At 36.4% G+C, this 72,089-nt stretch overlaps 3 protein-coding genes, 1 long non-coding RNA gene and 2 pseudogenes across 5 annotated transcripts; 4 read left to right on the forward strand and 2 right to left on the reverse strand.

Moving 5' to 3' along the window:
- The first annotated feature begins 8,570 nt into the window (after positions 1 to 8,570).
- LOC143627004 (putative clathrin assembly protein At2g25430 pseudogene) lies at positions 8,571 to 10,615 on the forward strand (annotated as a pseudogene).
- Positions 10,616 to 17,200: 6,585 nt separating this feature from the next.
- On the forward strand, positions 17,201 to 19,760 carry LOC143627005 (G-type lectin S-receptor-like serine/threonine-protein kinase SD2-5 pseudogene; annotated as a pseudogene).
- Positions 19,761 to 21,084: 1,324 nt separating this feature from the next.
- LOC143626949 (putative L-ascorbate peroxidase 6) lies at positions 21,085 to 24,910 on the forward strand. The gene is made up of 10 exons (XM_077096871.1): positions 21,085 to 21,219; positions 21,858 to 21,978; positions 22,088 to 22,203; positions 22,289 to 22,359; positions 22,442 to 22,484; positions 23,164 to 23,260; positions 23,372 to 23,455; positions 23,550 to 23,671; positions 23,755 to 23,821; positions 24,721 to 24,910. Exons 2-10 carry the CDS (start codon positions 21,896 to 21,898, stop codon positions 24,824 to 24,826), a joined length of 789 nt encoding a protein of 262 aa, XP_076952986.1. The 5' UTR covers positions 21,085 to 21,219; positions 21,858 to 21,895; the 3' UTR covers positions 24,827 to 24,910.
- Positions 24,911 to 30,174: 5,264 nt separating this feature from the next.
- Positions 30,175 to 33,265, forward strand: LOC143627006 (protein WVD2-like 5). Of its 2 annotated transcripts, none has more exons than XM_077096913.1 (8): positions 30,175 to 30,392; positions 30,497 to 30,712; positions 31,458 to 31,507; positions 31,727 to 31,798; positions 32,058 to 32,157; positions 32,228 to 32,299; positions 32,388 to 32,495; positions 32,565 to 33,265. In XM_077096913.1, the coding sequence occupies exons 1-8, from the start codon at positions 30,177 to 30,179 to the stop codon at positions 32,934 to 32,936; spliced, it is 1,206 nt and encodes a 401-aa protein (XP_076953028.1). In that variant the 5' UTR covers positions 30,175 to 30,176; the 3' UTR covers positions 32,937 to 33,265. The 2 variants fall into 2 exon arrangements, with proteins under 2 accessions (XP_076953028.1, XP_076953030.1); XM_077096915.1 differs by having other exon boundaries at positions 31,461 to 31,507.
- A 1,649-nt stretch (positions 33,266 to 34,914) lies between these two features.
- LOC143627007 (EIN3-binding F-box protein 1-like) lies at positions 34,915 to 38,368 on the reverse strand. Its single transcript, XM_077096916.1, has 2 exons — positions 38,095 to 38,368; positions 34,915 to 37,344 (listed from the first exon to the last, which is right to left on the reverse strand). Exons 1-2 carry the CDS (start codon positions 38,117 to 38,119, stop codon positions 35,519 to 35,521), a joined length of 1,851 nt encoding a protein of 616 aa, XP_076953031.1. The 5' UTR covers positions 38,120 to 38,368; the 3' UTR covers positions 34,915 to 35,518.
- Positions 38,369 to 65,104: 26,736 nt separating this feature from the next.
- LOC143626950 (uncharacterized) lies at positions 65,105 to 70,226 on the reverse strand. Its single transcript, XR_013152514.1, has 3 exons — positions 69,924 to 70,226; positions 65,267 to 65,513; positions 65,105 to 65,192 (listed from the first exon to the last, which is right to left on the reverse strand). It is a non-coding gene; the product is annotated as an uncharacterized LOC143626950 (long non-coding RNA).
- Between the last annotated feature and the right edge of the window lie 1,863 nt (positions 70,227 to 72,089).

Here is a 72,089-nt window from a genome sequence, read left to right on the forward strand (position 1 = left end):
TATGTGTGATATGTATGAATGATTGCTTGATGGTACGTGAACGATCTTCGGATATTGTACGTACTGTCAGGTTGTAACGTTATAAATATGGTCAGTATGATATGTATGTTTATGTGTATGAACGTAATAAAGTTAGTAAAAGAAGGAAATGACGGTTGTATGGTTGTATAGTTACGAAAAGGGTACCGAGCCCTAATAATACTCGAGGTAGGATGTATGGTTGTATGGTAACGAAGAGGGAATCGAACCCTACTAATATTCGAAAACCAAGGGACCAGACCCTTATAATATCTGTGATGTTAGGGACCAGACCCTTATAATATCTGTGATGTTAGGGACCAGACCCTTATAATATCTGTGATGTTAGGGACCAGACCCTTATAATATCTGTGATGTTAGGGACCAGACCCTTATAATATCTGTGATGTTAGGGACCAGACCCTTATAATATCTGTGATGTTAGGGACCAGACCCTTATAATATCTGTGATGATAGGGACCAGACCCTTATAATATCTGTGATGTTAGGGAATCGAACCCTTCTAATATTCGAAAACTAGGGACCAGACCCTTATAATATCTGTGAGGTTATAGGGCGAAAGGCTCTTTAAAACGTATGATTATGAATGTAAAGAAAGTATGTAAGTAAGAAAGAAAGTATGTAAGTAAGAAAGAAAGTATGTAAGTAAGAATGAAGGTATGAGTACTTATGTGCGTATGAAAGAAAGTTATGAGGTTAAGTACGAATGTATGTAAGAAGGTATTGTATGATATTGTATGATTAACTAGAACTCACTCAGCGTAGCTGACTTTTAGTATGCACGCAGGTGAGCTGATTATAGAGTTAGCATGAGGATGACACACGGCATGGATTGAACGGCTGGCATCTGAAGAAAGAAGTAAAGATGTTTTAAATATAAAGTTTTGTGTTATGGTATCAAAGAAAAGATTTAATGTTTTGTAACAAATGATTGATGTTTTATATTCCGCGAAAAGTTTTAATAAACTCTGATTTGAAGAACTGTGTTTATGAGTAAATCTGACGCTAAAGTGGGGCTACCGGGTTCGGGGCCTTACAAGTTGGTATCAGAGCATAAGTTCGAGAGATTTAAGCATCCTACATGCTTAGACTCGAACAGAGAACGGGATTTAAGTAAGAAAAGAAAGAAGATGCCAGTTCAAGAATGCCATGTGTCGCTCAAGCAAGATCAGTAAAGGTAAAGTGTATGATTAAATGATATATGTTAATGAGAAAGAAAGGATATGTGAACGATAGGGATAGGAATAATTGATTGTTTGATTTAACTAACTGCTTAAGTAGAACCAGCACAAATAGACTCATAAAGGGAAGTATATAGGACACGGAAAGCAATGTGATCAGCTAGTCACAGCTGGCCACTGTTATTACCTGTTAGCCTTGCTATCCTTGTACTAGATAGTTCCTTGAGTGATGATGTTTGTGTTTTCCCTTAGAATACTAATGGCTGGAGCAAAAAGGTTTGTTGGTAAGGGAGGTCACACTGGACGTCCTCTTGGAATACGCGTTGTCCGAGAACCTTCTGAAGAACCAGTTACTACCACGAAAAAGGATAAAAGTGAAACTTTGCAAGGACCAAGCAGCAATGAAGGGTATCAGCTGGATCCTGTTACTCAATTTGCCATTTCTTACGCTGTAGCTGCTGCAGAGAAGAAATTTCGTACTGACAAGTCTGCCGAAAACCATGCAAGGGCCACTGAGAAGGCAGGAGGAGACGGAAAGAAGGGTGATGATTATAAGGGAGGAGCGAAAGGAACCAAAGGATCTGTAGATGTCGTGGAGTATGCGGGGAAGAAGATACTAAAGGTCGCGGGAAGGGAAACATGCAAAGTGTGCGGGAAGATGCACCTAGGAGAATGCAAGGCTGGTCCAAATCAGTGCTACCGATGTGGGAAGAAGGGACACATAACTCGTGATTGCACCGAGAACCAGAAATGTTATAAGTGTGGTAAGTCGGGTCACTTAGCTAGGGATTGTGGGGGAGCAAGAACGGTGGGGGAAAAGAAGAAAAGGAACCCAACTCCAGAACCAGAGGAAGCCGATGAGGTGGATCCACGCAAAAAGAAGGCAAGGCAAGAGGGGTTCACTGCTTGTGAAAAATGTGGGAAGAGACACCCCGGAGAGTGCAGAAAGGGATTAAGTGTTTGCTACAGGTGTGGAAGAGCAGGACATTCCTCTGGGGAATGTGATGATTACCATAGGTGTCACAACTGTGGAGGACGTGGGCACCTAGCAAGGGATTGCAAGAAGCCAAAGGAAGGACATGAAGGAGAAAAGAAGGAGAAGAAATGGGCTACCTCTGCTAAGCGGTCTGGCGAGATGGTGACAACAACTGATGAGAGGAAGGCCAAGGTTGGGAACAAGGATGCGTGTAAGACATGTGGGCGAGTGCACCAGGGAGAATGTAAGACTGGGACAGACAGGTGCTATCGGTGTGGAAAGAGTGGGCATTATTCTCGAGAATGCCCTGATCGTCCAAAGTGCTTCAATTGCGGAAAAGCTGACCACATGGCTAGGGATTGCAAGGAATCAGGGGCGGAAGGTGCGAAAGGGTGAAGACTTGGGGAAACTGCAGAGAGGGACGCTTGATGAAGGAATAATTGCTTATGCAATGGTGTTATTAAGTTGCTTTTGCTTAAGGACTTGTTGTGTGTTAAGGTTTAAAACTTATGGTTATCAGTGACGTGTAATATTTATATTGAGTTTGGTTATGAATGATTATTATGTTGTGATGAAAGGTTGTTTTAGACAATAGTGTTAAAAGTACTAATCAAAGCCCTTGGAGGTATGAGATGAGTTGTGGTACATCGAGGGTCTCATGGACAAGCTACCTTAAATAGCTAAAACGCATGACCACTATTCGATGGCTGTAAAGTCGGAAGTAGGAAGGGTAACTCAGAAAGCGAAGGCAATTATATAAAACGTGTAAATGTAAGAAGTTTTCCTTTTATAGGGAATAAGTTAGGTTTCGGGGACGAAACCTCTTTAAGGAGGGAAGACTTGTAACATCCCGAAATTTCAAAGGTAATATTAATTATATTACTTATTAATAGATGGGAAGTTTACTCGGGTTATCAGGAAATAAATAAAAGAATAGGAGTTGGTATGGGTCGGGCTAGTGTCGGGTAATGGAAGTGGGTTATGGACTTGGGTTAATTGAGATAGGTTAAATGAGAAAGGGATTTCAGGGATATAAATACCCCCAAAATCCCAAAATATCTCATTTCTCACCAAACTCCCTAACACACACTCCTTACACCCTCAAAACACACACATCCTAACCGATCAAGATTCGGAGCCGAGACCCGAGGTTTTGTTGATAGATCTGCGTTGGTAAGGTAAGAACATATCCAACAAAGCTAATATTACTGAAAATGGTTAGGATTGGATGGGTTAACCGGACCCGAAACCCAACTGCCCAAATCGGACCCCTAAAACGTCGATTTTAGGCCGATTTGATGGTTGGGGTTTGTAGGCGCCGATCATACGGTTCCGTGGGTACCAAAATCGAGTTATTTGGCTAAGAAACGAAGGAGTTATGGGCAAACAGATCTGCAGCGCGACAACTTCGCCTGCAAGATTAAGTTCGCCTGATGAACTTCGCCTTCAAGCGTAACTTCGCCTTCAAGCGTAACTTCGCCTAAGGATAACTTCGCCTACGGCCAAGTTCGCCTAAGGATAACTTCGCCTACGGCCAAGTTCGCCTAAGGATAACTTCGCCTGAAGCCAAGTTCGCCTAAGGATAACTTCGCCTGAAGCCAAGTTCGCCTAAGGTTTAACTTCGCCTGAAGCCAAGTTCGCCTAAGGTTTAACTTCGCCTGAAGCCAAGTTCGCCTAAGGTTTAACTTCGCCTGAAGCCAAGTTCGCCTAAGGTTTAACTTCGCCTGAAGCCAAGTTCGCCTAAGGTTTAACTTCGCCTGAAGCCAAGTTCGCCTAAGGTTTAACTTCGCCTGAAGTGAGGTTCGTTTAGAAAATAAATTAAAAACCTAATGGAAAATGTGTTAAGGCAGTTATCGAAAATAAAATTTTTCCAAGCTGACCTGGCAGCTTAACCCCAGCCAGGGGCTCTGCCCCTTGGACCCCGCTAGGGGCTGCCGCCCCTAGAACCCCGCTACCAGGGGCGCTACCCCCGGACCCCCGTTCGTTGTGGGTCATATAAAGATAGAAACGCAACATAAGTAGTAGTAGCTAATTGATACGTGTAAATATTATACAGTTAGCCGTGCACAGCTCAAGAGGGGAATAACTATTAACGGAGAGCGTAACAGTATTCAGGTGAGTTTCTAGCCCCATTCCTTGTTATGTTTTCGGGGCTGTGTGCATACTCGATGTGTTGTTAATACATTTATCCTAAGTGATAAGTGTATGTCATATGTGATATGTGTGATAGATATGAATGATTGTTTGTCGGTACGCGAACGATCTTCGGATATTGCGCGTAATGTCAGGTTAAAAATAAAGGTACGAATATTATATGTCGTAGATGTATGAATATTCAAATGAATACTTGTCGGGGCGTGAACGATCTTCGGATATTGCACGTAACGACAAGGGGTATGGTTGTTAATGGATGAGGTAAAGAATGCCTAGAGTGTTCTTATGATATAATGTAAGTATGTGTGTATAGGTACACGAATGGTATGTGATATGTGTGATATGTATGAATGATTGCTTGATGGTACGTGAACGATCTTCGGATATTGTACGTACTGTCAGGTTGTAACGTTATAAATATGGTCAGTATGATATGTATGTTTATGTGTATGAACGTAATAAAGTTAGTAAAAGAAGGAAATGACGGTTGTATGGTTGTATAGTTACGAAAAGGGTACCGAGCCCTAATAATACTCGAGGTAGGATGTATGGTTGTATGGTAACGAAGAGGGAATCGAACCCTACTAATATTCGAAAACCAAGGGACCAGACCCTTATAATATCTGTGATGTTAGGGACCAGACCCTTATAATATCTGTGATGTTAGGGACCAGACCCTTATAATATCTGTGATGTTAGGGACCAGACCCTTATAATATCTGTGATGTTAGGGACCAGACCCTTATAATATCTGTGATGTTAGGGACCAGACCCTTATAATATCTGTGATGATAGGGACCAGACCCTTATAATATCTGTGATGTTAGGGAATCGAACCCTTCTAATATTCGAAAACTAGGGACCAGACCCTTATAATATCTGTGAGGTTATAGGGCGAAAGGCTCTTTAAAACGTATGATTATGAATGTAAAGAAAGTATGTAAGTAAGAAAGAAAGTATGTAAGTAAGAATGAAGGTATGAGTACTTATGTGCGTATGAAAGAAAGTTATGAGGTTAAGTACGAATGTATGTAAGAAGGTATTGTATGATATTGTATGATTAACTAGAACTCACTCAGCGTAGCTGACTTTTAGTATGCACGCAGGTGAGCTGATTATAGAGTTAGCATGAGGATGACACACGGCATGGATTGAACGGCTGGCATCTGAAGAAAGAAGTAAAGATGTTTTAAATATAAAGTTTTGTGTTATGGTATCAAAGAAAAGATTTAATGTTTTGTAACAAATGATTGATGTTTTATATTCCGCGAAAAGTTTTAATAAACTCTGATTTGAAGAACTGTGTTTATGAGTAAATCTGACGCTAAAGTGGGGCTACCGGGTTCGGGGCCTTACAGTGTGGAGGGGCTCCAGTAGGGGCTCCAACGGAATTTTTTTTTATTTTTTTTATAAATATATTCAAACAACATATTATTAAAAAAACACATAAATTATTAAAAAAAAACACACATTAATAAAAAAACACATTAATAACTAAAAATTAAAAAACCAACAAAAAAAATAAAATAAGAATTAAAGTAATAAAAAGAAACATTCTTCTTATTCTTCGGCTTGGTCTTCTTCGATCAACTTCTTTCGGATACGTTGCTTTTGCTTTTCTATAAGCATTTGATCGACCGGATTTAGGTTACTGAAGTCTCTAGTAAGAAAGTCCAAATCTCTCATTCGAGTTTTTTCCTTTTTGTCATAAGAGACCACCTCCATGGTTTTGTTGAATTTATTGAGGGATTCAACAAGATTGGAGATGTTTACGGCTTTCCCCTCAGCCGGTTTTTTCCCCTTGGCGTCCCTTCCCAATGGCCGCCTCCTCGGTGGTGAAGACGTTTCCTCCTTCGCAATGTTTAGGTCGAATCTAACGCGGCAATCCGACCCGGTTGAAGTGTTATACGTTCCAGACGAACTAATTTTAGTCCGTTTCGGCCCTACTTCCGCATCAAAGTCCGGCGCCACCAGCTCAACCCACTTGGAACACTTTTTCAACCTGTCCCATAACTTTAAATCGTCCCACGTCTTCACCACCCCATACCTCCGCAAACACTCTTGCTTCCACTCTTCGACCGTAAAATTGTAAACCGCCAAATCATCACTTCCACTTGGTCTCATACGACCGCTATTCCTGTTGAAAAGATTAGTAAACAAGCCGACAAATTTTCTGATTTCGGACCACCGACCCGAAATTATATCGGCGTTCCGCTCTATACTCCCAACGAGCATGTGGAACGTCTCCCTAACCTTTGTCCAAAAAATCTTTCTCTGTTGGTAGTCGGCTGCAAAATGAATAAATAAATTAGATTTTCATTTAACTTTTTTATTAAAAATCTAAAATAAAAACGTTAAAACAATTACAGCAATGCCGATCCTCAGAAATGATTATCCAAGCCCGACACAAGGCTTCCTTCTCATCCGATGACCACGGAGTGGTTTTCCGTTTCGTTCTCGGAGTCGAAGCCGGTTCCGACCCGTCCGTTGCAACTGGTTTTTTCCGGTGGACGCGTCTTTTTGGTTCCGGAGCTTGTGATTCTTGTGTCTCCGGAACAACAAAGTTAGGAGACAGTTGTGTGTTGGATGGTTGAAAGCCAGATGATTTTTGCGGCTCCGAATAAAACATCGGTTGGTGCGGTGAGAAACCCATAAACGTGAAAAGTTGAGAAGATGAATTGATTTTGGGTGAAAGTTTGAAGTTTTGGTATAAAAATGGGTGAAATGGAGTATAATTATATAGAAAATATTTTTTTTTGTTTTTTTCTTCTCCCCAACGGTTGAAAAAACATCAAAAGATGTGCCCTCCTCTCTCTCTTCTCCCGCTACCATGCTCACCGCCCCCTCTACCGCCCCTCTAGCACCCCTCTAGCGCGCTCGGTGGTGTGGTACTAGCGCCTGGGGGCGCGAGCGAAGGGGCTCTAGCGCCCCCGCTGAAGCCCCCACACCCCTAAGTCTTAACAATAAAGTGACAACCCCTCAATTCGTTCTCATTCACACAACCACACTTTATAAAAAAAAATAATAATAACAATAACATAAATAGGTGTAGTCTAAATCAACATAAGAGCCAGCGCCAACCGACGCACACCAATGTATTTCCGACACTGCCCAATATTCTCTCTCTAGATCTCACTCACTGTTTTAGCCAACCACAACTCTACAAAATCCACCACTGATTATCAATCCAACAACACACACCTCCAGACGTACGTACGTACGTACGTACGTGTCTGCATTTATTTCTGTTCCAGATCATAACACCACGGTACTGTACAAATCTGACTGACTTCATTTTAACCAATCCGAAACTTTATCGCCTTATTTTACTTTAACAATTAATCAATCGCACCATTTCTGATTAGTAGTTGCTTCAATGCATTTCCGTTATTATCAACTTCAATAATAACATTAATTAATGTCGGTGCTTTTTTTCATATATTAATCATTAATTTCGTTAACTTTTTGTTAGAAGCTAATAATAAATAATTATCATGCGTGCTTTATAATATGATGAGTTTTCTTAACCCACAGATCTACAACACTGCTGTTAATTTGCTTAAAACAACTTATGAGATCTGATTTTAATTTTGTGGACACATTTCCATTCAGAATTCTTTCAGGCCGGCTAGTGAGTAAGCTAAATGAGACAATAGCTTTAGGCCTCTAGATTTATAGGACCTCCATCTTAGATAAGAGTTACGTATGATTGCTTCATATTCATTATCACGGCATATCATTCATATTTTATAATTCATGTACACTCTCTAGCACTATACGCATACAAGAAAGAAAATAAAAAGGCCTCAACATTTTAGTTGGTTTTAGGCCTCCGAGGATGTTGAGACGGCCCTGAATTCTTTACATCTCATTTCGGTTTTCTGACTAGAGTCCAGCAGGTCGTGCGTAGTAATTTTTCGGCCCCTAAATCCCAAAGCTTCGTTTTTAGTATGATCAGTTTTGCTATTCAAAAGAGTGTTGCAGCGCAACTGGTTGTCCGTTTACCTCTGCTTTATTGTGAAACTTATCTATTGGTTAACAATAAAAATTTTGATTTTGTGTGAGTACATTATTGTGTTTGTTTAGATTTCTATAGATCTGATATTGAATTTGTGTGAATATTATTGTGCTTAATTGGTTTCAATTTCTATAGATCTAATTCTGTAGTGTTTGATACATTATTTCAGATCTGATTTTTATTTTATTTGTTAGGGTTTTGTGTGAAGAACAACAATTAGAAGCTAGCTTATAACAATGCCGACAACTCTTCGGAAGGCGATCGGAGCAGTGAAGGATCAAACGAGCATTGGAATCGCTAAGGTAGCTAGCGATGTAGCACCAGAGCTAAAAGTCGCCATAGTGAAAGCCACAAGTCACGACGATGATCCCGCGAGTGAGAAGTACATTCGGGAGATTCTGCAGCTTACGTCTTACTCACGAGGCTACGTGAGCGCCTGCGTTCACTCTGTATCGAAACGGTTAAGCAAAACTCGTGATTGGATCGTTGCCCTAAAATGTTTGGTTCTCGTACATCGGTTGTTGAATGACGGTGACTCGGTTTTTCAAATGGAAATTATGCACGCCACTAGACGAGGGACCCGGTTGCTTAACATGTCGGATTTTCGTGACGAGGCGCATAGTAATTCGTGGGATCACTCGGGTTTTGTTAGGACTTATGGGTTTTACTTGGACCAGAAGCTAGATTTAATCGCGTATGAGCGGAAGCAGAGCAGTGGGACCCGTGGAGATCCGGATAAACCCGGGGAAGATCGTCGGAGGTCGCCACAAAACCGGGGATATGACGATTACAACGGGTTTCGTGATGAACCGGGGTATGGTGATATGAGGAAAACAAGGTCTTATGGGGATGTAAGAGAGGGGTCTAGTGGATCAACTCAAGAAAATAAGGATAGTACTCCGTTACGGGATATGAAACCCGAGAGGATTTTCGGTAAAATGGGGTATTTGCAAAGACTGTTGGATCGGTTATTGTCGTGCAGACCGACTGGTCTTGCGAGAAACAATAGGATGGTTTTGGTTGCATTGTATCCTATAGTGCAAGAAAGTTTTAAACTTTATGCTGATATATGTGAAGTGTTGGCTGTTTTGCTTGATAGATTCTTTGATATGGAGCATCATGATTGTGTGAAAGCGTTTGATGCGTATGCGAGTGCTGCAAAACAGATTGACGAGCTTGTAGCGTTTATAACTGGTGTAAAGATATGGGTATCGCAAGATCATCCGAGTATCCAGAAGTTCAGAAAATATCCGGGAAATTACTCGAGACGTTGGAGGAGTTTGTGAGAGATAGAGCCAAAGTTATGAAAAGCCCGGATAAAAAACCCGAGGTTAAAGAAGTAGAACCGGTTCCTGATATGAATGAGATAAAGGCCTTGCCGGCACCGGAGACTGTGCCGCCGCCGCCGGAGCCGGTAGTTGAGCCGCCACCGTCGCCACCTAAACCGCAGCACACTGGTGATTTAGTGGATTTAAGAGAGGAGGTGGTGACGGCTGATGATCAAGGAAATAGATTTGCTCTGGCGTTGTTTGCAGGCCCGGGTAGGCCTGCAAACAACGGGAAATGGGAAGCGTTTGGGTCAAACAGTGGACCCGAGGTGACTTCCGCTTGGCAGAATCTGGCTGCTGAGGCGGGAAAAGCCGATTGGGAGCTTGCGCTGGTGGAGACCGCTAGTAATCTGGAAAAACAGAAGGCGACAATGGGTGGTGGGCTCGACCCGTTATTGCTAAACGGAATTTATGACCAAGGAATGGTGAGGCAACACGTGAGCACGGCTCAGTTAACTGGCGGCAGTGCTAGCAGCGTGGCATTACCAGGAAAAACAGGCACACCTGTTTTGGCACTGCCAGCGCCTGACGGGTCGGTGCAGCCCGTTGGCGGTGATCCATTTGCCGCCTCGTTAAGTGTGCCGCCGCCCTCTTACGTTTAAATGGCGGATATTGAAAAGAAACAGCAGTTGTTGGTGCAAGAACAGATGGTTTGGCAGCAATATGCTAGAGATGGAATGCAAGGTCAAGTTAGTTTGAGCAGGATTAATGGTGGTGGTTATGTTGCACGGGTCAACCGCCCATGATGCCTTATGGGGCTCCGCCTGTAAATGGATCCGGGTTCTACTATCCTACTTATTGATTGATGATGGGTATTTGTTGCTTTGATCATATGTTGTACCATTCATTTTTGTTGCTGTATTAGAACAAATGAGTAGCTAACTATATGTAATTAAATGAAACTATTTGTTTTGTGACACTTGGTAGTAAGCTTTATTCTGTTTAATATTGTCACATACTTATGGTGAAAAGGTGAAGTAGCATTGGATACTTGTTTCTCTCTTAAAGTGCTAAATAAGCATCATTTATAAGCTATTAGTTTTTATAGAGATATATCTCACAGTAATAGCTATACTGTACTTTAATGCCTTGGTTACCAGTTATCCATGGTTTAATTTTGATCCATAGATTCTAATTGTTATAATAACTCTACCAATGCTTGAAGGTCCGGTTGAGACTGTAAAATAAAGAAAACCCCGTAAGGTGTAATGTATTATTGATCAACTATATATAGATGTACAATTAGATAAATACAAAGAACATAATCAAATACAATCTCCTAATTATGGTAACACTATTATACTAAAACTCTAATAATATATTCTTCTAAAATATTCTCTAACGGAGACGACAAAAGACAAGCAGGAAAAAAAAAAGAAAAAACAAACAAGCACTGTTAGTCTCGCCATTAATATCATGTAAACCACAGGCGTCTCATTGTGAATGTATTTACCCTAGAAAAGTAAAAGAATTAGATCACTTTAAATTTAAGAAAAGAAACAAAATAATTGTTGGGTTTGTCGAGGTTTAGCCTCGGTTAGTTGAAGATCTTGAAAACATGTTTGATGGGTTTAATGAAAATTGAAGACACGGGAGGTCTTTGGGGCGGCCTATATCTCTTATTATGGCAGGATTGTAGCACGTGGACGCATGCCAGCTTAGATCAAACCACGTAAAATCGTAAATTTTCTGTGTGTCGTGTTAATTTATTTGTCTGTGTTGAAAAACCGAGATTCAAATTAACAATAATGATCCGAAGACAACGTTGACCTATCTATTGAATATGTTTTGACTTTGTGGTATGTATGAAAAATAGTCAAAGATGTATGGCCTTGTTTGTCATTTAGAGAGATTAACTTATTTCCAAGTTCTAGGTCTTTGAAATAGAGTCAATGTGAGTTGAGTCAAAGAGAGAGGAATGATAAGGCTGGAAAGTCTGTTGGGATGGTCGTCACTGTTTGAACACATATTTTAGTATTTGATATCTTTCCTTGCATATATACAAGAGATTACTTTTTTATTTAATTCAAACTAATAACTATATGGTTTTAAACCGTATGAAACGTATATATTTTAAAATCACATCACTGAATATTCATATATACGGAATCTATAAGTCAAGTGGTAGGTAAAGTCAACTAGAAGAAGAGCACATGAGTTAAATATACAAAACAGGACATATATTGGTGGTTAAAGAATAAAACATTGTATCACATCGGTTGTTACCATTTATAAATAAATTAATTAGGACACTTTTTATGACTTATGTTGCAAAATCTATAATTAATCATTACCCTCTTTGTGGGCTGGGCTTGTGTATTGGGCTCCCATTTTGGTTTGGACTCGTGCCATCTCGTAGCCCAATAGACTCCATTATAATTTATATATAACAAACAAATTTAAAGATTTTGTTAAAAGTTAACACGGTGTTAAAATGTATTTGCACGCTTTCAAGTGCACTTATTATGTAATATGTTGAGCATCAAAACCGTAAATAAATAAATAAATAATTTTTATAAAATTACCATGGAACCTTTCGACCGTAATGTCAAATACTACAGTTTAATGTGACAATTCACATGACGGTATGTTGACTTGATCAAAATTCAATGACGTCAACAAAAACAAAACGTATGTTTTGTATGTATGGTTGGTTGCCAAACTATAATGTTAGAATCCATGTATAATTGTTTAGTTAACGTGAAATTCCCGATGACTCAATAGTTCAATTGACATATCATCAGGAATTGCGGTGTTGACAAAGGAATTTACACATGTCGTTTCATATTATTTTATTATTTAGTTAGTGATTCACAACGAAACACTATACGCAGTGTTTAACTAAACTATGAGTGGAAATATAATACACTCAACTTAAGTATATATATAAATAGATTGTGGATTAAGATTATTTTTATATGTTTGTACATTAGTAGCTATATTCTAGATTCCTAAAAACAACTAATAATTCACTAATTTAATATATATATAAGTTCATTAATCTATGGAATTTTCTTCTTTGGACTTGTACGGCTGAAAAGGGTTAACAAAATATGATGGATCAATCTATTTGGAAAGAGCCAAATACATACATGCTGTCTCAAGGTATTTTAGTAATTGTTCTACACAAAAAACAAACTCAAGCTCATAGTTAAGCTTCCTTATTTTCTTTACTTTATTTTGTGTGGAGAAAAAAGTCTTTATCAACTCTCAGAAAAAAAATTATGTTTTTAAGATTCAGTTTGACTTGTAACTAATTAAAAAATATTAGTTCTAACAAATTGCAGAAAAGCCTGTATTGTTTAAAAGAAAAAAGATTGATATTTAGTTAAGAAAATAGTCAAATACAAAAAGGAGGTTCCTTTGTTGAAAAACATGTATTCAGTTGTTACCTAATACAAAGGAAGCTCCACTAACCTTTGTTATCTTATATTTGTTTATGAAACTAAATATTTTATTTGTCAAATATAAATTCATAAACTAATTTTAAATTCAAAATTTTTACATTTTTCAATATAAAAATCAGATTCTGAATTAGGGGGGAAAAAAGGGTTTCAAGAATGATCCATGCGTCATTGTTACGTCATCATTACTTCATCCATGACCTCAAGCTTTTTCACATTCACAGTTATTATTGTTACGAATAAAGGAATTTATTTGAACTTTTGTAGTTTATATGCACGTACCTTTATAAAGTTAAAACAGACATATATAATATAATAATTTACTTTTTAAAACATAAAAACCTAAATTTAACGTGTATTCATTCATATTTTAGGCTATACCTCGTTAACATCAAAGGTTATTATAATGTATAATCAACTAAGAATAAATGTTTAAAATTTGTTCCTAGACATTTTGGAATTAAATAATACAAACTATGATCTTTAGTTTAATTATACCATATACCAAATTGATAATCAAGTAGAATCTCACTCACATAATTATCATATATTCGCATACTTTCACTTAACTATGCTAATATGAAATGTAGGTTTTTTTCTATTTCGCTCATAACTCATAAGCGTTCACGTGAATGAACTTAAGTGTATGTTCACATATATTTTTTTGAAGTGGAAATATAAATTAGAAGTGTGATTATTTTGTGAAATAAGTAAAAATAAATTTTACATATGTGGGTTGGTGGTGATGAAAAAATAGAATAATAATAATAATAATAATAATAATAATAATAATAATAATAATAATAATAATAATAATAATAATAATAATTAAAAGGAAAAAATGAAAACAAACAAAACTAATTAATATAATATTAGCATTTGTATGATTGAAAAAGAATGCAATATGATAAGGATGTCGTCATGTTTTTTGGATATATGTATTAGTTCTTGCGCTAAAGTCTAAATGCTAACGGCCGTTACAACAGATTGAAACAATTTTCATCACGTTATAGAATATAGACTTATTATGAATAAAGTGGGCGTGTTTGGTTGATCACACTCGCGCATCCGAAGACACAAGAGCCGGCACAGGCGTCCTCGCTCACTTATGGAGTCAGTGAGTCACAGTCATGCGCGATGCATAGGTAAGCCAAACTTTGGAGTTTTATCATCGAGGCAACAATTTTTTATAACTTAAGTACATAAAAAGTAATCTACCTAAAAGAGTTGAATAGAAGAAAAGAAAAAATAATCTAGTTGCCTCCTTGTCTTTAAGGCCTTGGCTGGATTCGTAATCACACAATAGCCGTTGAAGCCAATGGAGTTGCATCCCCTGCTATTGTATGATTTTTCGTCAATCAGGCTAAAAATCACACCCTAGTTTAAAACCTTAGTTAATAAAAGTTAAGCACTCATATTCAATAAATTTAAACTTGGGTTTTAAGAATTACAAAAACAATAAAAAGCCACCATAATAGTATTCAACAAAACACAACTACATTAAAGTTCATATTCACCAAAGTGATACAAGAAGCTTAGCCTCAAAGGACTGTAAGGATGACACTAATTTCTAATTAACACTTGGTTTAATAAATGTTTATTGAACTAAATCAAGTATAGAGTGGATTTAGTACCTTTTTGATGCTCGGTGAAGGATGAAACACCCTCGAACAGCTACAACTGACTACTATTATCTGAAAGTGGCATCTAATGCAAAATTTCTCCCTCTATTATATGCAATTTTATGACGAAGCACAACCATGCTGGCAAATCTAATCTTGTATAATGTGTCAGCTTATGTCTGCACGGGTTTGCACTTTCGGATGCACGGTCGTGACTTTCAGGAATCTTGTCAACCTAATCATGCTGATCTAGAGGCACGATCACGTCATCTTTAAATCGTGTTGGTCCAACTGTGCAGTTGCAAATGTAGAGGCATTGTTGTGCTGTCTATGAATTGTTGCTGACCCAACCGTGCTTTTGGTTGACACGATCTCGCATCCTCTTAAAATTAGCTAACCATGATTAATATAATATGATAAAAATATGTATAATTATTTGGACCACATCATTATGCTTTCACCTCTTTATAAAATTAAAGCTATGTTTTAGCATGATATGTCCATATTTGGGCAGCAGTTCAGCCGGGCTAAAATAGAACAATGTACTATCGGTTCCTCATTATGACTACCGAATAGTATGTAATGTTCTCCAAAAGAGTGAGCAAAAGTCTTCAATATGCCTTGACTAAATCATTTAATATTATTAGACCAATCAAGACTCTTTCAAAGAATCACATGTTATTTTGATAATACATTTATATAATGATTTTTTTTAATTTTTAATTTATAGCTGCTACATAAACCTGCCTCACGCCTTTTACTTGCATTTAGATGTATATAATATTAAAGTTATGTAAGAATTATAATCTTTTGTTAGGTGTCACAAGAATACAAAATTTAATGCAGTTGGACTTTTATATGCAATTCGCTATTGATATAACTTGTACTAAACTGTTGATTTTAAAAATGCCCATAGGAATGACAATCTACCAAGTTTTGTCAAAAAAAATATTTTAAAACACAATTTTGAATAAAAAATATTAAGTCTTGCAACTGGTGGACCTAGTAAATAAGGTGCAGTGTCAACCGATTTCGTTAAAAGATTAACAAACTTCGACCATCTAGATTTTTGAGCTTACTGAAACAAACATTTTGTATATATATGTTGCATTTTTCAAACAAAAAAAAACAAATAAATAAAAAATAAAAAAGTGATATCAAATTCATTAAAATTAGGTATATTAGTTTTTATTAGTCTCAACTATCTTCTTTTGGTTGTTGTCAGTCCCAACTAACGAATCTGCTGCTAACGGTCCCAACTTTTAACGTATTTGTTCCCAACGGTCCGCAACTAAAGGAATCCTAACACTGTTAGTTGCTGGTCGCTTGAAAAACATTCTTTGTTGGAAAAGTCACATTTTTTTCCATAAAACTTACCACCCGAACACTGCCACCACCATCAATTGACTCACCACCAACCAACCACCACCACTTGAGCACCATCAATCGTTTCCAACGATAATTATAGGGTTCCGGCGACCTCAATACTTGGGGCTTTTACTAGAAAAATGTTCCTAAAGATTCGATACAAAGTTACAAAGATGTTTGGGCTAAAAATGTTGAGTTTTCCGAAAAAAATATGAATTTTCTGGCCAAAAACGTTTTCCCGGCGATCTGCAACTAACGAAGTTAGGATTCTGTTAGTCGCGGACCGTTGGGAACAACTACATTAAAATGGGATCGTCAACAGCCAATTCGTTAGTTGGGACCAACAACCACCAACAGACGATAATTGAGATTAATAAAAACCAACATACCTTAAAAGTATTTCAACTGCATCAAAATATGTGAAAACACATTCATTTCCAAGTGTTCGAAAGTTATAAATTCCATGAGAGACAAATATGAAGATTATGAGTAGATTTATCTGGTATGTAAAATTGTTATTAAACAACGTATTACCGTTTCATTGTCATAATTAACTCAAAAACCTTATTGTAACTCTCAGTTACCAATTATGTCGACGAACTATCATTATTTATGTTAGATGTTAAGCACCCAACCCGAATCAAATATTTAGAATTCTAGTTATAAAAAATCCAAAAAACCAAAAATTTGATCAAAATATAAGAAAAAAGCTTTAATCATTGATTTTTTCCTCTAGCATCTTTTGTTTTATCTCAAGTTGCATGACGGTGAGGACTTGTTATACAAGTGAAACCAAGTTGGTTCAGCAAATATTGACTCATTCTGTTTACTTGTATCATTCTTTTAGCTTGTTATTATTATATTCATTCAATAATAATATTTTATACATATCAACAAATTTAATGTTTTCTAGTTTAAGGAACATGTCTTTTATATAGGTTGAAACTTGAAACATTGTTCTCATTTCTTTTGACTTCATCATCATCACCTGCAAGTCCTATCTTTCATTTGTCCTCATCTTTTCAACCTGCAAATAATAATATTAATATTAATGTTTCGTACCCAATTCAATCCACTTTGTTACGATATCCTTAACATATAGTCATATAGATGATGAAGGTTCAAGTATTCTTATACATGATATTAATTTCATGGTCTTTTTTGTTACTACCTCAAACATGCCTATCAAGTGTTCGACGAAAAGCCAAACTGAACCCGGGATTCCAAGGCTCCCCAATGCAATTTATAGACAACAATGGGTTGTTCCTGGAATCAAACTCATCCGATTTCGGGTTCGGCTTTGATCCCACTAGTAACATAACTTCATTCACTTTAGTCATTATGCACATAGCCACTTCAAGAATCATTTGGTCTGCAAACCGAGACTCTCCGGTCGGTAATTCGGATAACTTTGTGTTTGGTGATGATGGCAATGCTTATTTACTTAACAATGGGAGGGTAGTTTGGTCAACAAATACATCTAATAAAGGTGTTGTCTCATTAGAATTGCTTGATTCAGGAAACTTGGTTTTGGTTAATAATAATAACAATAATAATAATAATAATAATAATAGTAATGGAAGTGTTGTATGGCAAAGCTTTGATTATCCTACAAACACGTTAATGCCCGAACAAGATTTTGTTAAAGGGATGAGGCATACGAGTGATCATGATCGAAATGTGACGTTTTCGTTACGAATCAAGACCGGAGATGTGGTTTTGATGGCGGAGTTTAAGCACTCGCAGACGTATTGGTCTATGGGGAAGGATAAAAGAAGGATCATAAATAAAAGTGGAGTAGATATTAGTTACGCTACAATTGAAGCGAATTCGTGGAGGTTTTATGATGATAATAATGACTTGTTATGGCAGTTTGTGTTTGCGGATGGATCGGATGGTAATGCCACGTGGATTGCGGTTTTGGAAGATGATGGGTTCATTAAGTTTTATAATCTTGAAGCTGAAAATATGGCTGCTGTTCGAATACCTGATGATTCGTGCAGCAGACCGAACGCGTGCTCGCAGTATTATGTTTGTCATGATGGGAATACGTGTCAGTGTCCTTCGGGTTTGGGTCGGGTTAACTGCAAACCGCAAGTTGAGAGTTTATGTAACAAGTCAAAGGGTTCGTCGAGTATGGTCAACGCAGGGGAGAATTTGAGCTATACTGCACTCGGGTTTGTTTCACCGTCTAATAAAACCGATTTAGATCGGTGCAAATCTTTATGTTTGAATAACTGCACTTGTGTAGCTATGTTCTTTGATAATGGTTCGGGAAATTGTTACATGTTTGACCATATTGGGAGCTTTGAAGACGCGAAAAACGGTGTGAGTATCGAATCATACATTAAGGTTTCGGGTACTCAATCTGATGGTTCTCATGATTTGAAGAACAATAACCGCCAGGTGGTTATTGTCGTTGTCGTGGTAACTTTCGTAGCGTTCGTTATCATCCTCGGACTAATAATAATGGCTTTTCGATATAATAAGACGACGAAGAACGAATTAATCGAAGTTCCCGATGAAATATCCGAAGAGGATACGTTCTTGGAGAACATTTCGGGTATGCCAGTCCGGTTCACTTACAAAGAGCTTCAAGAAGCAACGAATGGGTTCGCCACAAAGCTAGGTCAAGGCGGGTTCGGTTCGGTCTACCAAGGGGTGTCAAAAGACGGGACTGAACTTGCGGTCAAACGACTTGATGGAATCGGTCAAGGAAAGAAACAATTTCGAGCCGAAGTGAGTATTATTGGCAACATCCATCACCACCATTTGGTCAAAATAAAAGGGTTTTGCGCGGAAGGAAAGCATCGTCTTCTCGTTTACGAATTCATGAAAAACGGGTCGTTAGATCGGTGGATATTCGGATCAAATTTATTGGATTGGGACACGAGATACAATATCGCGGTAGGTACGGCTAAAGGACTCGCGTATCTTCACGAAGACTGCAATGTTAAAATCGTGCATTGTGACATAAAGCCCGAAAATGTGTTACTAGACGATAATTTCTCGGCTAAAGTTTCTGATTTTGGGTTAGCTAAGCTTATGACACGCGAACAAAGCCATGTGTTTACCACATTGCGTGGGACCCGTGGCTACCTTGCGCCCGAATGGATCACTAACTACGCAATATCAGAAAAGAGTGATGTTTATAGCTACGGGATGGTGCTGCTTGAGATTATTAGTGGTCAAAAAAACTACAGGTCGTCAGAGACGTCGCATTTTCCCGCGTATGCTTTTAGGATGATGGAAGAGGGGAAAGTTGAGATGCTTTTGGATGGGAAGATGAAGGTGGCGAAGGATGACGAACGGGCGGTGGTGGCTACACGTGTCGCTTTGTGGTGCATACAGGATGATATGAATTTAAGGCCGTCGATGACGAAAGTGGTGCAGATGCTTGAACGGTTATGTCCGGTGCCTCCGCCTCCCACGGGTGGTCAAACCGGGTTCTATTCGAGTTTGTATAAATCGTTTAGCGAGTATGGTACTTCATCCGGGCCATCGGATGGTAATAGTGATGCTTATTTATCAGATATGAGACTTTCTGGGCCTAGATAGACTTGTATATATATATGATTATAGTTTATAAACTCTGTAAATTATATAGATTTTGTTATGATTTTATAATTTTTTTCTTGTAAATCTTGGCTTTTGAGTTGTATATGAGATAAAGAATAATCAAATTTGCAAGTGATCTTGGCATTCATTTTGACAGTTATGTTTTGTGTGATTGTTAATCAAATATCTAACATATCTTAAAATATGAACAAAATATGCTAAAAGTCACACACCATGCTATAATTGAATTTGCAAATGCATTTTTTGTTACGTTTTAAAATTGAAAATAACGTGAAAGTGAAATTGCACTAATTTTGACGTTATTTTACTAATCTCGTGAAAATAACGTTAAAAGTGACGGACGGTTAATCAGGCATCATGTAGTGGCGTTGATAGCCGAAAGACAAGGGTACATGCACTAATCAGCCGGTGTCCCGATGATTGAGTGCTATGTGCCTTATGTCCAAGGCTTGATGCAAAACTACTATCGAGCCGGGGGTCTCACCGAAAGCAGCCTCTCTATCCTTATAGGGTAGAGGTAAGGCTGTCTACATCTTACCCTCCTCAGACCCTACCATAGCTTTGCTATTGGTGGGATATACTGAGTACGATGATGATGATGATGATGATGTTACGTTTTAAAATTGTATATGTCAAGCCAATTAAATTTGGGATAGCTGTGGTTATGTATAACTAATCCCAGTCTCATACACGATTATGAAATTGTGTCTTAGGCCCGTTGAGCATCCGTCATTAAATGGCCATCGAGTTCACGGGTTAACTCATTTATAGACTTATACAATATAAAATAACCTGGAGATAAGCAAATTCGGTACTGGTACCGAAATCGATACCGGTTTGGTACTCTCGGTACCGAATTGGTACCAAAATTTTGAGTTTCGGTATCGGTATTTCCCAAATTTTACCTTCCATACCGGTACCAAAAATTTACGAATTTTAAGATTGGGATTTTTGATACTGGTAGGTACCAATTTCATCCCTAAAATAACCTGTGATGATAATATTACCCAAACTCATATCTTAATTTGACTTTAGAAACCAATACAAAATATTAAATACTCAAATCACATTTATAACCATTTTATAATTTTAGTAATTCCAATAACTTAACCAATTCAACATGCTTAGTATTTTTAACTTGGAATATTGTATGATATATAAATGCATTAAGTTTTGACGCGTATAAACTACTTAACATAATTAGACGGATATCTTTCTTTTAATACCATACTCAAACTTAAACCCACAAAATCTTTCAAAACAAATCTCGATTTTAAGTAAGAAGAAATGGCAAAATAAGAAAGACTTAAAAGCTATTGGACTAAACTTGTATATTCCAGAACACATATACAGTGCAAGTTTACAAATCCCAACGAGAATTCTAATCCGTTGGTTAACGATGTCAATCATATCAATATCATTCCGGCGACTCTACACTCACACTCCTCCTCCTATATTTTATTTTCCCGCCAAATCTCGCCGGAAAGTTGAATACGGCTGCGCCGTCCGTTGTTCCACGTCATCATCTTCAACCGCCGTCACTGATTCAGGTAACTTAAAACTACTCACTCGTTAGAAGATTTAGTTATCACTTACTTTATGATATGTCTCATAGAGTTTTTTATTCCAATTGTTTTATAATCATAAATCATTTCAATCCAAGCGTACAATTTCCTTGATACTTTTATTATAGCTCGACTTCAGCTCGTGACTTGTTTTTTCAAGCTCTGTGTTAACTTGGCTCGGCTCGTTTATTATTTATTAGTTAATTAATTAGTTTATATACATTTTTTTATTTATTTTGAGAAAAGCCTTAAGCTAGCCTGTGCAGTGTAAAATTAATACATAGAAGTCCAAATTAGGTAAAAGTGTAAAACTTAAAAATACACAAGGCCGGTTAAGGCTCGACGAACCTAAACGAGCTTCCCATACAAAGCTCGAGCTCGGGCTTGGATTGAGCTTGAACAAGCTCCTTGTTTTGAGCTTTTTATCGATACGAGATCGAGTAGCTTGCAAGCGGATCGGCTCGTTTGCACCCCTACTGTTTATTATTTTATGTCATGAGTAGAATATGGCCTCATTGTGAGCAGTAACTCATATATTTAGTATAGCAATTGGAATTAGATAAACCCTAAGCCCTAGGTGTTTTCTTATTATGATAATTTATAAGTTTTATTTGTTAATGCAGATGAGAATCATGTTAGCACTTCATATAGCAGGAGATTGATGACTTTTATGATCACATTTCTTTCGCCTCTGCCTAAAATTATACAACATTCTGGTGCTAATGCTAATGCTGCTGCTACAAAGTAAGTTTATTAGTTTATAACTGGACTCATGTTGCAGAATGTTAATTCTATATATTAAATGCATTGTTTCATAACTCACGGTTTAACACGATTAAGTTTTTGTTGTCAGTGATCTAGTCTTGGTACAGGAAGAGATAAGAAAAGTATTGTCCAAGAGTAAGTCTGCTGGTGTTCTTCGCTTGGTTTTTCACGATGCGGGAACATATGATATAGATGATGGTTCAGGTATTATTGTTATTATTAATAGAAAATATAAATTCTGTAAGTAATGACTTGATTGTGATTTTATATCTTTCTACGGTTATTTCAGGTGGCATGAATGGGTCCATATCTCTTGAACTAGATAGACCTGAAAATATAGGTCTTAAGAAACCATTAAAGGTTAATTTCACTTTCACTTGTTTGCAATCTTTTATGCATATGCATGTGTTCTTTAATAACTGAAACTAACTTTATTATATAGATTCTGGTGGCAGCTAAAAAGATAGTGGATGAGAAACAGCCAGGTAATAGTAGTCTTTGGAACTATGGCTTATTTTCATCATTATTTTATAGTCTTTACTCTTTACTAGACTTGTAAATTGTAAACGAATACGAAAGGAGCTTTTTCATGCTCATTTATTTAACTTTATTAGAACAAACAGTCGAACACGAACAACTCAACAAACAGGGTTTTCATGTCCTTTCAGTAAGAAAGTTAACGTTTTCGTTTATGTTAGTTCGTTAAAGCGTAAACAAATGGTACACAAACGTAATTGAACATATCTGAAATAGATTAACGAATGTAACTGAGTTAAAGCCAATCAAAAGACAAAAGTAAATGTGAATAATTGCATGTTGGGACTAAAAAAGTTATAAAAAGTAGACTAAATTGTGATGGGCCTAAAAGTTTTAATGAATATATTAATAAACGTAAGCGAACGAACATAAATATACGTAAACTAACGAACATAAATGAACGTATGTGGACGGACATAAAACAAATTTAAATGAACAAACGAGATACGTGTTCATGTTAGTTTGTTTTACTAAATGTACAAAAGCTTTTGTTCATTTTCCTTTGTTTTATTATAAATAAACGAGCTTCCCGGCGAATGGTTCACTGAAAGTTTGACTCATTTACAGACCTAGTTCTTACAGTTGGTAGCATAATCTTTATATGTGATTATTTTGCTCTAATTACAGTGTCAATGGCTGATATTATTGCCGTGGCTGGAGCTGAAGCTGTTTCTTTATGTGGAGGTCCAAAAATTCCAGTTCGTTTAGGCAGATTAGACTCGATGTAAGGGACTATTTTTTTCTCACAAGTTTTATAAAATAAGGTGAGATAAGTTTTATAAAACAAGATAACAAGATTCAAATAACTGTTATAATGTGTTGTATTTCCTTGTAGAGTGCCTGATCCTGAGGGAAAGCTTCCGGAAGAAACATTAGATGCCTTTGGATTGAAACAGAGTTTTCAACGAAAAGGTTTTTCGTAAGTGAATATGCTGACCATGTTTAACTAAACCATTATATATTTATATTCCTTTATAATTTATTTTAATAAAAAAATGGAAACATTATGGCAGAACACAAGAACTTGTAGCATTATCTGGTGCACATACTCTTGGAAGCAAAGGCTTTGGAAATCCAATTACTTTTGATAATGCATATTACAAAGTATTGTTGGAGAAACCATGGCTATCTTCAGGTTTGTCACATGCCTTTGACTTGTTGACTTGACAATAATATTTTTATTTAATTCTATTTTTTTTCCTAATATTTTGTGTTCAGGTGGAATGACAAGTATGGTCGGTCTTCCTTCAGATCGTGCTCTAATTGAGGACGATGAATGCTTGAGGTACAAACTACACTAGTTATGTACTTATGTTAGATTCTTTTTAGTCATGTGACTTTAGAAAGTTCTTAAAATTTTTAATATTAGGTCTTAGGGAGAATTGCGTATATCCCCTTGTAAACTCACTTATCGCATATTTTACTAACTCAAAACTAAATTTGCATATATTTTCCGTGTTCATTTCAAATAATGACAAAAATACCCTTTAAGAAAAACGCTTTCAAAAATACTGATTTCATTTTAATGATCGTCACCTGTAATTTTTATGACTATTACTCGAAAAACTCATGATAAAGAAGAGAAGATTATGCATAGAAGAAAGAAAATTAAAAAAAACGCAAAATAAAACATTAGTAAGCGGAAAATAGATATAAAAGATTAAATAAAACTCATTAGTGAAACATAAAAAAAACCAAAAAAAAAACGAAAGAAGTGTAAAAAAGACAAAAATAGAACTACTTAAAAATGGGTTAAAGTACGAAAATTTGGGAAATTTTAAAGTTTTAGTAAAACTAATGGTAAAAATAAGTAAAATAGTCATTATATAGTTTATTTTTAATAAAATAAATCAAAACGGGTAAATTTGATATTGTTTTCAGTAAGGGAGGGGATGTATGCAATTTTTGGTATTTGGTTGGATAAATATGCAATTAATGAAGTTTACAAAGGATATATGCAGCTGCCCTAGGTTTTATTAAATTTTGTGAGTAGGACTGATTTTCTGTGCCTATGATATATTTTTCTATTATTGCGCATTTTTTGTGCCTTCGACTACTAAATGTAGCGCGCCTTGCTACTTTGACTACCAACATTGACTAAATTTTGAAAATGGAAAAGATGGTTTGGTTTTGGTTAATAAAATCAAAGCGAACAGAATTGTTTACACTCTTTAGTATTCACAGATGGATCTCAAAGTATGCTGATGATCAAGATTTGTTCTTTGAAGATTTCAAGAATGCTTATATTAAACTTGTGAATTCTGGTGCAAAATGGAGAAGGGGTTCATAATGTTCCAATATGTATAAATTTTGTCAGTACTGAAACATGTTTTCAACAACTATATCAATATCTTTTTGGGACATGTTTTGGTAAATTTTTCTGTATTCTAATCGCCTTAGGAAAATGATATAATGGTTACCACGTTGTAAAATATGGGTGTCATATTCTACGCTTTTTTATATATTTATATCATTTTCTTTAGAACAAAGAAAACGAGTGGTCTTTGGTTTTCTTTAGTTCTTTGTGTTTAAGATTTGAATGCATTTTATTACCTATGAACAAAAACAAGTTGCAATATTAATATATTTGCTTTCTAAATGTTACATAATCACGCAACTTATATAACAAAAACAATTGAATGATGTGCATAAATATTATTTCTATATTATACAATAATACAACCTTTAAACAAAAAATTCATGCAATGCTGATATGAGCTTTTAAAAAATAATACACAATAAGTCAGCAAAGTAAAAAAGTATCACATACGAAATAATAAACCTTGTTAAAATACAGGGGGAGTTAACATACAAATGAAATTAACGTGCTAACTGTGAGAATCAAATAGTGTAATTATATATACAGTTGTATATATAATTACACTATTTGATTCTCACAGTTAGCACGTTAATTTCATTTGTATTTGATCCAAACTTATAAAATATAAAACTTAAAACATGTAAATTACCACACTACCACTCTGCATCATTAATAAAAAGGACAAACGTCTTTAAATTATTGTGATGTGCTACTTCACATACACTTTATACAATTTGTACACTTTGTTTATGATCTGGCCTATAGACACATATGTTCCTGCAAAATTAAGTCATGACACTACCCCCTAAGAATGATCATGATTATTTTGTTAGTTTCTAACTGAATTGCATGATAAAAGTAACAACATTTTATAATATATAAAAGGGTTGCCCTTCATGGAAATTGGTAAAAAGATATTATATATATATATATATATATATATATATATTTTTTGTGTCTGTGGATTTGATGGGCCATGATAAAATGGTAAGGGTTCACATGAAGCAAAAACAGAAGGGCACATGATGTAAAAGGACCTCTATTGAGTTAATAAAAAGCTTTCTTGCAATGTTAAAATTTGGCCCTGTTTGTTTCCTGCCCTACTTACTTCCAGTGTTGCAAAAAACCCGACTAGTCACCGATTAATCTCCGATTAATCGCTAGTCTCCATTTCACTGATTAATTTTGGGCTAGTCGGCCAATTAATCGGTTAACGGTCAAATCCGGCCAAAATCGACGATTTTCGACGAGATTCCGACTAAAATCAGTGGTTTCCGGCGAGATTCCGACCCAAATCAACTATTTTCGGCGAGATTGCAGCAAAAACTAGTGGTTTCCAGCGAGATTCCAGCCAATTTCCGGCCAAAATATGTTTGTGTATGTATAAAACTGAAAATTACATATAAAAATGTGTATGTGTATGTATAAAACTGAAAAATATACATTAAAGTCCGATCCAATTAATCCCGGTTAATCTCGACTAATCCCGATTAATCGCTAGTCCCCACTCCATCGCCCGACCACCGACTATCGATTTTTGCAACAGTGCTTACTTCACATTTTCTTTTCCATCAAGGACTTCCTATAGGTGCTTTTTTTATTATTCAAGTTTTCATACCACAAGCATTTTTTGTTATCTTTTTTTGTTTTTCTATTTTAGTTTCTCTTTAAAAAAGTATATTTTTAGGATACTTTGTAAACTTACCTGCTGCATTCTTAATTGTATTCTATCACAGAATTTATATTAAGTATGCATGACAAAAAATGTGTGTTTTTTATAAAGGCAAAATTAATATGTAGCTTTTTTAAATTACATTAATTGCATAAATAGACTATTAAACTTTCTCTTGCACACACTTATTTTGAGTAACAAGGTTACTACAAACTGCTTTACCTTTGGCCGAAGAGCGGAATGAAAAGACTAATACACTAAAGGTTGTTAATGGAATATACGAGGGAATGAAATGGATGGGAAAATAAAATGGGCAAGAGATTGAAATGAAATTATTTGGTTAACTTATAAGAATGAAATTAATTATAACTTCGTGTTATTTGATAGGCAGAATAAAACAAACTGAAATACAAATGACAAAAATTCATTTACCTCAAAATAAATAAATCACATGACAGTGGTGGTAGCGGCGGTGATGATGGCATATGATGAATATTTTATTTAAAGATTTCATATAAATTGTATGAAGTTTTTCAGATAAAGATTTAAACAACTAGCACAACAATCACCAATCTCGGCACTTATTATGCAAGGCGATTTTCTAACTCACATGTATGACCTAGTATTATTCTTGTGTGCACACAATTGTGCATGTGGATTTGCCATACATTCCACATTGTGTATGTGTATTTCAGTATTTGTGGTGGAAATATGAGTTTGATGTGCATCAATATATAATTTTTGTTTGTACCTGCCTCTGTCCATTCAACCTCAGTTGGGTGACATTGTACTTTTTAGGTGATGTTTCCCTTTCAATATCTCTTGCTCTAACACCAATTCAACTTGGTTTTTGCTTCTTCCATAAAAGATGATATGGATTAAGACGTATCATGTTTACATCGACCTTAAACGAGGGTTTAGAGTCGTGTTTGGAACCCAGTCCCACCATGCATGCATCATGTTGAATACCCACACGTGTTTTGCGTCATCCAAATTGTTCACTCTTCAATGTAAGATAGAAGGATACATTGGTCATTCTTTTTGCCTCAACAATATTCACAATGTATATATGTGTGGGCTCTTATGTGGACAAAAGGGAAATTGCACTAATTTTGACGTTATTTTACCAATTTTATGAATATAACGTTAAAAGTCGCGAGGTTAATCAGACATCATGTGGTGACAAATTTGTCTTATTGGACCATATACATGTTGTAAACAGTAAACAAACGAATTTATACAATTAACAATTTATTAAGAGTTGAAATTCAAAATCTGTAAATCCTTAAAATGTACCACAAATCACCACTCGACTTCCCCGACAATACATCCTAAAGCTCCTTCATGTACTTTAGGATGTAACATCCCCACGAAGGTCTCCACTTAGGTGAATAGCTATTGCTCTTCGAGTTCACCAGTTACGATCCACTATGACTTCCATGACCGCTGTTGGGTCCTCCCTAGAAACCATCTATTTGTTGATTAATTGGGTGACATGTTACTATTACATCGCTTCTTTATACGTCTCTCTTACAACACACCCTAAAACTTCATCACACACTTCAACGACTATTAGGTGATATGGCAAAGCGTAGTATCACCACAAGTCCGCGACACTCCATGACACCCTTTACCAAGTCCTCGCGGATGGACTAAATTATCTTTCTCATCCTCCTAAATGATCTAAATTAATCTTGAAGGATTAAGTTTTCAGTCAATTGGACTAAATTATCTACCTAAAAATCGTATATAAATCATTAAATAATATATTTTTAAGGCATAAATTATTAAACAATATGTTTTGGATGGTAAAAATATAAAAGACATTAAGCTTGGTACTTGGTAAACTATAGTAGTTTTAATATTGATTAGTTATTGCTTATTTCTTTTTTGCTTAAACAATATCCTTGTACTTTTAAAAATGATAAGTGAAAATATACACCATACCAAAAACATGACATAAAATATGAAGATATTTATATCGTTACATGAAAATAAAGGATGCGTGAAAATTTAATATGATGCATAAAATTTAATAGAATACATGACATTGTTTGTTCTTGAATAGAGCCGGATTTAAACATGCACAAGAGGTGCGACCATAAATGGCCCAAAATTTTAAAAAACTTAAACCAACAAAAAAAGGTCACTCATTTTTTATGTATGAAATTATATCCAATATTTTAACACAAAACCTGGAATACAAGAGACGGTAAGACCATCTCCAAATTATAGAGGAGGTCATATATACGTTCTAGATTTGGAAGGTTTTTTTTAATGACAACAAAAACTTATATTATAAATTAAGCTAGCTAGCAAGGTGCTAGTACAAACCGATCCAAATGTATTAATCGAATTCAACCAAACAATAATTTTACCTATATTACTTTCTATTTAATTGGTTTTTGTTTTTTTTCTCACGCTTATACATATATATTTTGAGGGTCCATTTTTAATAAATATACAAGGTATTTGAAATATCAGAGAACAATCTACACTTGAAACGGCGATGAACATATATTTAAAATAATTTAAGCATATTTTAGTGTATCTTGTTAAGATATAACGTAATAATTTAATATAACATGTTACTAACCAAAAAAGTATTGCATTTATGATATTATATGAATACCCACGTTTTAGGTAAGCTTAAAATAATACATATTTCGGTTAGGTGACACTGACCAATCCAACACTAAAATATACATATTAATGGCATAGATTCTTCAACGGAAACTTCAAAATACATTTGAAAACTTTTCGTTTTGTTTCTTTTGTCAAACGAAAACTAATAAAGTCCGACTATCCGGAGTAATTCAAGGGCAAATGGGACTTTATACGCAGTGGCGAAACTTACATTAAAAAATGTGTGCCGGGGGGGGGGGGGGTGGGGATGTCAAAACGCATACAAAATTTCAAACGAGGGGGCCGGCTCAAAATTTCGGTCAAAAATAAATAAATTTACACTATGTGTAAGAAATTTTGAGCGAAAAACAGGTAAATTTACGTTATTGCGGAAAAAAAACAGGGGAGACCTCTGGCCCTCAATATCCTTCACTCATGTTTATACGACTGCGAAAGTAGACAACACTAGGTGGCCTAAGCTTCAATTTGTTGAAATGTAGGGTTTTTAATAATGGGTTTTGTCTCTTTTTGTTCTATTTGGTGTTTGATCTCTGGGTTTGTGTTGAATCTTGCAGATTGGACATTGGATCTGGTTGAAAGTTTGAAGATCTGTTGGTTAGTTTTTGCTCAGATTCAGTTTGTGAAGTGTACTAGGGTTTTGGATTTATTCTTTTTATTATTATTGTTATGTGTTTTTGTGATTGATTATTTAAATCTGCACAAATTGCTATATGCCCACCAAGTGTTTGTTAAAATGCCTCACAGAAAAATTATATAAATTTGAAGGACATTGCCATTAAATGATCATACCTGCAGAAGAAAGTTATTGAATGGATTGTTATTATTATCTGTTTTTGTGATTAGTTGTTATATACGTTGGATCATGCTAAAATTGATATTTGCCTACCAAGTGTTTGTTAAAATGCCCCACAGAAAGTTTAGTTAAATCTGATGGACGTTGTCATTATACGTTCATACCTTTAAAAGAATATTATTATAAGAATGGTTTTGAATTTTGCAGCAATGGCAGAAGTTGATGATACGGTTGTTGTTTCTGGGAACGGGGCGGTTCATGAAGCTGTTCAAGAACAGGTTTCCAACTACAGTGAAGAAGATGACTCCATGGAAATAATAGCCAAGGTTCCTAATTATGATTGTGAAACTAAAGAAGGAAATGGGAGTGATAACGAGTCGGTTACTGAACAAGTTGAAGAAAGCAACGATCTTGATGCTTTTAAGGTACTGTTAACGTTGGAAGTTGACTGTTTTTGTGCTAGAGAATTAGAGATTAACCTTTTTGTTTTGAATTTAAAGGGTTCATGTTGTTTTATTATTGTTATTAGGAACTTCAAGTAAAAGATGTTGATGAATCGGCTGTTCAACCCAAGTGTGAAACGGATACGGGTAATAGTTTGGCGCACAAACATGATACCAAAAAGAAAGTAGAGGGTAATAATGCAAAGAAAACTACTTCGGTTAAAAGTGGCTCGGTTCCTGTTGAGAAGAAGAGCGTTGGTTCGAAACCTGCAATAGGTCAAGCTAAGGCCCATGTTACTAAGGTACATTTGCTTATTTATGCACTTATGTTGTTATTTTGGAGACTATCTTTTTAGTAAAACATTTCTATTACATTTGGTTCTTTAATAACAAGTGTACATGATCTCTCTCTCTCTCTGTGTGTATATATATACGTGTGTGTGTGTGTGTGTACATACACACACATTAATTCTAGGAGAGAGATATAAACATTGCATTTCTATCATATTCTTTATTTTAAAAACATTTAGCATTGAAATAGTTAATGATTCATTTTGTTATGCACATTCCCGATTTCCGGTAATATTTGGTGTTTTGCGTAGAGCCATCCCCTGTGTGTGTGTAAATATATGAGATGATTCAGATGTGGACCAAATATGGTTGAAATTTTTGTAGTTACGTGTTAATTCACATGCCATTTAGTCGTTTTGTGTGTGAATATAGTTGGGAGGCTCAAAGTAGCACCAAAAACAGGTTTAAAACCACAATAAATGTGTGAATACGCATGTGCTTCTATCTGTTCGGTCGTTCACTAAACACTAGTGCACATGTGAACAATCAGATAACATTTGAATTAAAAGCTAATTTTGTCATTTTGTGGTTTTCAACTTCTTTTTTTGTTCTTATTTGAACCTCCACCAACAGTCGCACATAAATTAACACGTAATTTTAAGGGTTCAAAAAGTTATTTCTGGTTCAAATTTGAATATTTCATTATGTATGTATATGTAATAATAAATAATGTCGCATGTTATTTGTTTACTTCAGCAGCCTGGAAAGTCAGATTCTCAAACGTCTACTGCAAATGCTGGTGTCAAGTACGTTTATCTTAATCTATTTGAGCTTTATGTTTCATAAAAATGCTGGTTTTTTCAATGTGTTTAGAAAGTGATATTAGTTCTTTAAATAATCATGATCAGAACAATTAGTTCTTTGAATGTTTGACCAAGTCACAGTGAAAACATAATGTGAACAAAATAGTATTCTTATGAAAAAGTGAACCATAGATTTGTTAAGTTACAATATTTTTAATTTAGGGAGAAGATTAAAGTGAAGTCAGTGAAAGCAGTTCATGGAACCACCACAGAAGGAAGAGCACATTCTCCTGAGTATCTTTTTTGTGTTAGCTATGATACGTGTGACTTTTGAGGTCAAACCTAATATACACACGACTCTGCGTTTATCATTGATATGGTTTCAGTTGGAACATTATAATACTTGTGAGTTGATCTTGCCAGTTGTTACTGATTTGTTCTGTAAACACTAAACTTATTCAAGTCAAAGTCAAAATTAAGTTTACTTTGGTTGACTTTCAAAGTCAAAGTAGAACATGAAGACACTCAGAGTTTCCTTAACGTTTTTTATTAGAAGCTCCACAACAGGAGACGAGAAGCCACAAAGACATGGCACCCTGCCAGCTTATAGTTTTAGTTTTAGGTGTAACGAAAGAGCCGAAAAACGTAAAGAGGTTGGAAATTTACTCTCTTTTTATACTTTATAACTCAAAAACTTGAATTTGTTTATTTTGTTTCTGGCAGTTCTATTCGAAGCTTGAGGAGAAGATTCACGCAAAAAAAGAAGAAAAGAACACCCTGCAAGCAAAAACCAAGGTAAATTTAAGTTTTTAATGCATTTTAAGGTCGTACACATCATTAGTGATAGAATATAACAATACGTTATATGTTTTTTTTGTTTTAGGAACAACAAGAAGCTGAGGTTAAACAGTTAAGAAAGAGCCTTATGTTCAAAGCAACACCTATGCCAAGTTTCTACCATGAAACACCTGCCAAACCCGAGTTAAAGAAGGTAACTTTGACTTTTAAAAAGTCAAACTACTTTCAGTTTGAAAACCGATACTAATTGATTCTAATGTAGATACCGACCACACGACCCAAATCTCCAAAACTTGGAAGGAAAAAGGATTCACCAACAGCAGAGATGGAAGCAAATGGTGGTGCCGCTTTTCAACCTCGGTTAAGTTTGGATGCAAAGAAGTCGGCACTAAACAACAAAGCAGTCACTAAGCCTCTTTCCCCCGTTCCTGCAAGAAAACCTGCAAGAAAATCTCTTCCAAAACTACCCTCTGAAAAGGTCAAATTGCCTGCAGTCTCTAAAGAGAGTAAAGAAGCCCCTACCGGTGAAATTACGATATCGTCTAATGAAACAAACGAGCTTGAACCCGTTAAAGATGATTTGTCACATGTCGAAGTGGCTGATACGCATGCGGTCGAGGAGAAAGCCAATTGAAATGATGAGAATGTTGAGGTGTCGGTATATAAACGATGGCATTGGTTGAAAACTGGAGACGGGATTGGAAGGGTTTCTTGTGTTGCAAGTTAAAGGGTTTTGTTTAAATCTTGTGTCATTGTTGTTTATAGTCAAGTCAAGTATTACTGCACTGAGGTAAGTGTTTTTGTCCTGCTTTTTTTTTTTCAAGAATGGTGGTGTGACCATTTTGCCCTTGGATGTTTAGTTTTGTTTCTCATTTGGTTCCTGAACTTGAACTGTTATGCTATGTGGTTTAGTTTTACTAATTATCAAGAAAATTGTGGTAAATCTGTGTTCAAACAGTGTTGGTTATGTCCCTTGAAACGAGATTTGCTAAATTTCTGTCTTTTCAGGCTTCATTTGTATTATGCACTAGTACACACTTTAATGCTATTTTTAATGTCAACATCTTTGTATTGTACAATTTGTCAAGGTTTTCTATTTCATGCTAAATCACTCGCACTAAACATACCACCGATATTGACCATAGGAGTAGAATCCTCAACCACTCGAACAGGAACGCTTTACAGCAGTTTTTGATACCACTAGGCTACAAGCCCTCTAGGTTTTTTTTTAAACAATGGATAGATATAATTAATTTAAACTAACAAGATGCTAGAGAAATTACGAGTGTTACAAAGTGTCATTTAGGCAGAGAAAAATCAGAAAATGTTTGCGATCGATTGAGATTTTGTGCTCATCCATAACTCCATAAGAAAGTGTTTATCTTTATCTTTTGTCTCCAATGACTTTCTGGATGACAAGTTTTTTTCATTTTTGTTTTCGAATGGTAAATTTCATTAGAACAGGCCGAACTAGCCAGGAGCTAGACGCCAAAAGAAGAAACAAAGTGAAAGAAACGAAAAAAAAGGTTACACCAATCTTTCCAATTTAAAGATTGAATATAGACACATGTTTAATTCAAAGAAAACCCAAAGATTTAACATCCTCGAACACCTTTCTAGATTAGACTGTTGGAGCACGTTTCTCACCTTTCAAATGCATCAACACGCTGTCAAGGTGATTCCATGAAGTACTTTATGTTTGTTGCCTTCTTTGTTCCTTCAAAAAGGTGTTGTCCCCATAGTTACCACATATTGTGGTATCGACACAGACATTCTGATGACTGTGGCCAACCCGGGTGGGGATTCTACCCATCTCCGCCTTTCAAACCAAGATGCTCAATATTTTGGGTGCCCAACAATTCCAATCCATAACGAAAGAAACATCGTTACTGGATACATTGAACAAAACTAACAGAACTTTCTTCATGGAAGCCACCGAAAAGTCCTCGGTCCACAACCGAGAAGATGGCTCGAAACAATGGTAAAGCAAACAGATAATGAGTTTGATTTCCAAGATGAAAGCTACAAGCCCATGTTCATACTTAGAACATTAAATAAACAAAATGATATAAGTTTTGTTGGCTAGTATTAACCTTGTTTTTATAATAAGAGTTGTATCAATTAAAGAGAAACTTAAGCAATTTATACTTTTTGAAATATTCAAAATATGCATTTGGGTATGTGACAGAATACAAAAGATAGTTTCAATAACTTTTATGGATTTATGGTGGGTAGAATTTAATTACAGGTATGGTATTAGGTGATATCTGCTCAGTTACCCCAAAGCCCTCTCCACGGCTCCACCTTTGCCCAAGCTTGTCACCCTCACCTTACAACGGTAAAATGGGATCGCGGTTACATGTTCACCACCGAAATAGGTATCCAATTTGTACGAGTACTAGTAGTTTTATATTTTAGATTTCAAATTGGTTTTTAAATGTGCTTAAGATCGGATTTCAGATAGCAGACATCCTAACATGCAACATTTAAGACGACAAATGAGTATACCCGACACCCACAAACACAATCGTTATCAAGTAACAGGTGCCCGACGGGTATGAAAGACAAACTAAGATTACCAATATCATCGCATACGCAAGCTAACAAAAGACTGTATAAAACAAACACATTTATTTCATTCATAAGTCGTAACACATACCATAAGTACATAACAAACTGTGGCAGACATTGATTCCAATTACATCATCAACAGGTTACAAACATGTGAAGCCTTGAAAAAAACCAACACTTAATTTGGCTATCATCACAGAAACAAGGCACCGCTGTCCTCTATCGAAACTTGCTTCAAGAAACCAACATCTACCCAACCCAACACGACCCGATCCAACACAAACACAAGACTATAATGACATGACATGAAACGAAACATGAAACCGAACCACAAAGGTGAAACGACAAAACACGCCCACTAATAAAGCTTGGCTAAAACATAACTAGGACCATTGACAAGAGGTATATCCAATAATCGAAAAGTGAGTTCAAAATTCTCGAGAAAATATGGCGAAAAAAATCTTGTAGCAGTTAAATTAATTTACCAATTAACTGCAAAAAATAGAGATATAAGCCACCAAAAACCCCGGAAAAACTAGAACCGACTTTCGAATTGTAGACACACCCGTCTCCGACCCTGTAAAAAGTACCCGACCCACTAAAACATAACAATACCCGATCCAGATACTTGACCCGAGACACGTTTTAAGAAAGGATATCACAGCTCCAGAGACGGTCAACAAGTTGACCAACTGAAGAATTACTGATCCCGTGACAGTTCTGGATATTCAAACCGACAAGTGACCCGCCAATTTTCAACAGGAACATTAAGCACTTGTCTGATACTAACCGACAGCCCGATAACGAAAGAACGTTAAGATTCAACTGCACCGCACGGGCCAACACCGAAACACCAAAATCAGTGATAGCGCATTCGGAAACATCGAGTTCGTTGAGCAATAAGCAGTTGGATGCAATTGAAAGCATGCTCGCATCGGTAACTGATCTGCAACCATTAAGATTAAGCACCTCGAGGGTGCCACCGTGCAGTTTTGTTATTTCACAAACCGTGTTGTCGGTTATATTAACGCATCCACTGATGTTGACTTTGACTAAACCGGCTTCACAAGATTCAATGAGTGGAGTAAACCCGTTGTCGGTGATCCCGTGCAGCCCGGTTAACTCGACGTGTTGCAGCTCAGGGCAAAGCTGTCCAATCAACATCAAACTACCGTTTCCGAATCCTGGGCAGTTGTTAACGGACAACGTTTTCAGGGTGTTGCAGCGAGATGACGGGCCGTTAAAACTCAAATCTTTAAACCCGAGACAGTTTTTTAACGCAAGACTTTTTAATTTCGTGTCTCGGTTTACAAGCATAGAAAAGATTCCACATTGCGTGACACGGTGGCATTCTTCTAGAAGCAGGCTCTCGAGTGAAACTGCTGACTTAGCAAACGAAAAGAACCCGTTATCAGATAAGAATGCGCATTTATGAATAGAAAACTGTTTCAGATTCGGGCAGCCTTTTCCGATCGCTTCGACCCCGACATCAGTCAGACCGAAACACGAGTTAACCGTTAACAATTTCAGCTTCTGCAATCCTTGACCGTGACCCATAACCCAGAACCCCTTCTCAGTTACCTTACAAAGACCGGTCAAAGCTAAGTCGGTTATTGCAAGCCCGTAGTGCCCGATAACAGCAACCGACACGTCGCTAATGTTTATACCATGTAGCTTTAGTTTTGTTAACGAACGGCTTGTTGACGACAATAAACTTGCGACTCCTTGATCTCCAAGTAACGGGCAGTTTTTTAAGGAAACCGACTTCAAGTTACTGCACTTTTGACCGATCGCTTGAAGGCCTTCATCACCGATGTTTGGGCAGGATTCTATTGAAAGCTCGGTCAGGTTGGGGCAGTTATCTGCAATGGCGATTAAAGATTTGTTGGAGATTCCCGACATTTTACAAAGATCGAGTTTTTCCAAATTATGACACTCGTTAGCGATTTCAACAAGCCCGTCATCAGAAACAGACGACAGATTCCATAAAGAAATACCCGTTAAAGACGAGCACCCACCAGCAACCGCTTTAAGCCCAAAGTTCGTGACACCACAGGTCGAATTGTTTCCACGGATAGAGAGTTTCCCGAGCCCACCACGGCTAGCGGTTCCAACCGCGATTGCTGCAAGTCTGACATCTGTAGCTTTCTTTCCTTCCAGAGATCTTGAAAGATGCCCGGGATCTTGAATGGTTGACTTTTGGTTTGAAGTTTGACTGATTTCATCTTTGTGGATCGTACTTAAAAGCATGAGCCAACGCTTTGAAACCGAAGCGCAGGAGCTTCGTTCTTGGTTTCCATCAACGCGTCTGAAGATCTCGAACAAGCATTCGTCTGGAAGCACTTCAATGGTGGTTTTCTGCTTATTAAAAACCTCTTCGTTGAATACAAATGGTGCATTGATTCTGGATCGTTTGCAAGGTAAGGCGTAAGCCTCGGTATGGTGTCCAAGAGACGAGAAAAGGCCCTCCCCTGTTAACTAATTGCATAAATAAGTTACGAATATGTAAATTTTAGAATTACAAAAAAAAAAAAAAAAAATCCCTCAGGATTTAACCAAGTTAATAATCATATAATAAATTATTTCCTTATGCAATAATCCGTTCATCCGATTCTCAATTATCGCAGCATTATAATGTTTTCAAGACCAATCACCAAAAATCTAACCAATTATGAAATCATATCTTGAACTAAAGGATGCAAACAAGCCGAGCCGAGCCCGAGCTTGTCTAGGCTCGAGCTCCAGCTCAGCTCGCTTCAAGCTCTATTTTTAAAGCTCAAGCTGGGCTCAGGCTCCACTCATTTATTAATTATTAATTATTGTACTTATATGTATAATTACTTTTTCTATACATTCTAATTATATACTTTTTTTATATAACATAATACATATTATTTACTTACTTTTATCCTAATTTTGTATATGATAATAAGTATTATTAAAAGGTAAAAACACATACATTAAAAATATTAACTAAAAACTAGATAAATAATAGGCTCCTCTATACTCGCGAGCCGGCTCAATTCTAGCTTATAACGAGCCGATCTCGAGTAACTCACGAACCGCTTAGCTCGTTTACACAACGATCTAGATCACAAAGACAAATTAACCTCCAAAAATCACAAATTTAATAATTACAATAAAAAAAATCGACTAAAACGATAAATTAAACATACCCACATCAAAATTATCAAAATTTAACACACAATTGAGATCCTTACCACAGTAACTGGCGAGCTTCTGCATGATGATGATGATGATCGAAACAAAAACCCAGCAAAATTAAGCCGAAAAAACCCTCGATCGAGAGCAAAAACGATCACTAGCAGCAAGAATAAGATAATTAATTGATGGGTGTGAGATGAATGCATGTGAATCGTTGAAAAATCATGAGAAATTGAAAACCCTAATAATAATAATTTAGGGCAAAAAGGGAAGAAAATTGGGGGAGAGTTGAAGAAGAGTGCATATGTTATCGTCGGGTGTGGGCCGGTGGGTGGGTTTATATAACATTAGAGAAACTTCAATGAAATGAACCAAATAATATTATTATTACGTTGAAAGAGTCGGTGCAGTTTGTTGTCCGTTTAGTTTACCTGTTATTTTATGATAGTTGTTTGGATGTTTTTATTAATATAAACTAAAAGTTGTGATTAAAATAAATAAATTTTAACGTGTTTAGTATTTAATGAGTTTTGAAAACAAAATAAGTACTCGTATATACTAGACGTAGTAGTGACCTTCACCTGATACAACGACGACGTTGGCTGGGAAATGAGATGATTTATCGGCTGGTTATTGTTGCTTGTTTGTTAAAGTTGGAGAACTGATAGGAGAAGGAGCATGTATGAGGTGAAGGACGGGGTAATGCATTATATATGGATCTCCGAAGATTCGGGAACTTGGTTGTTGTGGAAGACATGGAAGAATCAGTAGCCGAAAAACATAAATGGATATCTATTTAAGGTGTATTAAATATTTAACTAGTTTTAAATCACGAGTTTTGAAAACAGAACAAAAGGAGAACTAATTTAACTGTTTTGAATGAATTTAGCTGTCATGTATCATATTTGAAATGATACATGTACGTAAGTATATGATTTTCAGGATATTTATTTAATATGTATTTAATATTTAACTAATTTTAAATCAAAAAGTTTGAAAACAGGATAAGAGCATTCACATCCACATCTTATCTCTTATATAGTGATTAATTTGTATATTTGAAAAACTATTGTTTACCCTCTATAATTTTTAATATTTGTTGAAAGTGGTTGTGAGTAGTGTAAAAAAGACAAGATAATGATAAAGATATAGAAAATTATTATTTAATTAATTCGTAATGTAATCTTGGATTTGAAGATAAGGGAAGGGATGAGAATGCTCTTAAAGCACTCATATATACTAAGTTTATGATAATCATATGTAACATAACGAAAAAAGAATCAATTTAACTGATTTGACTCGGTTTAATTGTTTTATATCAAATTATAACATACATGTGTAACATCCTAAAATTTTTATATTGATAAATAAAAGAAAGTTATGTTTAGTAATTTCACGTTTTAGTTATTTAATGTCGAGTAAGGAACGGGTCTTGGGCTTAGTTATTTTATGAACTCGGCCTGTCTCGACCCGTAGGAAGCCAACCCGAGCCTAACCAAACCCGTAGTATATAAACGAAAGTTCTTGACACTTCCACCATTTTCACCATCTTCCTTCACTTACACCCACCCAAACACTCTCATTTCTAGAGAGAGAAGCTAGAGAGAGAAAGTTCTCAAATCACAATCCGAGTCCACAATCTTGTTCCTAATCGTTTTTGGTAAGTCCCTCTCGAAAATCATCCGTTTTCATAACCATTTTCGACCTCAAATCGAGCAAAAACTCCCATTTTCGTAACTTGAGTCTTCGGGTCAAAAACCGCCTTGTTTTGGTGTCAAAATGCAAGCTTTTGTGTTTAAAAGTACTAGGAATCGATAGCCCTTTCAATCCCGAGCATTTCCATGTCAAAAACTTCGATTTTGGGTCAAAAATCTGGAAAATCTGGAAAACCCGTGGGTTTCTCCGTCGCCCAGCTTGAAGGAGTCGAATCAGACTCATTCGATCGAACCAGTCGATCGAATCAGTCCATTCGATCGAATGCGTAGATCGAACAAGTCCAGTCGACCGAATAGGGAAGCAACCGAATGGTCTCCAACTCATTCGATCGAATGAGTTTTGTATTCGATCGAATGAGTGTTGTATTCGATCGAACGTGTTGTATTCGATCGAACGTGTTCCTATTCGATCGAACGTGTTCCTATTCGATCGAACGTGTTCCTATTCGATCGAATCAAGCCAGAACCAAGTTGTTTCCAAGATTCGCCTGAAGTGAAGTTCGTTTATGAAATAAATTAAAAACCTAATGGAAAATGTGTTAAGGCGGTTATCGAAAATGAGTAGTGGTAATAGTAGTAGTAGTAATTGATATGTGTAAATATTATACAGTTAGCCGAGCCCAGTTAAAGAAAGGAATTACAATCAACGGCGAGCGTAACAGGATCCAGGTGAGTTCCTAGCCCCATTTCTTGTTATGTTTTCGGGGCTGTGTGCATACTTGATGTGTTGTTAATACATTTATCCAAAGTGATAAGTGTATGCCATAGGTGATATATGTGATATGTATGAATGATTGCTTGATGGTTCGTGAACGATCTTCGGATATTGCACGTACTGTCAGGTTGTAACGTTATAAATAGGGCAAGTATGATATGTATGTTTATGTGCATGAACGTAAGAAAGTTAATCAAAGAAGGAAATGACGGTTGTATGGTTGTATGGTTACGAAAGGGGTACCGAGCCCTAATAATACTCGAGGTATGATGTATGGTTGTATGGTAACGAAGAGGGAATCGAACCCTACTAATATTCGAAAACATGGGACCAGACCCTAATAATATCTGTGATGTTAGGGACCAGACCCTAATAATATCTGTGATGTTAGGGACCAGACCCTCATAATATCTGTGATGATAGGGACCAGACCCTTATAATATCTGTGATGTTAGGGACCAGACCCTTATAATATCTGTGATGTTAGGGACCAGACCCTTATAATATCTGTGAGGTTATAGGGCGAAAGGCTCTTTAAAACGTATGATTATGAATGTAAAGAAAGTATGTAAGTAAGAAAGAAAGTATGTAAGTAAGAATGAAGGTATGAGTACTTATGTGTGTATGAAAGAAAGTTATGAGGTTAAGTACGTATGTATGTAACAAGGTATTGTATGGTAGTGTATGATTAACTAGAACTCACTCAGCGTAGCTGACTTTTAGTATGCACGCAGGTGAGTAGGATGAGACAGCTGGCTTGAGTGGAGGACACATGGCAGAAGACTAAAGCCTGGCATCTGAAGATCCGATATGTTTTATAAGTTATGTTTTGATTTTGAAAGACAAGAGGAATGTTTTAAGACATGAGTATGAATTGATATGTAATGTTTTATGAAAGTTTTATATTCCGCGTAAAGTTTTTAATTAACTCTGATATTTAGAACTGTGTTTATGAGTAAATCCAACACGAAAGTAGGGTTACCGGTTACGGGGCCTTACAAGTTGGTATCAGAGCAAAGTTCGAGAGATTTAAGCATCCTACATGCTTAGACTCGAACAGAGAATGGGATTTAAGTAAGAAAGGAAAGAAGATGCCAGTTCAAGGATGCCATGTGTCGCTCAAGCAAGATCAGTAAAGGTGAAAGGTATGATTAAATGATATATGTTAATGAGAAAGAAAAGATATGAGATCGATAGGGATAGGAATAATTGACTGTTTAAATTGACAAACTGCTTAAGTAGAACCAGCACAAATAGACTCATAAAGGGAAGTGTATATGACACGGAAAGTAACGTGATCAGCTAATCACAACTGGCCACTGTTATTACCTGTTAGCCTTACTATCCTTGTACTAGATAGTTCCTTGAGTGATGATGTTTGTGCTTTCTCATATAGGATACTGATGGCTGGAGCTGGAGAATTTATTGAAACTGGGGGTCGCACTGGGCGTCGTGGCAGGCCTCGTCTTGTCCGGCAACCCTCGGTAGAAGAAGCTTCCCACACCGAAGATGAAGGAAGCGCAGCTGGAGGAGACCAGAACAACAACGAGGAAGTTCAACTTAGCCCTGCAGTTCAAGCAGCCATTGTTCAGGCTGTAGTTGCTGCTGTGAAGAACCTGAATCCCGAAGGATCTGCTGGAAGCCGTGAACGAACTGCTGAAGGAGCGGGTGGTGATGGTAGAAAGGATGGGGAAGGTGAAAGAGGGGCCTCGAGTGGGGATAAGTCTGTGAAAGTCGATGATAGGAGAGGAGGACAAGGTGGGTGCAGCTATAAGTCCTTCAAAGGTTGTGACCCGCCTAAGCTGACTGGTTTAGGAGACGCAATCGCTACTCTCCAGTGGATAACCGCTATGGACAAGGTTATCCGCATTAGCGAATGCCGTCCCGACCAAGCTGTGGGCTATGCTACTCAGTCATTCTTAGATGAGGCTATGTTTTGGTGGGAGAGTGTGGAGCAGAGGAAGACCCGTGAAGAGATCAAAGGGATGAAGTGGGAAGATTTGAAAGAGTTGGTAATGAAGAAGTTCTGTGCAGATGCCGAGGTTGAAAGAACGGAGATGAAGTTCCAGAATTTAAAAGCCGGTATGATGACGCATCGTGAGTATACCACGGAGTTCAACCGACTATCTAGGTTGGTGCCTGACATGGTTGACACTGAGGTCAAGAGAATCAAGTGTTATGTGAGGGGGTTGCCACAAAAGGTCCGCATGTTAGTCAGGGCGATTCAACCTGCTACTTTTGATTCGGCTGTTGGACTCGCGGAAATGGTCTATGCTGACGTGGCCGCGGATGATAGGGTGGAAAGGGACGAAGAGAAAGAGAAGAAAGGGGTCACTCCTGCTAAACGACCCGGTACTCAGTTATGGAACTCCAGGGATAAGAAACAGAAAGTGTGGGAGAAGAGATCGTGTAAGACCTGCGGAAAGAGGCATGGTGGTGAGTGCAAGTGGGGTAAAAGTTCTAATGTTTGTCTCAAATGTGGAAAGGCTCATGGTGGAGAATGCAGAATGGGGTCGAATGCCTGTTATAAGTGTGGGAAGGTAGGGCATTATGCCAATGAGTGCAGTGCGAAGCCAGCATGTTACAAATGTGGCAAGACAGGCCATATGTCAAGGGAGTGCACTGAAGGTGTAGCTGGAGGTAGTGGAAAGAAGGATGCCGATCAAGCTAGGCCCAGAACTAGAGCCTACTTGCTGACCCAGGAACAAGCCAGGCAGATTCCGGATGTCGTCACAGGTACGTTTCTAGTGAACGATGTTTCCGCTTCTGTATTATTTGATTCTGGTGCGAATAGAAGTTTTGTAGCTACGACGTTTAGTAAACTAGCTAAAATGAAAGGCTGCCGAGTGTCTGAAACTTTTGTAGTAGAAACCGCAAGTGACACTTCGGTGAAAATAACAAAAATGGTGAAGAATTGTAAGATAGAGTTAGAGGGACATGAGTTCCCTGTTACTTTGTATGTTATGGCCTTAGGAGGGTTCGATGTAGTCTTGGGTATGGATTGGTTGTCTGAGTTTGAGGCTCAGATAGTATGTAAAAGTAAGATGATAAGGTTAAAGTCATTGGATGGTAGTGCGGTGACGGTTTATGGTGATAAGGAGAGTTATGGACTTAATGTCATTTCGATGATAAAAGCCGAGGGTTTGTTAAGGCGAGGGTGCGGTGCCTACCTGGCGTATGTTGTCAACGCTACGGCCGAGACGAAAGAAATGAAGGATGTTCCTATTGTGCGCGACTACCCAGAAGTATTCCCTGAGGATCTTCCGGGGCTGCCGCCGGAGCGGGAAATAGAATTTCAGATAGATTTAATACCAGGAGCCCAGCCCGTCGCGAAAGCGCCTTACCGTCTAGCACCGTCCGAGATGAAGGAATTAATGTCCCAACTGCAAGAACTCCTCGACAAGGGTTTTATCAGACCGAGTGTTTCTCCATGGGGCGCACCGGTTTTGTTTGTGAAGAAAAAGGATGGAAGTATGAGAATGTGCATAGACTATCGTGAGTTGAATAAGCTTACGGTAAAGAATAGATACCCCTTGCCTAGGATTGACGATCTGTTTGACCAACTGCAAGGTTCGAGTTGGTTCTCACGAATAGATCTCAGATCAGGCTACCATCAGCTGAAGGTGAAAGAGGTAGACATCCCTAAAACAGCGTTCCGAACGCGGTATGGACACTACGAGTTCCTTGTAATGTCATTCGGTCTAACAAATGCTCCTGCAGCATTTATGGACATGATGAATAGGGTGTGTCGACCGATGTTGGATAAGTCGGTTATCGTCTTCATCGATGACATATTGATTTATTCAAAGAGTGAGTCTGACCATGCCGAGCATCTGAGAGAGGTATTGGAAGTTCTGAAGAAAGAAAGGTTGTACGCCAAGTTTTCGAAGTGCGCGTTCTGGTTAAGAGAAGTGCAATTTTTAGGTCATGTGGTTAATCCGGAGGGGATTACCGTGGACCCAGCTAAGATTGAAGCGATAACGAATTGGAAGACTCCGCAGAATCCGACTGATATACGAAGCTTCCTAGGGTTAGCTGGCTACTATAGGAGATTCATCGAAGGTTTCTCCAAGATAGCCGCACCGCTGACCGGTATGACCCTAAAATCGATAGTATTCAGTTGGGGAAAATTTCAAGAAGAAGCCTTTGAAGAGTTAAAGAGAAGACTCACGCAAGCTCCAATCCTTACTTTACCCGATGGTGATGAGGATTTTGTTGTTTGTGCTGATGCCTCGCATCAGGGGTTAGGTTGCGTGTTGATGCAACGAGGGAAGGTGATAGCCTACGCGTCTAGACAGTTGAAGGTCCATGAGAGTACTTATCCGACGCATGATTTGGAGTTAGCAGCTGTAGTGCATGCTCTTAAGATATGGAGGCATTATCTGTACGGCACTAAGTGTACTATCTATACCGATCATAAGAGTTTAAAGTACTTCTTCGAGCAGAAAGAACTGAACATGAGGCAGAGAAGATGGTTAGAATTGATAAAGGATTACGACTGTGAGATTAAGTATTACCCCGGTAAAGCTAACGTGGTCGCTGATGCGTTAAGTCGGAAGAATGAGGAAGTCCTTGCAACAGTGAAGTCATACAAGTTGATCATGAACCCGAGTCTTTTTGAAGAAATCATCAAGGTGCAGTCTGAAGTGTTAATAGATGAAGGGTTAGTAAAGAAGGAAAGGATTTATGGCCAGCAAGATGAGTTGATGGAAAACACTCATGGAGTTAAGACTAGGTTCGGCCGTATGTGGATCCCACGCCATGGTGATCTTAGAAGTCGAATCTTAGATGAAGCTCATAAGTCAAGGTACTCAATCCATCCAGGAGCTACAAAGATGTACCAAGACTTGAAAAGAGATTACTGGTGGCCAGGATTGAAGAGCGATGTAGTGGATTATGTTGGTAAGTGCTTAACTTGCTTACAAGTCAAAGCCGAACACCAAAAGCCTTGTGGGAAGATGCAACCGCTAGAGATACCTGAGTGGAAATGGGAACACATCACCATGGATTTCATAACTAAGCTACCTCGTACAGCTAAGCAACATGATACCATCTGGGTGATTGTGGACCGTTTGACCAAGAGTGCTCACTTTCTGCCCATACGAGAGGCCATCTCGTCAGAAACGTTAGCAAGCTTGTTCATTAAAGAAATTGTAACCAAGCATGGAGTACCGTTATCGATCGTGTCTGATAGGGATACACGGTTTACTTCGAGGTTCTGGAAGAAATTTCATGAAGCTATGGGGACGAGGTTGAACATCAGTACGGCGTATCATCCTCAAACCGATGGACAGTCTGAAAGGACGATCCAAACCCTTGAGGATATGCTACGTGCTTGCGTTTTAGATTTTGGTGGAAGTTGGGATGATCATCTGCATCTGGCAGAGTTCTCCTATAACAACAGTTACCATTCGAGTATTGGTATGCCACCGTTTGAGATGCTGTACGGTAGACGATGTAGAACCCCGGTGTGTTGGGGTGAGATTGGTCAGAAGGAAATGGGAAGTATAGAAGTGGTTCAAGAAACGTCTTCAAAGTTCGATCAGATCAAAGCAAGAATGAAAGCCGCTCAAGACAGACAAAAGTCTTATGCGGATAAGCGGCGACGACCAATTGAGTTTAACGTTGGCGACTATGTGATGCTTAAGGTCTCGCCTTGGAAGGGGATTATCCGTTTTAGGAAAAGAGGAAAGTTGAGTCCGAGGTACATTGGACCGTTCAAGATTGTAAAACGTGTGGGTGAAGTAGCTTACAAACTGGATTTACCCGATGAGTTAGAAGGAATTCATTCAACCTTCCATGTTTCTCATCTGAGGAAGTGTCTAGCTGATGACACGTCTCACGTGCCCTTAATGGACATCGAGGTTGATGAACAATTGAACTACATCGAGCAACCGATAAAGATCGTTGATCGCAAGGAGAAGCAGCTTCGTCACAAGATTATACCCTTGGTCAAAGTGATATGGAAACACCGCAAGGGATCTGATGCTACTTGGGAAGTCGAGGATGAGATGCGCAAGTTTTACCCTAGTTTGTTTATGTAATAGTTAGGTTTCGGGGACGAAACCTCTTTAAGGGAGGAAGACTTGTAACATCCTAAAATTTTTATATTGATAAATAAAAGAAAGTTATGTTTAGTAATTTCACGTTTTAGTTATTTAATGTCGAGTAAGGAACGGGTCTTGGGCTTAGTTATTTTATGAACTCGGCCTGTCTCGACCCGTAGGAAGCCAACCCGAGCCTAACCAAACCCGTAGTATATAAACGAAAGTTCTTGACACTTCCACCATTTTCACCATCTTCCTTCACTTACACCCACCCAAACACTCTCATTTCTAGAGAGAGAAGCTAGAGAGAGAAAGTTCTCAAATCACAATCCGAGTCCACAATCTTGTTCCTAATCGTTTTTGGTAAGTCCCTCTCGAAAATCATCCGTTTTCATAACCATTTTCGACCTCAAATCGAGCAAAAACTCCCATTTTCGTAACTTGAGTCTTCGGGTCAAAAACCGCCTTGTTTTGGTGTCAAAATGCAAGCTTTTGTGTTTAAAAGTACTAGGAATCGATAGCCCTTTCAATCCCGAGCATTTCCATGTCAAAAACTTCGATTTTGGGTCAAAAATCTGGAAAATCTGGAAAACCCGTGGGTTTCTCCGTCGCCCAGCTTGAAGGAGTCGAATCAGACTCATTCGATCGAACCAGTCGATCGAATCAGTCCATTTGATCGAATGCGTAGATCGAACAAGTCCAGTCGACCGAATAGGGAAGCAACCGAATGGTCTCCAACTCATTCGATCGAATGAGTTTTGTATTCGATCGAATGAGTGTTGTATTCGATCGAACGTGTTGTATTCGATCGAACGTGTTCCTATTCGATCGAACGTGTTCCTATTCGATCGAACGTGTTCCTATTCGATCGAATCAAGCCAGAACCAAGTTGTTTCCAAGATTCGCCTGAAGTGAAGTTCGTTTATGAAATAAATTAAAAACCTAATGGAAAATGTGTTAAGGCGGTTATCGAAAATGAGTAGTGGTAATAGTAGTAGTAGTAATTGATATGTGTAAATATTATACAGTTAGCCGAGCCCAGTTAAAGAAAGGAATTACAATCAACGGCGAGCGTAACAGGATCCAGGTGAGTTCCTAGCCCCATTTCTTGTTATGTTTTCGGGGCTGTGTGCATACTTGATGTGTTGTTAATACATTTATCCAAAGTGATAAGTGTATGCCATAGGTGATATATGTGATATGTATGAATGATTGCTTGATGGTTCGTGAACGATCTTCGGATATTGCACGTACTGTCAGGTTGTAACGTTATAAATAGGGCAAGTATGATATGTATGTTTATGTGCATGAACGTAAGAAAGTTAATCAAAGAAGGAAATGACGGTTGTATGGTTGTATGGTTACGAAAGGGGTACCGAGCCCTAATAATACTCGAGGTATGATGTATGGTTGTATGGTAACGAAGAGGGAATCGAACCCTACTAATATTCGAAAACATGGGACCAGACCCTAATAATATCTGTGATGTTAGGGACCAGACCCTAATAATATCTGTGATGTTAGGGACCAGACCCTCATAATATCTGTGATGATAGGGACCAGACCCTTATAATATCTGTGATGTTAGGGACCAGACCCTTATAATATCTGTGATGTTAGGGACCAGACCCTTATAATATCTGTGAGGTTATAGGGCGAAAGGCTCTTTAAAACGTATGATTATGAATGTAAAGAAAGTATGTAAGTAAGAAAGAAAGTATGTAAGTAAGAAAGAAAGTATGTAAGTAAGAATGAAGGTATGAGTACTTATGTGTGTATGAAAGAAAGTTATGAGGTTAAGTACGTATGTATGTAACAAGGTATTGTATGGTAGTGTATGATTAACTAGAACTCACTCAGCGTAGCTGACTTTTAGTATGCACGCAGGTGAGTAGGATGAGACAGCTGGCTTGAGTGGAGGACACATGGCAGAAGACTAAAGCCTGGCATCTGAAGATCCGATATGTTTTATAAGTTATGTTTTGATTTTGAAAGACAAGAGGAATGTTTTAAGACATGAGTATGAATTGATATGTAATGTTTTATGAAAGTTTTATATTCCGCGTAAAGTTTTTAATTAACTCTGATATTTAGAACTGTGTTTATGAGTAAATCCAACACGAAAGTAGGGTTACCGGTTACGGGGCCTTACAACATGATTTCTGGATAAAGGATACATATTTAATAGCATTTAATATTAAACTGATTTTAAATAACGAGTTTTGAAAACAAAAAAAATATTGGTATATACTATCATAATCATATGTAACAGAACAAAACGAGAATTAATTTAACTGTTTTGAATCAACTTAATTGTATTCTAATAATATATGTACATAATTATATGATTTTCTTGATGTTGATTTATTATATGTTTAATATTGAACTATTTTGAAATAACAATTTTGAAAACAAAATAAGTACTCACGTTTATCGAAAGTATGATAATGAAGAGGTAGGTCCCAGCAGAGCCTAGTTGGACCCGCAAGACTCACCTTGAAGAGGGACGTCTGCGCAGAAACCAACTGGATCCGCAGGACCAACCATGCTCAGAGACGTGACGTCCTTACGCGCAGTACGCAAGCTGGTCCCGCAGGAAATGCCTCCCGATGGTGAAGGACTCCGCCTGTCCCCGCAGCCTCGGATACAAGCCATCAGGGAAGGCCACCCGCGCAGCAGGGCTACACGCACAAGGCACTTAGCTCTCACTCAGTGTCACCTGAAGGAATGAGCGAAGCCGGGAACTATCCCGCACAAGGGCGGGAGGGGGAATACTCCCGCCCAAATAAGCCAGTCCGTACGATACAGGAAGATCTTCTGTACTGTACCTGACGAGGTATGGGAAAAGGATCTGACTAAAGATACGACAGCTTATTGACAACAGTATGGCGAGCAGCATGCTCCTGCACTGTATGTCACTATTAGCCGCTGCCTACTCACCAACTACTGCCATACCACGTGCGTAGCCGTCAGTTGGTGGAACAGGAATAGTATACAGCAGGCCTGGTCGCTATCAGCCGCTACCTACCCACCAACTACCAGCAGGGCACGTGCGTAGGCTACTGTTGGTGGAACAGGAACACTGTTGCAGCCGGCCATACCTCTTTGGAAACCTACCTTCGGCTATAAATACCACAAATGGTATGACCATCTCATCTTATCATATCTTACCACATTATCATCATATTATACCTGATATCTGCTCTAGCAATCTCTTAATATACTTTTATATTTAAAGAGCAATCTAGTCTGATTCTCACGCCGGAGGGTGGTCACAAGGAGGAACCCCCCCCCTTCTCAGTGACGAGCTCACGGTGTCTGTTTTGCAGGTTCAGAAGAACCATCTTCCAAGGGTCTAACCCCTCGTGGGAAACATCTCTCCAACCCCCAGGTTACCAGTAATCTGTCCGGGGTCTGGTTAGTGTTTCTTCAGATAAGCATGTATAGTTTAACAAAAAGAGATGGGTATGATTAAACATACCACTCATTCTTACTTGTCATGTCCGATTACATCTCTCGACGAATCACATTAAGACTTGTCATATTCTATACTTAGAATAATTAATGTTTTTTAATGATATTAAAAGGTTTAAATCACTTTATTTTGAAAAAATGTAAAACTTTTTATAATAAGAAAAAATAAATAAATAAATGTTTTCTCTTAAAAATTCAAAAATCTACTCATATTTCTTATTTTTATTTTTTTAAATCATATTTAGAAAACAATCCTATCACTTTTAAAAGGAATATAAAGAGTTTTGTATTTTTTTTTCATACTCCTGTCCCACGAATTTTTTTAAAAAAATTAATATCTCTTTTGAGAGATTAACGCCACCTAAGAAAAAAAATAAAACGATACTAAAGATAAAGAAGTACGTTTAACAACACCTAAAGAGAATCAATATAATTAATCTGAATTAATTTAATTGTTTTGCATCACATTTGAAATAATAGATATACATATGTATACAATTTTCATGATATTTTTTAAATACATATTTACTATTGAACTAATTTTAAATAAAAATTTTTAAAACAAAATACTACTCGTATAATAAATATATAAACAGAAATTCCTTAAATTCTCTCAAGCCACCAGATTGCTTTATTCTTAAATCAATGCTTCTCATGTGACCTGCATTTATGGGTATGAATCTCACTAAACTCAAATAGTCCTTAAATGTGTTTAAAGATCTCATTATATTAAAATTTAAATAAAAAGTTTTAAAACAAAATACTACTCATATAATCTAACTATCTATATAATTGTCTACTATAAAATCTCAGGTGTCGTTCTCAGGTTGTTTCCCCATTCTTTAGAGCCACCAGATTGCTTGATTTATAAATAGAGGTTTCTCATGCATTTGACCCGAATTCGCGGGTATGGGTCTCACCAAACCCGGATGGTCTTTACATGAGTTATAACATCTCATTTATTTGTAAAACTATTTCATAATCAAACAATAATTTTCACAGGTCATGGGTCTCATAAAACACGGATAACCCTTAAACGGGTTATAACATCTCATTTATTTGTAAAATAACCCTTTAATCATCAAATAATAATTTTGACGGGTTATGGGTTGTAAGGCCCCGAACCCGGGCACCCTACTTTAGCGTCGGATTTACTCATAAACACAGTTCTTCAAATCAGAGTTTATTAAAACTTTTCGCGGAATATAAAACATCAATCATTTGTTACAAAGCATTAAATCTTTTCTTTGATACCCTGACACAAAACTTTATATTTAAAACATCTTTACTTCTTTCTTCAGATGCCAGCCGTTCAATCCATGCCGTGTGTCATCCTCATGCTAACTCTGTAATCAGCTCACCTGCGTGCATACTAAAAGTCAGCTACGCTGAGTGAGTTCTAGTTAATCAAGCAACTTATCATACAACCACTACATGCATCATATACGTATCTGCAAACACGTAGTCCACTATCTAACCTGCTTACATTACCACTTAGCCTCTTATTTACGCCTACCACTTTGCCACCTTGCCACTTTAATAACGTATAACGTTATGCCACTTTGCCACTTTAATAACGTATAACGTTATGCCACTTTGCCACTTTAATAACGAAGGCACGTATAGGCTTACCCTACCACGTACTATCGTTATGCCACTAACACTCTTACTAGACTCTTGCCACTTCTAACACGCTCTACCTCTACTTGTCTACAACACGCTTCATATCATTTACATAATAAGCAAGTCACATCAACAATCATACACACTTAATAACGATGGCACGTACAGGCTTTCCCTATCACGCGCTCACGTTATGCCACTAACACCCTTACTAGACTCTTGCCACTTCTAACACACTCTACCTCTACCTGCCTATATCACACTTCATATCAGTTCGGTATTTACGTAATAAACATGTTACATCATAACATTCATACACACTATCAACCACTTGGAATTTACTATCCTTGGCGATACGTGCAATATCCGAAGATCGTTCACGTACCGACAAGCATTATAAAATATATACCTCGTATAACATCTATAGCATACACTTACCACTTAAGGTAAGTGTATTCACACTTCACATCGAGTATGCACACAGCCCCGAAAACATAACAAGGAAATGGGGCTAGAAACTCACCTGAACACGGTTACGTTCTCCGTTAATCGTAATCCCTTTCTTCAGTGTGCACGGCTGACTGTATAACAAGTATACGTATCAATTAACTATCACTTCTCATAATGTATTTCTATCTTTATATGACCCACAACGAACGGGGGTCCGGGGGCAGCGCCCCTGGCAGCGGGGTCTAGGGGCGGCAGCCCCTAGCAGGGTCCAAGGGGCAGAGCCCCTGGCTGGGGTCGAGCTGCCAGGTCAGCTTGGAAAAATTTTATTTCCAATAACTGTCTTAACACATTTTCCATTAGGTTTTTAATTTATTTTCTAAACGAACTTCACTTTAGGCGAAGTTAAACCTTAGGCGAACTTGGCTTCAGGCGAAGTTAAACCTTAGGCGAACTTGGCTTCAGGCGAAGTTAAACCTTAGGCGAACTTGGCTTCAGGCGAAGTTATCCTTAGGCGAACTTGGCCGTAGGCGAAGTTATCCTTAGGCGAAGTTACGCTTGAAGGCGAAGTTACGCTTGAAGGCAAAGTTCATCAGGCGAACTTAATCTTGCAGGCGAAGTTATCGCGCTGCAGATCTGTTTGCCCATAAATCCTTCGTTTCTTAGCCAAATAACTCGATTTTGGTACCCACGGAATCGTATGATCGGCGCCTACAAATCCCAACCGATTTGGGCAGTTTGGGTTTCGGGTCCGGTTAACCCATCCAATCCTAACCATTTTCAGTAATATTAGCTTTGTTGGATTTGTTCTTACCTTACCAACTCAGATCTATCAACAAAATCTCGGGTCTCGGCTTCAAATCTTGATCGGTTAGAATATGTGTGTTTTGAGTGTGTGAAGAAATAGATGTAAAATGAAGATATTTTTGGGATTTTGGGGGTATTTATATCCCTGAAATCCCATTCTTATTTAACCCATCTTAATTAATCCAAGTCCACAACCCACATCCATTACCCAACACTAGCCCGACCCATACCAACTCATATTCTATTATTTATTTCCTAATAACCCGGGTAAACTTTCTCTCTAATATTAAGTAATATAATTAATATTACTTGGAAATTTCGGGATGTTACATGGGTCTTACCAAACTCTGATAGCCCTCAAATGGGTTATAAGATCTCATTTATTGATAAACACTTTCATCATCAAACCCTAATTTAATTTACCTGCTTTACATGTTCTCCGTTGCAGGTCTATCATCTCCATCGTCGGTTAACTTCCGATACTACCCACCATTGTCAACTACATCAACGCCCCTTTTTTTTCATTAGACATATTTGTGTTTATGTTTATACATTTAAAAAAATCAACATGCCGGTGTTCGTTTATGTTTGTTCGTTAAAAAAATAAAAAACCTAAACATTTATGCTGATAAAACCCAAACGTTAAAAAATTTAATAACAAACTAATATATATGTATTAAATTAAAACAGAACTACGCTAAAAAATAAAATAAATCATTATAAAATAGCAAAACGATTAAAAACAAAACTTTAAATAAACTCCCGTAACACTGGAGGATCAAACTAGTAATAAATATATATAAATGGAAACTCCTTAAATTCTCTCAAGCCACCAGATTGTTTTATTCTTAAATCAAGGCTTCTCATGCATTTGACCCGCATTTATGGGTATTGGTCTCACTAAACTCAAATAGTCCTTAAATGGGTTATAAGATCTCATTATATTAAAAATTAATCTTATTAAATATTTGATATAAAAATCATATAAAATATGAATATATTAAAAATTAATATTCATTTTTTAAAAAAAAGATATCATTTATAATTAAAAAACAATTTAGGTGTAACCAACTTTAATATACAATCTAAAATGCTATATGTACAACCTTTTGATGCCAAAATCTACACGTGTACGAGAAGTGTGGGGTGTGTGTAGAGCAGTATGGTTTTTACAATGAAGATTTTGCACACTTTCGATGTCATTACCGTAATCCACATATCGTGTTATTCATGTATGTAGTATAATATTTGAAAAGAACCAAACATTGATCCAATGACACAATAGATTACTTATAATAAATCTTTGATATAATTTATCTGCTAAAAAATAAAGTTTTTGAATTTTTGGAAATAATAATGAATATAAATGCGAGTAAATAAATGATTAGAGAAAAACATAGTCAAAAGAAAGTGTTCACTTATACTTTGAATATGAGTCCACTTTGACTTAAATATTGAGTATGTGATTTCGACTCTCACAAACAAATGTAGGCTAGAGTCCGAGGGCTCATTCCTTAGCCATGTGATCTTTAATTTGGGAAGTTAACACAATGGTCAAATGCTAGCAATCTCAAATCATTTATATGACATAACTATGATATGATTATATATCGGTTCTAAAACATAGGTTCAACTCTGAGGTCTTGTTATTTAACCATATGATCGGCTTTGTTTAATTCCTCAAATTAACATATAAAAACATTATCATATAAGAAAACAAAATATTTAAGACGGTGTTTATTAGGTTGACAAACCTGGGAGGTGGTAAAACCAAGTATTGTCGATCCCGAGCATTGAAGTGGTAACTTGATACTTATTCGTTCGGCTTTGTTTACCTACGTTATGGTGCCGGAACTTAAAAACGAAAACATATAAAAATTGAGGTGGACCAACGACCAATTTTTTATTTTTTTATTTTTTGGGGAGGGGGGTGGGTGGTTAAATTTCTGCATTGATAAAACACGAGCATTGTCGATCATGTGCTATAAAGGCTGCGAGTCTGCATAAACTCGATCGGTTTGTTTCAGATTTGTTATGGTACAAGAACAAAAAAAATTTAACGTTTGATCAGTTTGCATTAATTACGTTTATTATGGTATCTGGAATAAAAAAACAAAACTCACCAACCAATTCGATGCCACCAAGTGACCCAATAGGCCACTTGCGACACCAAAGTTGTTCTTTATATATTAGTAATTTGTATTATTTGACTTTATTTTTCTTATCATAAGTATACATATATAAAATATTTATTAAGTAATTATATATTATATTTATTGTATAGATAATTTTGTACTTATATAAATAAGACTAATGGGGCTGATTAAACTCGGTGAATAAAGTTTAGATTCAAACTTATTTATTAAAAAAGTCACATATTAGGTTCGAGCCCAAATTCATGTTAGCTCCTGATTACTTGAAATTTTATTAAGTCTTAAAAAAATAAACGATATCATTAATGTTACAAAAGTCGCTAGGCGGTTCCTAGACGGCCGACCTTCTTGGAGGGAGTACTCGGAGAGTACTCGGACATGATAAATATAAAGAAAATTAATTTTTGGGTGATATATATTTCAAATAACAAAATAAGTGAATATCAATATAAATAAGAGAAATACATTTTTAAACACTAAATTATTCTAAAAAATGTTAATCATTAATTGAAAAAATGATATTTGTTTTTTAATATTATAGAAATATGAATTATGTTGTATTTTTTAAGTGAAATTAGACCTAAGTTAACCGACTAGATGTGATCTGACTAATGTTGACCACCTTTAACCAATTTTTAGTAACTAGGCGGAGTTAAAAAAATTCTACCCGGCACCATACCTTGTAATAAGTACTCGACCTTGTAGACATACTTTTACAACATTGGATATCATATATTACAAATGTAAGGTTATAAATTCAAATGTTTGTAAGTGCAAAGTAAAGTTGAAATTTTAACTGTTAAAAAATTACAGCTAGAAATAAAAAATTTTAAATTTACAATTAACATTAACAAAAATTCGGTCATTTAATTAATCCACCTAAGACAAAATATTAGTAAAAGGGTTACATATTGCTTCTTAGTTTCTTTTTTGAACGGCAAGTATATTATATTATAAAATGATGGTTAGAAAATAACTAACCAAATAATACAAAATTAATTACATGAAAAGAAGTAAGTTTTTTTTTAATGGCAAAGATAATTATAAATCTTTTTGAAAGGCAAAGATATTATATTGCAAATTGCTTTTTAATATGTTGAATATATTAATCCACTTTAAGAATTGCAAATTGTAGATTCTTATAATCCATGTAGATGATGGATCCAATGAACCATCCACAATCATAGCTTAATTTGTAATTAAATAGAGCACATAGTTGTTTAGAACTAGCTAGATCTTCAATAATTATATATATATATATATATATATATAGCGTAAACTTTATACAAAATTAATTAATAAATTACCATTTTTGTATAGGAGAGTAGCATAATCAATGGCGGGCCAACGCTTGCGTTATGAGGGTCGTCCGTCTCTTGTGAAATTTTTTTAGTATATTATTATAGTGTACAAATCATAACCTTTTTGAGTATATAACGATAGTCAACTGAGAAAGTTTCTAACCTGCAAGAAAAACTTTTAGATCCGTCACTAGTATAATTACCCATAACAGAGGTGACAACGTGGTTTTATCATAATGCTCAAACCTAATAACTGAAAGTATGCAAGTTGGCTATCCTTTTGGAGTTTTGTTAATTATAAATTAAGGTTGATTAATCATCCTGATGGTTATTAATTTTATTTTATGGACTGGTTAGACGTACAGGATCTACACAACTTAAGCAAGTTGGCCATCTTTGTATTCAGGTTGGAATTTTATTAATAATTAGCAACATGCTTAAGACATTGATAATCGGATAGTTTTTTTTCTTTCTAAATTAAGTAAGGAGTCAGGTATGATGGGTGGACTCGGGCATGGTATCTCTTTTTAACGGCCAATCAAGAACAGTTTATTAAACATAAACCGTCGGCCTAGCACGTTGCTAGACCAACGAAATTACAACACCAGTTATTAACATTACAAACGAGCCCATTCCCACCTATCTTCAAAATTACAGCCCATCTATAACGAAGTTTCGCCACCTCTCCCAAGTAACATTAATTTCGCCCATTACATTCCCAACATGTGCCGGCTTTCTTTAAATTACCGCCTCATTTCTAGTCTTTCAAACACACCATATCGTTGTGAGGCAAACTACATGAAACACCTTAGCACCCCGGTTGGACAACTGGTAAAACTTATGTAGCTCCAATATGTCACGAGTCGAGAAAGAGAAAGCAAATATAGCTGGCACCTTACACCAACTTGCAACGCCACCCGCATAAGCAAATATACATGACACCATAATACGTTCAACGGTTTTCTCCAATACCACAAATCAGACACACAACTGAGTTGACAACAATATTCCGTCTCTCCAATGCAACTAAAACCGGTATTCTCTCTATTTCGGCCCTACAAACTAATACTCAACCCTTTTTGGTACAATATTATTCCATTCGTGTACATAACCGACCTCCCCATTGTGAGCCGGTTTCATCGCACGTTTAAGACTTCTCACTAAAAATTCATTCACATCGTTCACTTCCCATACTACCCGATCTTTCACATCCTCTAACCGAATTTGTTAACACTTTAACAAGGAGAATCTTTTTTATTTTTTTTACGTGTGTATCTAGTATGCGGTAATACTCATGATTATGTAATATACGAATGGTGATTAATTCAACCCAAGCAAGCATATCGGCGTGCTTGACTTCTTTGGGTCTATTTTTTAAGCCTTTAAATTTTGATAAACTTAAAACAAATTTTTTTTCCTTCTTTAATACATACGCAATTAAGCTACATTGGTATAGTTCATGAAAATAGGTGGGTCCCACTAAAGGTTAACCTATTTGGGTGATAGACGGAGATGGAAAGAATTGCTACGTTGGATGCACTATACAAAAGAAATGCCATTGATGAAGTCACATCGGCGAAGGAACATTGTTAGTATAGTTGGTGTGTGATTCACTATACGTTATGCGTGAGAGAATTGCTAGCTCTGATGCACTATACGTTATGCGAAGGCAAAAGAGAATCAATTGAACAAATTTGTCTTTCTTGCTACATGACATCCGTAATTAGTATGGCAAATTATTAGTAGTTGGTGTGGGATTCCTCCAATATATGCTTTTGAAGTTCAGGACCTTCTTAAAATTCACTTAATTAGCAAACTGGTGATCCTCACGGCATGTTGGTATTTATGAAAGATGCGAAACATGGCTATCTTTATAGCAAATGGGTTTCGATTAAGCATATAAAGGAGGAAATTTTATAAGAATTATAAACAATTTCTATTAAGTGTTATTTTTAATATTTTATTTCTATTAATTTATAAGAATTGTAAAAAATTAATAAACTACATATTTTCGTCAATTCAAACATTGGAGAGAAAAGTTCAATTAAATTATTATAATCATATGAACAAAGTCTTCGTCAAGTCTATGAGTCTAACCTGTAAAGATGAGCGGAGTATTATTTAATTAATCCATTTGAAGCAATATTATTTTAGTAGACCATCATCATGGTTACTTTAAATATTCTAATTACAATTTGTTAATGAATATTCATGCAACTTGGATTCTCACGTGAACATTCAATCAAATTATATAATAAATAATAATAAAACTAAGTCGATCTAACAGCTATTTTTAAATAGTCTTGTAAACGAATCGAATGAGTAATGACCACGAACATAGCATATTCGTGTTTGCAGTGGCGAAGCTTGGACTAAGACACCGGAAGGGGAGGGGGGACTCAAAATGTATAACGAATTTCAATAAATGGAGGGGTCCGGACTCAAATTTTCGGCCGAAAACGGCAAAATTTACAATATCTATAAAAATTTTCAACCGAAACAGGTATATTTACACTATTACGCAAAAAAACGGGGGTCCGGATTCAAAATGTATAAAGAATTTCAAAAAACGGAGGGGCCCGGACTCAAATTTTCGGCCGAAAACGGCAAAATTTACACTACACATAAAAAAGTTCGGCCGAAAACAGGTATATTTACACTATTACGCAAAAAAAACCGGGGGGGGGGGGGGGGGCACGGGCACCCCCGGGGCACGGGCACCCCCGGCCCTCACTAACCTTCGCCACTGCGTGTTCGCTCATTATACTTTAACTGAACAAATGATCGAACGCGGACGATTAAATGAACAATGTTTTCTTGTTCGTTTCGTTGGTTAAGAATATGAATGTGTTCGTTCACGTTTATGTTCGTTCATCACAGTATAAACGAACAGTACGTTCAATAATCCCAGGGGCTTTCACTTCGACACGTCTTCGCTCGTGATCGCTTAGAGCCCCTCTTCCATCAATAGGTACTCCCAAAGCGTCGACCATGCGCCCTAGCATAGCCTTTCCCACAGGGACATCCACAATAGAGCCAGTGCGCTTGACAATATCTCCTTCTTTAATAGCAGTATCACTACCAAAGACAACAATCCCTACAATCTCATTCTCAAGATTCAAAGCTATTCCTTTCACACCGCTGGCAAATTCAACCATTTCCCCAGCTTGAATCTCGTTCAACCCATAAACACGTGCAATTCCATCTCCAACTGAGACCACTCGGCCATTTCATCCACTTGAAAATTCGTGTAAAAGTTGCTAATTCTACTTTTTAATAAAGTCGTTAGTTCAGCAGCTCTCAGAAAGAATTCCATGATTCTATTTATTTTGAATATAAAAGGGAATATCGCTTTCAATTTCAAAGAGCTCTATTTTCTCTATTCTTATAGATCAGATTCGAGCTACTAAACTTAGATGAACCAATATAACTAAGCTAAACCCAGTTGAAAGTAAACATGAATAATAATGTGCGGGGTCTAAAGATGTATTGAAACTAGACTATAATACTATAATGGGCATTAAATATTTAAATGAATATATAAATGAACGAATGCAAAAAGAAGGTAAAGTAACGAGGATAAATGGTCACAAACGGATGAACACAAACAAAAATAAATGATTGATAAATCAAAGAACATAGAATGGTTACTCTGAGCAGGCTTGATATAAAAAAAGGTGTTGCTAAACGTATCTCCCTCTCATTCATTTTTACTAAACGTACCCCTCCATCAAGTTTTACATTAATACAATTTAAACCTTATGTTTATTCTTTGTCATTTTGTCGTCTTTTATTATCATTATTAATTAAAAAAAGTTTTTTATGTTATTATTTAAAGAGTTTTTCTTTTTATATTTTTAGTCTTTTTTTGTATATTATAAAAATTTTTTTTTGTTTTTTTAAATAACAAAAAATAAATTATGTAAAAAAGGTTTTTTGAAATTAAAAAGAATAAAAATATTTTTTTTCTACAAGTATTTTAATACTTTTAGGGTGTGTTTTTCTTTTTAAATAATTTTTAGAGAGTTTACTCTAAAAAAACACATTTTTTTCATCAATAAAACAAATTAAACAACATATGACTTGATTAACAAGTTGGTTCTTTTCTCATGTGACATTAATTTCATACTTTCGAAGTTATCAAAAAATATTTAAATGATATTTTTTGCCGGGTGTGAGATATATGATAAGATAAATATAAAAAAAATGTTTTATCATTTTTATAAAGGCGTTATATCATTCTTTAAATACATTTTATAATGATAATAAATATTATTATTATTGTTATAAAGAACAATAAACAGAAAGAGAAAAAAAAACTTTATAGTATTTGATTTGATACTTTAAAGGGAGATTTGAAATAGCTAAAAATATTAAAGGGTAGTAATATGTTAAATAAAATTGTTAAGGGGAATGAAAGTCTAGAGGATGAGATATGACAAATACACAATGGGATACATTTAGCCTGACCCTATAAAAAAAATGATTTCTTTATTTGAAGAAATACTATTGTTTGTTTGAATGGTCGGAAATCTTGACATTTTTTCTTTTTTTCATGAAAACGCACTAGTTTTGAAGATCATTTACCTGAAACTTGGAACCTTCCCTCTTGAATAAACATAACATACAACTATAGATCTAGTAAGTCAGTGAGCTTCAATCATATTACATACATATACATATGTATAGGTATGAACTGTTAAAATCCTATATTAGCGTATTAAAATGTTTTACAAAAATCATTTAAAAGAGAGGAGAGATAAAATTATAAAAAATAAATTTTATTTATCAGTTATTATTGTTATAGATCGATTATTATTAAAGTTAAACGCAGTGAGAATATAATTCATGTTTAATTTTATACCCTTTTCATTTTAAGTTAAAAATCTACCTATACTAATAAAAAAAATAATTATGACACATGTCATTCTGAGGTTTATTCTTATTATCAATTTCCCTCCAAAATCACTTTCTATTGATGGAAAAGAAAAAAAATCTTGGTTCTAAATATAGTATTAATCTCTATTGATTAAATTATTAATGCAATAAATTATAATCTAAACATACTTAATATAAAAAATATTAATATAATAATTATGTGTCATAAATATATTTTCTTTAAGATTGAAATGCATATATAAAAGAGTTTATGCTTAAAAAGTAAATTAACATTTAATTTTTTTAGACATCTTTATATTGAAGAAAGCTATAATAAACTTTTTTTCTTTTTAAACAAATATTTAGTCTTAAAAATCATAGACATATCTTCCATTTTTTATATTCATTATAAGACTATTGTGATAGTTGAACAACAGTGCGTTTATAAGGACAACATGAAAGTTGTTTAAAAAGGAAAATCTGGTGTCTTTTTTGTCTATGGCCGGGTATGAAACGTATAACATTTTTGTGAAAGACTTTTGCTAAATCTTTCACATCAAAAGGCCTCATTGTTTTAAATGTTGTTTCCAGTGGCATTGCTTTATTATTGTATACCGATAGTTGAACAACTCATTCTTGATTTAAAATTCATTTTTTTATGATATAAAACGACTATATTTGTAATACATTTTTTTTACATAAGATAAAGAGACTTAATTATATTTTTATTATTCGTATTAAATTATTCAGTGTAATTTATACATTAATTTATCCCATGTAATACACGGGTTTCTAAAGCTAGTTTAAGATATAAAAAATAAATGAGTGATCTAGATTTAATTTATTCTCGTATTTTTCACACTAATTTAATTTTTGAAATATATTTTTCCATATATAAAGTTATAAATAGTAAACGTGTAATGGCCATTTTATAAAAAGTTGCAAAATAATTAGTGTCAGTCACCCGACAAATATAAGAAAGTGTTACAGTTTGAAAAATAGCTAGGATTAAATCCATAACTCTCAAAAAATTGAAACCAGATTCATAATATAGACATACCATATAAACCATCCATGTAATTATTTCTATAACAATTTATAAATTGCATGCTACTTATTTAGCATAAAATGAGTTATTTCTTTTTTGTTTTTAAAATGTTACCTTTTATACATATAGTAATAGTGCATATGTGTCACCAAGTCAGTATCCAACACATTATAAGGTTTTTAGTTTGGAACATGCCCTCATGGTTTATTGAGTATCCAACACATTCCAACTCATCGAGTATCTAATACATTCCAACTCATCGAGTATCTATGCAACTTGCAACTATTAAAAATTAATTCATAGATTACGTGAATTATATTAGATTCTTATTTTAATGAGTTGTATAAAGCCATCAGGTGGTCAGTGCATTATTAAAACTTTTTTAATTATTTTAATGAGTTGTGTAGTTGCAATTTGCGATTTTAAATACAACGTTGCTGTATCCACGTATATCTTTTCATTTCTGATCCAAAATAATAATATTTAGATTTTTGTAAAGACTTAAGTTTAGTGTTACATATGTAAAAGAATAATAGTGGTGTTTTTAATAACGTTAAATTATATTTGTCTATGATCATAGTATCATACGATACACGAATTCATTATCAAGTGTGTGTTAAGTATCACACATGAATTACATTCTACGCGAATAAAACGTGAACTACGCTATTTGTTGTTGTACATGTATTGAAATTTATACGTTTTTAGTTTTTTGTTGGCATACGTTTTTAGCTTTTTGTTGGTTGATACTTGATTCACAAATAAATGGTGATAAATTAATGGTTATTCATGAAGGAAAGCATATACGTAGCGACATGTCACATACTCTAGCTATAACTATAAGCGTTCATATTAATAGATATAACGATTGAGGTGTTAACACATTCGAGAAAATAACTACTTTCATTTAATGTTTCATCAATAGTACATGATTGAGTCAACCAGAAGTCTAGTTTGGTAATTTAAATATACCCGGACTATGGTTGAAACATTTATGAAGTGAAGTTTGTTAGGATCGGTTTGCAAACACGCTCACAAACAAACTGTTGGAACGTACAGAACATGCGAGATTTACATGGTTCTGTCTAAACTGACCTACGTCCACGGGCTGCAGCCAGGGTATTTTATTATTGCTACTGTCTCATTCGTGAGGAATTACAAGTACAAAAACTGTATATATAGAGATACATTAGGTTTACTAGCTTATTCAACAAGAAACAAAAACTGGCCCTTATAAAAAGATATAGAGCCGGCTCAAAACCTCCCTAGTCTTCTATCTTCATTAAACCCAAAACATAAGTCTTCAAAGTAAACCGGGCCCAAACTAAGCCCAAGCCTCCACAAACCCAATAAAGTTTTGTTGACCTGTTGATTTCGGTGTTACTAGTATTCACACCCCAACACAACACATATTAATCGTATGAGGCACGACTATGTGTTGCGTTGTCATCTGTTAAAGTTAAACATGATCCACTTAAAAAACGATTCCAAGGAAAAAATATACACAAAGAAAGTTCATGTTCTCAACCAAGGACCAAACAGATATATACTAATTACTACACTCTCAAATGCCATTTATACTAACCTTACAAAAACAATATTAGAAGTTCTAGATATCCCCACCCCAAAAAAAGTGAAAGAACAAATAATAATCAAAACATCATACTTCAATGTTTCAAGAATCGTACGATATGAACATAACGATAGTCGATAGATAGATGCCGGCTGTGTATATTGTTACGTTTTGCAGCAGCTCAGTCATACAACCCCTCTTGTTCCCAAATATCCACAAGAAAATTTACCATTTCCTGACAAAATGACATTTTAACAAATTCATATTTCAATTTCAAAATTCAATTTTTTTTCCTTTTTTTTTAATAAAACGAGCGACTTACAGGTAGAGCGATCGGCCGCGAAAAAGGCTTGTTTGTCCCAAGCAAATTATCATAGGTTGCCTTCCAACTATCAAAAACACAAATGAAAAATACAGTCAGGTATGGTTATAGTGTTTCACTAATTAAACTTGATATAATTGCAACTATTAGCAAAGTACCTATAAGGGTAAAAATGTAAAATAGTTGATTAAGCCCCTAAAGTTGTTTCTAGTGGTTTAGTTGCTATATTTTCTTTGGACTCATTCAAACATAGTAGATAAACCAAGTTGACTTCTTTTCCTATCTTATTGACTAAGTCCCTGAAGTTTACTAGTCTTGTTGAAAAATCTGCCCATTTTTTCTATATGTTGGAATAAGACAAACATTATTAGGACCTAAACCACTCAAAATAAATAAATTAGATACCTAACCAATAAATTGGGAAAGTTAGTTGGTTAAATTTAACTAAGGGTCTCACTCATGAGCTACTTGAGACTGGTTTGTTTAAAAGCTCGAGTCCAGATGAGTTTAAACGAGTTTAAGCCTAGGAAATAAGATTGTTTAATATACGAGTCCAAGCCGAAGCTTCACTTATCGAGGAGGAGAGGGTTTGTGAGCCCAATACTTATGCAATTTTTATTTATTATAAAATAATATATATTATGTTAAATATAAAAGTTGCACCTATAGATACATATACAAACAATTAATAAATTATATTAATTAACAAATAATAAATGAGTTGAGCCTTGAGCTTGAAAAACTACTCTCAAGCCGAGCTGAAGCTCGAGCTCTTATAAGTTAAACGAGTCGAGCTCGAGCCTAGCGAGCCAGAGTCATTTACATGTATGAATTCAACATAAACCCTTCAGAATTAGATATGCTACTTACTGTGTGTAAGAATAAAACAAGTAATATTATTTCTAATTTCTAACTTAATGACCAAATAAAAGTTGCAGCCTAAAAAGTTACTTAAATACTCGCCTTATAACCGGAGGCCGGGCTTTTTTACTGTGAACACGCTCCTTATCTCCAATCCATTGTTGCCTTGTTTGGTTCGAAAGATGAAGACCTAAAGAACCAACCAAAAGTTAACATTTATTTCACAACTTATAAACTTGTAATAATAAATAACTAAAACCATACCGCAGTTTACAAATTCTGAAGGATTATTGCCAGAACTAGATTGACCATCCACTGGTACATTGCTAGATGATGAAACACTTATTTGAGACTGAGGTATACTAATAGTATTGTTATCCATCTCATATGTGCTGCTACTCCAAAAATCTTCTAGAATACTATGGTTATCGATGATGTGGACGTTTCCTGTCGGCTTATTATCAGTAGTTACAAATGGAGGCCTAGTACAACATCCAAGACACCCTCTGCTCTGTTGCAAATAAGGTTTACAACCATAAATATGATTAGGATTTAGGATAAATGTCACAAACTAATTTCATGGATCAATAACTAAGTGATCATGGTGCCTTGATGTAAACAGTAAACTTAGGGGTGTGCATCAAACCCAAAAAACCAAACTGGAAAAACCGAATGAAAATAAAAACCGACGGTTTGGTTTTATGTCATTGTAAAAACAAAACTTACGGTTCGGTTATGGTTTTGCATGTAATAACAACCGGAAAAACTGAAACAAACCACATTTATTGATTTTCAACTTTATTTTAAGAAATTTATAAAGATTTAATAAATATGTAACTCAAATGTTTAAGCCTAAATGTACAATAATCCATTAGTATATAAATAATGAAATGATTTTTTTTTTTTTTTGAATCCATCACAATCGAAGTTTTATATAATGTACTATAAAACGATTACAATAAAGTGGCAGGCAAACGGGCAACAAGCTGCGCCGCAACCCCCTTTTGAACAGCAAAGCCAATCCTGCTAAAAACGAAGCTTTGGGACCTAGAAGCTGAAGAGGTTCCGTGTACGACGCGCTGAACCCTACTCAAAAATTTCACAGCCTCTGGAGCCAGAAAACCAAATGTATCAAAGGCAAATGGTAGAAAGACATGTTGATTGTAAGGCCCCGAACCCGGTAGCCCTACTTTAACGCCAGATTTACTCATAAACACAGTTCTTGCAATCAGAGTTAATTAAAACTTCCGCGGAAACGTTTACTTGAAGCATTCGATACAAAACATTCAATATCTTCTTTGATACTATAAAACAAATCATTATATTTAAAACATATTTTCTTCCATCTTAAGATGCCAGCCGTTCAATCCATGCCATGTGCCATCCTCATGCTAGTTCTTTGGTCTGATCACCTGCGTGCATACTAAAAGTCAGCTACGCTGAGTGAGTTCTAGTTAATCAAGCAACTTATCATACAACCACTACATGCATCATATACGTATCCGAAGACACGTAGTCCACTATCTAACCTTCTTACCTTACCACTTAGCCTCTTATTTACACCTACCACCTTGCCACTTTGCCACTTTAATAACGTATAACGTTATGCCACTTTGCCACTTTAATAACGTATAACGTTATGCCACTTTGCCACTTTAATGACGTAGTCACGTATAGGCTTACCCTACCACGTACTATCGTCATGCCACTAACACTTTTACTACACTCTTGCCACTTCTAACACGCTCTACCTCTACTTGTCTACAACACGCTTCGTATCATTTACATAATAAGCAAGTCACATCATAACATTCATACACACTAATAACCACTTGGCAATCACTATCCTTGGCGATGCGTGCAATATCCGAAGATCGTTCACGCACCAACAAGTATTATATAATAGCTACCTCGTATAACATCTATAGCATACACTTACCACTTAAGGTAAGTGTATTCACACTTCACATCGAGTACGCACACAGCCCCGAAAACATAACAAGGAAATGGGGCTAGAAACTCACCTGAATCCTGTTACGCTCTCCGTTAATAGTTATTCCCTTCTTGAGCTGTGCACGGCTAACTGTATAATATTTAAACGTATCAATTAACTACTACTACTCATGTTGTATTTCTATCTTTATATGACCCACAACGAACGGGGGTCCGGGGGCAGCGCCCCTGGCAGCGGGGTCTAGGGGCGGCAGCCTCTAGCAGGGTCCAAGGGGCAGAGCCCCTGGCTGCGGTCGAGCTGCCAGGTCAGCTTGGAAAAATTTTATTTACATTAACTATCTTAACACATTTTCCATTAGGTTTTTAATTTATTTTCTAAGCGAACTTAACTTTAGGTGAAGTTAAACCTTAGGCGAACTTAGCTTTAGGCGAAGTTAAACCTTAGGCGAACTTAGCTTTAGGCGAAGTTAAACCTTAGGCGAACTTAGCTTTAGGCGAAGTTAAACCTTAGGCGAATTTAGCTTTAGGCGAAGTTAAACCTTAGGCGAACTTAGCTTTAGGCGAAGTTAAACCTTAGACTTAGCTTTAGGCGAAGTTAAACCTTAAGCGAGCTTAGCTTTAGGCGAAGTTATCAGTTAGGCGAACTTGGCCGTAGGCGAAGTTATCAGTTAGGCGAACTTGGCCGTAGGCGAAGTTATGCTTTGAAGGCGAAGTTAAGCTTTGAAGGCGAAGTTACCCAGTTCGCAGGCGAAGTTGCCCAGTTCGCTACGGGTTTGGTTTTTATCACGCATTTTGGCGATTTTAATACCCTTGTTATGGTTCGGCATCACCCCCTAACGTTCCCTAACCATTTCGTTCGTATATATATCCCGTATATACTATAAAGCTTGGATCTTTAAGCTTAAGGACATTCAATAAAACATAAACTTTAAAGGTCAAGAACATACCTTTTGTGCTCGTTTGGATCTCGTTTAACTTATTTAATCACAACTAATCGTTTACTCTCTCTCGGATCTTGCTCGTTTCTCTCCCTCGGCCGCCGGCCGTATATGGCGGTGTGTGGTGTGTGTGTGTGTTTTGGAGTGTGTAGAGATTAGGATGGATAAATGGATGGAATGGAAAGGATTGGGGTTTAAGGGGGTATTTATACTCCCTCAAGCCCATGGACCGAAGGCCCATATTTCCTTTTGGTCCATATCCAATCCCATCTAATTATCCTACTAAGTCTTCATATTATGCTGTTCCACTAACTCGTTTATTTCACCCGACAAAATAATATATTAAATATTACTTTAGAAAACCAATTGTATCAAAGGCAAATGGTAGAAAAACATGTTGATTATCTAAACAAGATTTCTTGTGTTTAACAACTTTGCCCGATTCAGCCTTCAACGCAGCCTGACCCACAACAAACCCACGGTCCCTAAGCCCAACAAGAGGAGACACTCCTGTAAGATCCACACAGTCGTGTTTCCCCCCTGCCCACCCGAACACAAGAATATTAGCTGGTCGTAAAGTAGACCTCCCTTCAATAGGATCCGTGAGAAAGTTAACAGGGGCCTCCTTTTTAGCAGAAATCCCTGCCCGTTTAAGAACATCACACAGAACATCCCTAACCAGATCATGTCTGTATTTAAAGCCAGGCAATTCTTTGCAATGCACCGCATGGTCACCAAAAGAATCCAAACAGACCTTGCGACAAATTGGGCAAGGTTCATCCGTCGGGAACATAGGGATCATTAACCGGTACTTAAGGATAGCCCGATACTCCAAACCCGACATACGTTGGCCTAATCCTTCAATGGGGATGGCCGTTAGAAAATCCTGAGCCCGAGGAGCCCGAAGGCATTCAAACACCGCCTTTTGGCGAGGGGATAGATCAAACTTCACTTCTAAACTCTTGACGATTCCACTAAATAAGGCACTCGCCACAACATGTTGGGCTTTAGGGGGGGCGGTGTCCTTATTAGAGAACCCGCTAAGATCAAAATATGGAAATGAAGTACGTAAACGATCCATCGCACACCCATAATCAGAGTCCAACCCATAAATATCACAACCCCGAAGAATATGGTCTTGCAAACACCACGACTGTGCTCTCGAAGCCACAAAAGCATATGTAGATACATCCTCGGCCGAACAGAGACCCAACCCCCCATAACGAATCGGAAGTGATGCCAACCTCCATTGGAGATCCCCAAAGAACGGACCTCCACAAACCACGATGTCCTCAATCGCCCTTTGAAGACCATTGTCAAATATAGAAACAGCTTCCTCCACATACATAGGTTGGCATGTTCTCAAACCGAACAAAAGCTTGGCGACTCCCATACATGAGCGAAGCAAAAGAAGCTCACATTGAGGATCCCGAAGTCTTGAGAGACAGCTCATCAGTTCCACAGCTCTAGATGCCCTTTTCATAGCCAAACTGCTGAAATGATTTAACCCCAAATAACTATTTTGGGCCAAAACAATTTTTTCGGCCCAAATTTCCCAAGCTTAAATAGCAAAACCGAAAAACTGAACTGAACTCATTGATTTTAATTTTTTATTCGAAATAGTTTTTAAGAAATACGTAACCCAAAGATTCTAGTCCAAATGTATAATAATCCATTAGTTGTTAGTAATTAGCAAAATTATTTTGGCCCAAATCAATTATTTTGGACCATTTTTTATTTTTTTTCCAGCCCAGATTAATTGTTTTTGACCAAAATTTATTTTTTTCTTGCCAAAATTTTCAAACTAAAATAGCAAAACCAAAAAAACCGAAACCTAACGATTTAAAAAAAGAAACAAAAAACAAAGTTTCGGTTTTTGGTTCCCTTTGTGCTCAAAACCGACACAAACCAAAACGTGCACACCCACTGATGCTACAGATTTAAACATATTGATGCAGTATTTGATAGACTACTGATACCACAATTTCACAATCTACAAATATAAAAACACCAAAGAGGCGAACACCCACCCCATGAATTCAACAATTCTACGGATACAACTGGAAACTGAACCGAAAACTTGCATCTAAATATACCCGTCAAAGAACCAAAACCAATCGCCTGTTACCGAAGAACATGATAATTAATTATGGGTTGATTTGAGCTTCAGTGTGGAGTATTATTATTCTCTTTGATTGCCAACGCCCACTAAGAATAATAATAATCAGACTGTTACGAATTGCTTTACAACTTTCCTGTTTTCCTTAACGTCAAAGTTATTCATTACACACTTTCGCCCCCTCAACTACATTAGATATTCAATTGTAGCCCGAGTATCATATCCGATTATAACGTTAGTTTGTTAAAAGGTCTATGTTGGGATTTCCAAATATGTTTCTTACTATTTTAATTTTTATATAGCTTTATTATTCAAGAAAAACATAATTATAGAAAAAATGTTTATGGTTATGGTTCCGGGTAAACATGTGCGTATCTTTCGGGTGATTGGGTCGGTATTACATAATCGCATAGGTCTTTTGCAAACTTGTGAAAAGTTTTATAACTATGTAAGGCCCCGTTTCCGGTGCCTCACTTTAACGTCGGATTTACTCATAAACACAGTTCTTACAAATCAGAGTTAATTAAAACTTTCGCGGAATATAAAACTTTAACCGTTTATTACAAAACATTTAATCTTTTCTTTAAAACCATAACATAAAATATCATATTTAAAACATCGTTTCTTCCATCTTCAGATGTCAGCCGTTCAATTCATGCCATGTGCCATCCTCATGCCATCTCGATAAACATATATACCTGCGTGCATACTAAAAGTCAGCTACGCTGAGTGAGTTCTAGTTAATCAGGCGACATACAATACATACACATATCATACTACGTATCCGAAGATACATATTCATACTTAACCAGTTAACCTTCTGTTCTACATATATACTTACTACTACCTACCTCAATCCACCGAGAGTATGTTCATAGTCCGCCGTCTATACCTATACTCAAGGTCGCGAACATGAAAAGGTCCGCAGTCCTTACCTATGCTCACCATTTATGGTACGCACAAAGTCCGCAGTCCTTCCCTGTACCATCCTATATTAACAACACGTGCAAGGTCCGCAATCCTTCCCTGTGTTACAACCTATTTCTTAGCACGTAAGAGGTCCACAGTCCTCCCCTATGCTATCACAACGCAATTACAGCAAGTATAAGGTCCGCAGTCCTTTCCTATGCTGACTCCTATTTCATAAACACGTATAAGGTCCACAGTCCTTAACTACGTTCTCATCTATCGTATATAACTAGTATAAGGCCCGCCGTCCTTAACTACGACATCACATGCCAAGTCTATGTCCAACGGAAGTTAGAGGGATTTGTCATCCTAACTTACTAAGTTTGATACATCACCCATACATTACATATAACATTCATATATTTATTTATAACCTGATAGTACACGCAATATCCGAAGATCGTTCGCGTACCGACAAACAATCATTCATATCTATCACATATCAGATATAGCATACACTTACCACTTAAGGTAAGTGTATTAACTAACCACATCGAGTATGCACACAGCCCCGAAAACATAACAATGAATGGGGCTAGAAACTCACATGGATCCTGTTTCTTTCTCCGTTTATCGTTATTCCTTTCTTTAACTGCTCGGCTAACTGTTAACATATATATATATATATATATATGTGTGTGTTAATTTATCATATTATTGACTAACATAGCTAACCAAGTTAGTGAATTAAGCTAAATTAGTTAACGAGGTTAACTAAGTTAAGTAGATAACGAATCATGTTAATTACATTCATCCAACTTTCTATCCAAGTTAATTGTAGTTAATAATAAAAGGATTATTAAACCCTTATTATTTATTATTTATATTTTGTTTTATAATTATAACGGGGTTAACTACGCCTTTTAAATTTACAAAACCAAAGCGGGTTTAGTTGCGAAACTTAACGGAATTGACAAGGTCGGCTAGTTCGGTTTATTTCGCTATTAACTTAGTTTGCATGGATCAGGCCCACACGCAACTAAATTATATCAAGTCCAAGAACCAGGCCCAATCCTTCTTAACCTTTAGTTGGGCTTGAGGTATTGGGCTCATTTGATTTCTGGGCTTGTAATCAGGTCTTTGTAAACGAGCTGTGGTATCCGAGTTA

The sequence above is a fragment of the Bidens hawaiensis genome, unplaced genomic scaffold (genome assembly GCF_021521415.1).
Source record: "Bidens hawaiensis isolate Kalapana, Puna unplaced genomic scaffold, B.hawaiensis_p1.1 tig00004551_1, whole genome shotgun sequence".
In the NCBI taxonomy this organism is placed as follows: domain Eukaryota; kingdom Viridiplantae; phylum Streptophyta; class Magnoliopsida; order Asterales; family Asteraceae; genus Bidens; species Bidens hawaiensis.

Excerpts from the sequence above, each read along its gene's own strand:
- LOC143627006 (XM_077096913.1), top strand. The coding sequence starts at position 30,177 with ATGGCAGAAGTTGATGATACGGTTGTTGTTTCTGGGAACGGGGCGGTT. Across the intron at positions 31,508-31,726 it reads ACTGCAAATGCTGGTGTCAA|GGAGAAGATTAAAGTGAAGT; the intron begins GTACGTTTATCT and ends TTTTTAATTTAG. Across the intron at positions 32,300-32,387 it reads CCCTGCAAGCAAAAACCAAG|GAACAACAAGAAGCTGAGGT; the intron begins GTAAATTTAAGT and ends TTTTTGTTTTAG.
- LOC143626949 (XM_077096871.1), top strand. The coding sequence starts at position 21,896 with ATGACTTTTATGATCACATTTCTTTCGCCTCTGCCTAAAATTATACAA. Across the intron at positions 23,456-23,549 it reads TTTCAACGAAAAGGTTTTTC|AACACAAGAACTTGTAGCAT; the intron begins GTAAGTGAATAT and ends ACATTATGGCAG. Across the intron at positions 23,672-23,754 it reads GAAACCATGGCTATCTTCAG|GTGGAATGACAAGTATGGTC; the intron begins GTTTGTCACATG and ends TTTTGTGTTCAG.
- LOC143627007 (XM_077096916.1), bottom strand. The coding sequence starts at position 38,119 with ATGCAGAAGCTCGCCAGTTACTGTG. Across the intron at positions 37,345-38,094 it reads GAAGCTCGCCAGTTACTGTG|GGGAGGGCCTTTTCTCGTCT; the intron begins GTAAGGATCTCA and ends ATTAGTTAACAG.